General features: G+C 40.2%; 1 long non-coding RNA gene across 1 annotated transcript; it reads right to left on the reverse strand.

The window, feature by feature from the left end:
* Positions 1–9,178: 9,178 nt before the first annotated feature.
* Positions 9,179–34,895, reverse strand: LOC131224372 (uncharacterized). The gene is made up of 3 exons (XR_009160860.1): positions 34,599–34,895; positions 27,761–27,922; positions 9,179–9,590 (listed from the first exon to the last, which is right to left on the reverse strand). It is a non-coding gene; the product is annotated as an uncharacterized LOC131224372 (long non-coding RNA).
* Positions 34,896–72,089: the final 37,194 nt, after the last annotated feature.

Raw genomic sequence — 72,089 nt, forward strand, 5'->3', positions numbered from 1 at the left:
GAGAGTTATGAAGGTTACTATTGGACAAAGAGATGAAGGAAAAATTCAGGACCAACAACTGCGATCCCACGTACGGATGCGTAAATGGTCTCGGAATACGACGATTCAAGTCAGGAATGAAAGAGCACTATCGCTACTTTAGCGTACTATGGTGAAAGGTCCTTAATTAGCCAGACTCAGCTACGCTAGGAAAGCAGCTAGATTGATTCCAAATTACACATCTACGTGAGGAAGATCCCGTAACAGCTACACCAAGTTTCTAGAACTATAAATACTCACTTGAAGACTTATCCACTAGCAGTCTTGAGTTTTTTTATTAGACTTTTGCAAACGATATTCTTTTTTGAAAGTATATATATATATATATATATATATATATATATATATATATATATATATATATATATATATATATATATATATATATATTGCTTTAAATTGATTTTAGTCGAAGTTTGTGAAAAATAGAGTTTTTAGAATAACTCGATAAGTTTGATAAGTGCGTATGTTGGCCGAGTACTCCAGATCGGGAGTTAACTCCATCAGGTGTGGTCATGCGAACTAAGATAGGCATTGCAAAGTTTGGGTTATTTAGTACTAGTTAGGTGGTCACTTAGTACTTAAATACTTGTGAGACGATTGCGGTGATCCAGCTGGTCCCATGCCTCTGATTCTTTTGATCATGATGTTTGGTTTTGATTGTTATTAGGCGAGTTAGATGGACTTTTTTTGTGTCTATCCCACAATGTAATTGAGTGGGAGATGTTGGATATAGGCTAGTGGGGCCCACTGGTGGTCAATCACTAATGGGTGGGTCCCATGAGTTTAGGCCTTTTCCGTTTGAAGTTGAATTTCAAATTCATTTTTGAATGTGGATTTAGATGAGGAGATAGGGATAAGATCGGATAACTTCTGGTCTCATCCAAACTCCTCATCCTTTTCTATAAATGGGATGAGGCTCTCTCATGAAAAATACATTAAGGAATAATGAGAGTAAAAAGACAAAAAGTGGTATATTGAAATTTCTCCGTTTAGCTTGTCCTTGGGACGATCTAAGCCATATATCATAATTTGAGGCCATCATATCGTAGAATCAGAGGGGTGATTAGATCCATCTGCTCAAGTAGTGGTTAGGCAGATCGCTAGATCTGGACCATTCATCTTTAACTTTGTGGAGGTTCCATATCGTGTAAACCGTCAGATCTTAAGGGCTCACTCTTCTGCACATACTTTCAGATGAGCTCTCACTGCACCTTCAAGTCCATGCGCATTACAAATCTTTTACTAAAATTTAAGGTAAATTGTGTAGTTGGGGTGGGATCCACCACTGTGTATTTTAAAAATCTACTCCAACCAGCTAGTAAATGACCCAATTTTAGGCACAGGGATGAAAAACCAGATCCATCTATGATTCAGGTGGATCATAAGATTGAAAACAGTGTACAAGCAACACTCACCTTCCAAAATCTTTTTCTTGGTATGTAGCCCACTTGAATAAGTGATAGGGCTGATATTTGGGCCTTGAGCCTAACATGGGAAGAAGCACCTGGTAGTCGGGGTAAATTTTACACAAACATCATGCTGGGGACCACTTTATCCATCTTTTCCTTAAGAGAGTACTTTAATGTCCCCTTTGATCTGATTTGCAGTAGACGTCTATCTATTCTGATTGAGGCCCATTCTACTCTAAGCACTACTTAGTTAAAGTAAATATACATTGCAATCTGTAGGTCCCATACTAGTGCTTGTATAAAATCCAATCCGTCCATCATGTATGTCTAACGATGTTTTTCTTAATGGCCAAAATTCATTCCAATCTAAATCTCAGGTGGGCCACCTCACTGGGGACAACATCCTGACCCATTCTTTACTCCTTGAATGTACAATTTTGTCATTTTGTAAAAATTAAAGGTATTCTCAAAAAATTATTTTGTCAACTCTTATACGCACACGATCATACACATACAAATTTCCCACCAAAGAATTGTTTTGGCGGGAATTTATTTCAACCAGAAGCTATGTGGAGGAAGATATGCGGTGCCCACCATGATGTTTGTGAGAAATCTACCCCATCCATCTATTTTTCTAGATTATTGTAGGACATGGGACAAAAATTAAGGCAGATCCAAAACAGAAGTGGGAAGCACAATAGGAAACATTGAGATTGAACGTCCACCATTAAAACATTGGTAGGGTAATAAAATATTTGGATCAAGCTAATATATTTGTGTTTTCAGTTCATCTTAATGACCTTATAAATGGTATGGATTCCATATAAATATTTCATTTCTTATGGAAACAGTGGTCTTGAAGATAGTCCTATCGAGGACTCGACCCCGCCAGAAGCCAAGGGCCTGACCTTAATTGAAGCCGAGAAGCCGACCTCTGTGGAAGCTGAGCATACCCCTCTGGGGGACTAGCCTTTTTCCCATTTCTCCTCCTAACACTCATGTAATATTTTGTTTATCAATGAAAAGATAACTTTTTGTAGTAATTGTTGTGCATGAATTTTCTATGTAGATTTAACAGGTCGGTTTGCCGCACGTCGACCATAGTAGTAGGCCGAACATATTAGTCGAGTAGGAGCGTTGGGGCGAGCCCTTGAGCTCTTTCCTTTATTAAGAGAATCATGCCCTTGTGGAACAGATGGATTAGCTGCAATGACGTCTTCATAAAGGGCCGAACAATTTACTTAGGAGGATTGTTTTCCCTTGCACTAAGAGAAATTCTCATAGTAGATCACGCAGTCCGAGTAGCGTTATCAATTAGTGGTTTGACTTCTTATTTAAGAGTTGGACAACTGGTGAGAAGACTGTTTTCCCTTACACTAAAGGAAGTCCTCAGTAACCATGTAGTAAAATTGATTAATAGCCTGGCCTCTTCTCCGAGGGTCTGTTACGCGGACTCGATAGCCCAATGAGGTTGTTTGATGCGCGCGAAGCCATGTTGAGTATTCTTTTAAAATATATATTGATCCTCCATTTCATCTTTGAGGGAGAAATCAAATGAATGATCAAGGGGGCATCTGTTGGAGCACAAAAAGTGGAAAAAAGAGAAAAATTAAAGAAGATAGAAATTTTTATTTGTTTGTTGCACGACGCACAACAGGAAGTTTAGAAATGTCATTATGCAACGCACAATGGAAGTTTGCATGCAATGGAAGACTGCACGCAATGGTTCTGATATGTATTGCTTGTTGCACAAATGAGGGGGTTCGCACGTGTGGAGGGTCTATAAATACCCCACCATCTCCTTAATTCGGACATTGGAAGATTTATGGAGTAAAGAAGAAGAGAGAAGATTCTCCAAAAGTTTACCAATGTACATTGAGTACCTATTGCGCGGCGTGCAACAAGTGGCCTACGCAACAAGTAGTTCGCGCAACCAGAGGCCCGCGCAACCGAATGTTAGTATTCACTTACTGCCCATGCAACAAGTCCATCGTGCAGACAATAAATCTCTGATGATAAATTATCATCTTGAAGATGTCAAAGAAGGCTCAATTCATACCACAAGACTAAAGTTCTTCAAGTCTACGAAATCAATTGGGACAATATCATTTCTGCACAATGACTTATGCGATCAGAAAATCATATTATGATATGAGATTTTGTCAAAACTGATATTCAAGTTTACTTGATTCTTGTATTTTTATTATGTATACTTTATTTTAGAATCAAGGGATAAAGAGGATGTAAACAAATTCAGAATAAATAAAATTTGTGATGATTATTCCTTTTATTCTTTATTTGCAATTATTGAATAAAATAATCCCCAAACCAAATACTTTTCGTTTCTTGTCGAAACAACGGTGGACTCGAGAAGGTTTTAATGGTAGTCATTTCCCTACCCAATGTTTCCTGTCATGTGGCCTACTTGAGTTTTAGATTTGTGTAATTTTGGGTCCCATGTTCTAAAATGATCTAAAACAATGGATAGGCGTTGGGGATTTCTCACAAACATTGAAGTTGCTGTGCTGGGATGCTAGGTGGGGGCCCATCATGATGTTGGTGAGAAATCCACCCTGCTCATCTATTTTGAGAGATCATTTTAGGACATGAAACTAAAAAGGTGGTGAATCCAAAACTAAAGTGGGCCACACGAGAGAGAAATTTGGTAAAAGAAATGCCTACCATGAAACATTCCTAGGCACCAGCTTAATGTTTATATGCCATCCAAACTGTTTATAAGGTCATTACCACCGAAAAACTTTTGCGGCCATACAAATGTTTTGAAGTGGTCGTTGAATCCTCACTTTTTCTAATGGTCGGGCCCATTTGAGTTTTAGTTCATTCTCAATTTTGGTTACATACAATAAAATGAGCTCAGTAAACAGATGGACGGGATGGATTTCTCACTAACATCACAGTGGCCCTACCTAGGCATCTCAAGTCGAAAGCCTTTAGCAGGAAATCCATTTCCGGAATTGCCTATTAACTTTGCCAGTAGCAAGGTGGCCATTGGACAGTGTTTCGTGTGCCCACCTTGATGTATTTGTTTTATCCATACTATCCTTCTATTTTATCAAGTCATTCTAGGGTCTAAGCCAAAAAATGAGATATGTCCAAATCTCAAGTGGACCACACCACAAGAAAATAGTGGTGATTGAATGCCCATTGTTAAAATTTTCCTATGGTCCATTATAATATTTATTTTCTATCCAACTTGTTGATTAGGTTAAAAAAAAGAAAAAAAACATGTATGACGGGAAAACACAAACATCAGCTTCATTTAAAACTTTGGTGGCCCTTAAGAAGTTGAAGTTTTTAACAATGAGTGTTGAATTACCACTATTTCCTATGGTGTGGTCCACATGAGAGTTTTATCTGCCTCATTTTTTTAATTCATTCCCTAAAAGGATACAAAAAAATGAATGGAAGGCGTGGATAAAACATATATAATATGATATTTGTGTTTTCACTTCTTCCATGTTTGTGTACTATGAGCATGTTATATGATAAATACCAGTAGGGAAGTTTCAACAGTATACATCCATTTTTGGACTATTTCCTGTAGGTGTGGTCTAATCGAGTTTTGGTCATGGTTCAATTTTGAGATCAAACTCGTTCATCTTTTCTTCCATAACAATTTAGGACATCAAACCAAAAAAAAAAGAGGCAGATCCAAATCATAAGTGGACCACATCATAAGGTTCGCTTGTTTCTTACAAAATAGTGTTAATAGACATTCATCATTTTTTCATTGGTGTGGTCCATTAGAGATTTTGATAAGCTTATAAATTGATATGTCATACTCGAATGTCCTAATAAAAATAGAAAGGCAGTACAGAGAGTCAATACCCTCTAGAAAAGTTGTATTTTCTCTATGGAATCTAAATAGCCAACTTTTGAGAATGAATCATAAAATGTTTTTTTACATGAAATGAGTTCCTAAAGGAATCTATTTCCGGTCGTTTCCGAGCAGCCAAACGGGAAAAATGGCCCTTACTAATGAATTCCATTTCCATTGGCCTACTACTAATAGATCATTTTAGGCTACAAATTTTTGATAGAGACAATGTAGCATTTGTTGTTACTTACGACTTCAGACAAGGTTTGTATGCCTCGCTATTCTTAATGTTCTAATTGAATTTTATGGTTTTCAAGTTTCAACAGTTGAATTGTTCTCCATAGCCACCATGTTTTGCCTCTTGTTTCAGTTCCTTTACATGGTTGTGTTACTCAAAACCTCAACCATACTCTTCTGTACGGTGTTAATGTCTACTTGTCTTATTTATTACTTGTATGCTATATGCATTTACTTCTCTTTACAATAATTGCTTGTTTATTGGTGCAAGAAATTCAAAATGCAACAAATATACATTCTAGGATCTTTTTATCATCATGTTTTATATTACATTCTCCAACTCCAGTTGTGTGCCATGCAATTTTGATTGGAATAACATGGAATTTAGTCGATTAGCTAAACATGGGGGAAAGAATCCTAAAATCAATTTTAGGAAAAATTAAAATCAAAGATTCACCAGCTGAAAATAACTAAAATTTTTATTAGAATCTTTGGTTTTCACTAGAGAAAAAAAGGTTCATTCGACAACCATACTTGATATCCATTCTTCTTTTTGTGCTTGACTGTTCAAGTAGAGGAGTGGACGATTAAGAAGGAAATAGATACAATATCAATCTATGTATCTCTTGAGATTTGTGACATTTTATTTTACCTTGGCAGTTGCTTTGATAATAGAGTCAAGGAACACGATTTTTGGGTGTTTACCTTGGTAGATGACTTGGCGGTAAGATTCTTACTTTTTTTAATCTATTATTTATTTTCGACAAATAAAATCAAAATGCTTGAATACGAAGTATGCTCCTACATCAATAATATTTGTGTATTTAAAGAGACAAGATTGACTTTATACAAAACTACTACATTTGTCATATAAAGGATTAGATTAGTAATGCATTTGGATATAAAAAAAAAAAAAAAAAAAACATAGCACTTTTTATTTTTTTTATGGAAATTTTAGGAGTTCGCAACGGATTTTGTTAGTTGCTTCTCCTGTAACTAGCGACGGACCATATCTGTTGCTAAAATTTAGAACACCATCGTTTATTCAGCAATTTAGTGATGACGGATCCGATCCATCATTTCCTTTTATGACAGCAAAATGAGACGGACCAAGACCGTCGCTAATCTTCTCGGGTTTTAGAAGTCTTTTATTAGCGACGGATTGAATCTGTCGTTTCATTTTTTTTGCAACAGCAAACAGCGACCGAGCAAGACTGTCGCTGATCTTCTCCCATGACTAAGACGGACCATACCCGTCGCTAAAGTTTAGCACCGCCGATCCGATCCGTCGTTTCTTTTTTGCGAGGGCAAACTGCAACGGAGCAAGACCGTCGCTAATCATATCCTGTAACTACCGATGGACAATACCCGTCATTAAGTTTAGAACGTTGTTACTAGCGACGTATTGAATTCGTCTCAATTTAGCGGCGGACCAAGACCGTTGCTAATTCTTAGGTGAAGATTGTGCCTACCATTGATTTTTAAGGGGCCCACTGGCCATTGCAATATACATGTGGAATCTACAACCATTAGATATGTAATCCCACATTAGGCACCTAGACAAAAAATTAGGCTGATCTATCATTCAGGTGGGCCACACTAAAGAAAATAATTAAAAGATGACCCTTAATTCTTGTAGGGCCCACTATGATGACTATAGTCAGACCTATATGTGATTCAAATGGCTCACATCAAGGGAAATAGTTTCAAGGGTGAGTATATCTAATATGGGATATGGTCGAGTTTTGAGCCCTAAATCATGTGGTGTACTTAAATCATGGATATGGCCATGTTTTGAGCCTTACATCATGTGATGTACTTGAATCATGGATATGGACGACTTTTAAGAAAGTGCCCTGGTTTGTCAATTAACATGTATTGAGTCAGCAAGACAAAGGAGCCCCATAGGAAGATTGATCAAACGTCTGCCTCAACTGGATGTGTGCCCAAACTCGTCACAGGTAAATCTATCCCATGTCCCAAAACACCAGGTAATTAAAACCCTTAAAATTAGATAGAAAATCCTAGGGTTTTTTGTTATAAAACTTTTTTCAAAAACAAAAAAATCTTTTAAGTTTTCTACCTTAGTCGATTTATCGATACATGGCTCGATGAAATCGAACCCTATTATCAATGTCCTCGAAGCTCACTCAATATTATCGAAATGAGGACATAAGATGTCCAGCAACCACAAAGATCTCTAGACTGAATTATCGATGAATCGATAGACGGTTTGATATCATCGAATTTTGAATCTCGATTCCATCGAGTCGACACGATAAAATCGACATCAGGTCTGTTGTGTCCACAGTACTACCAAGGCAAATCATGTAATCCTCGATATATCGAAGAGCTCCTCGATATCCTCGGAATTCAAATCTCGATGATATTAGAAGCCCTTCGATGATATCGGTTTGGTATACAAATATATCCAATAAGTTTTCAGGTTGTTTTTCTTGGATCGAGGGTCACTCGATAAAATCGATATGCAAATATCGATCATATTGAGGCATGGTCGGTATCATCAAAAGTAGACATAAACTATCCAGCAAGCTTATAAGAAAATTCCTTGGAATTATTGATGAACCGACACTGCTCTCGATATCATCAATATTCAAATTCTGATGATATCGAGTGATGCTCGATCATATCATATACCTAAAATATTTCAAAGGCAAGTGCTCCCACATTTTCAAATGTCGAGGAATCGAACCTCGTGTTGATGAAATCGGAGTATGAAATTCGATGACATCGACGCACATTTAATTTCCTCAACCAGTTGGCAAAAGATTTCAAAAGTGTTTGACAGTTGAGTTCGTATCATCGAGCAGCCAATCGATACTATCGAGAGTATATGCTCGATGATATCGAACTCTGTAAAAAATGTGACCGTTTTATATCCGCTAGAACCTTTTGCCTATTTAATGAGAGCTAACCCTTGGTTGTTAGTAAAGAAAAATACAAAAGTGCTTTTGTGTGTTCAATTCCAGATTCTCTATGAAAGTTCATCCTCCAATCCACCCTCATCATTGACATTCAATAGAGTGGATTGGGGAATGAACTTCTGCATTCAAGGATCCTGTAACTACCATCTTAATGGCAAATCATTAAGCTGAGATGCCTTGAATGCATAGATGATTGGAATCGCTCTATCTCCCTTATAGGAAAATATTTAATAGAGTAGGATTCCATCATATACCTTGACCCAACTCGTCGCCTTATCTTGGTACATCATCTGAGTTGCGGTTCAGGGAGCTAAAGATTCTTCTTCAAAGGAGGAAATCTTCATCAACGTGCTAAATGGGGCTCATCTACTTATCTGTAAGTCATTAGAGTTCAGAGGACCCTTGTGATCATTCCTTCTGTAAGATTGAGTCTAAGGTGTTTCTCACCCCTTGCAAGTCCTCATAGGAGGCCTTCGGCGGGAGAGTACGTGGGGGTACTTTGTATTATGAGAGCATAAACTCTTAGGTCCTTGTGTAGGTCCTTAACCTGTGTGGTCTAAAACTTAGGTGCTGTGTGTTGACCCTTGCTCATAGGAGCATCATCCATTTGAATTTTACAAATATCTTCTTCAGCAAAATAAGTAATCATTACTACATTTTCTGCACTTTAAATGGCAAAAGCACAAGGTTATCTTTTGTAGCTGCAAACAAAACCAAAATCCCATAGTGTTTGGTGCTTAGAGTAAATGACAGTAATAGCAGACTACTTCATCCAAGCAATATTACATGCTATTGATCTTCCAAAGATGACGTAATTTAACTTCTAAAAAGTTCATTACCTAATTGGAAACAAATTATTGGAACTTAATGGATGCCAAATGCTCTAGATTCATGCTTTCACATAACATGCAAGTCATAGAAAATGCATCACTAGTGTGGAAGTTTACCAACTAATAAACAGGGGATCATGGATATATGCATGAGAGAGAGAGAGCAACTAATTCCTTTTCTTTACTCAGCTAATTCTTTTTTTTTTTTTTACTCCTCAGCTATTTCCTTTTTTTAACTCCTTTTCCAAGAGGAGTTCATATTCATATCATCATTCTTCTTATGCAACATCTACAAACAAGAACGAAATTATAAATGAGTTAGCAAGTGTAGGCATCAGGCATGGTCTTTCAAGGTTAGCAACTCAACTAGACTGTTAAAGCATACCCATTCAACTCTCCTGTAAATGATCTCAACAGTATTTCCTTAACAGAACTACTCAACACCATTCAAGGCATCTAAACACATACTTGACCACTTGAATACAAGATTCCATAAAATTATAATATTGGATAACCATGCAAGACTTCTTACTCAAAAAGACACCATTCATTGGTAGCAAATGTAGTGTTTTCATAAACATGCTCTGACAATTATTTAATTTGTTAACATGGTTCTTCTGCTTGAAAATAATTGGAGTGTGTGACATTTAATAATTTTCTTTTTTCCAACATGAAAAATCTCAAGAGATATCAAAAGGGAGCCATAAAGAAACAACTACAACGTCATGAAAATAATCCATTCTATACGTCAATGGTCTAAAAATCAAGCAATACTTACTATATCAATGTCCTCTGCCATTATCGAAGCAAACTTCATTATTGAATGCTTAGAATAAAAAAGGTCTCTTGCTCTAATCAATTTCTGAAAAAAAAAAAAAAAAAAAAACTGCACAAAACAATTGTTCCTCTAGCTTGATAGTGTAAATCCTCACTCGAAAACTAGTAGACTACTGCCATCACCAGTTTTTAAAAACGAGATTGGAGAATGCAGTGCTATCTAATAAGAGAAGTTTGACTTTTTTTCCTTATTCTGAGAGAGAGAGAGAGAGAGAGAGAGAGAGAGAGAGAGAGATTTGAATAAGAGAAAAAAGGCATGCCACAGCTATAACAACCAGCTGTCTACGGAAAAGAAGTCGAGCATTAAAAGGCCATATTTAGGGTCTCTTTGGATACCACCAAATAGGTTACTTTTTAACTTAAGTCATTTAGTTTCTTTTTTCACTTGAGTTATTTTGGTAAGCATCATTGTAAGAGTAACTTAGGTGCTAAAAGATACTTACCTAAATAAGTTTTTTTAAAAGCTTTTTAACTTGTTACTTTTCTGCATTTTAACTAGTAGAAAGGAGAACCAATACAGTGAAATGCATATTGGAGTAGGAATAACTACTAGCTCGGTAACTTTAAATAGGTGCAACCAGCCGTTAAACCACTTCTTCACATTAATAAGGCATAGAAAATCTATTGTGATGAACAGAAATATGTTAGAGACATCAATACTACGACTTCTTCATATTAATAAGGTGTAGAAAAACTATTGTGACGAACAAAAATATGGTAGATGTATCAATAGTATGTATAAAATGAAAAAAAAGGTTTTTAACTAGACATTCAGATGACATTTTGACCGTGTTGTCGAAAGACGAATTCTTAGATGAAGTTAATCGCTACATTTTTCACCATTATTCTCAATGAAATATCTGAGTGTTGTCACTAAGAGAAGTTTTCCAGTAGTGCCTTACAGTAACTAAGGCTAAATGGATCAATTCGATTAATATCTTGTAGTCCTTTTTTTTTTATAGTGTGCACGTCCAACACAAGTGGTCTCTATTTCAAGGTACACATTTTAATACTTTCATGCCCACTTAACCATTTCCCACAAATGAAGTGTTTATTAGTGGTGTTTTCATATACACCAATTCTTTCGTGGATTACCACTCCTCGACGCTTGATAGGATAAATATTCAAGACCAAAATGAATGCAATGCATTTTGCTCAAGGACTTCTCATAGAGAAACTTCCAAAGGAGTTTAGAAAAAGTACCCATTTTGAACTAGACATCCTTATGGTTAATTGGATAATAAAAATAACAACATTAGGATGTGAAATAACCAAAACTCTATTCGAGTTCCATAGTTTCAAAAGTATGATACTCTCTAAGCTATCTTAAGAGGTAAGATCTATGTAAACTATGCATTTGAAAACACTCCGGAAGTGTCAAAACCTCCGACAATGTTGTTTCTTCTTCAATTTGTGTCAAATAAGCAAAGACCATACAGATCAATTGCGTAGTGATAAGTTGTAGTGTGAGCAATTGTTGAAGATAACATCTGACCATGAATGGGTGATCATAGTCGTGATGTTAGTTTCACAGGCATTATAAGCATGAAGTGGCCAGAAAAAAATAATTTAAGTGGAAAAGAAAATTATCCTAATTTGAAAAACAAGATATTGCATAAAAAGAGGAGTGTCACCATTTGTACAAAAAGTTTATACAGTAAGGCAACACTATCGAAGTTAGATTGGTCATGGTCTTACTTTCAAATGCTCGAATTTACAAAGAGAATTACTTTCAAAAGAGTTTAGAGAAGTACCCTTATTATTTGAACTAGATGTCCCTCATGTTAATTGGCTAGGGAAAAAAAAAACAACATTGCGATGTGAAAAAACCAACAAACAATTGAATTCCATAGTTTCAAAAGTAAAATATTTTCTAAGCTCTCTTGAAAGTTAAGCTCTATGTAAAGACCAACATTTGAAAACACCCCATAAGAATCAAAGGCTCTAATGGTGCTGGTTTTTATCAATATTTGGGTCAAACAAGCAAAAATGATACACATGCACAATCGATATAGAAGCAATTGCTCAATGATAAGTTGTAGGGTGTTAGTTGTTTCAAAAACATCAAAAGCACGAGCGCACGAAAAAAAAAAAAACATTTTAAATGGAACATAAATTGATCTTCATTCAAAAAATGAACAATTGCTTGAAAAGGGCATGATTGCCACCATGTGCACAAATAGTTTACACAACAAAGTGACACCATCGAAGTTAGATTGGTTGTGGTCTTGATTCGACCTTGAAATTGAAAATATTTCTTGATGAGATTTTAACACCATTAGTGAGGAGTTCAGAAAAGTACTCTTACTATATAGAAGCAATTACTAGGTGATAAAAGTTGTAGGATGATTTTAGCGCACAATTAGTGAGGAGTGATGACGAAATTGATGTTAAGATTTCAAGAGTCTTCAGCTGAGACAAACAACTTTCTGCGACACTCTTAAGCTCTTTCACTACAAATGAAACCTAAGGTCTTATAAATAAGATAACTTTTGAAGGAGTTCAGAAAAGCACCCTTACTATTAGAACTAGACATCCTTCAGGTTAATTGGCAAAAAAAATATTCATTATGATGTAAAATAACCAACAAACCATTGGATTCCATTGTTTGAAAAGTAAGACATTTTCTTAGCTCTCTTGAAGGTTAAGCTCTATGTTAAGTACAACATCTAAAAATACCCTGTTAAGCTCTCTTCATTTTCTTAGCTCCTTAAAGTATTTTGTTTTTTCTCTTTTGTACTCTTTCTTGCCCTTATAATTTTGCTATAGCAATGATGAGAAACACCATACTTGTAAATTTGGGAATCTTTTTAATAATGGCATGGTGTCCCTGCCCCTTTAAGGCGAGACTATTCCCTATGGATGCACGCAATCACCCACCAACCACGTGCATTAGGTAATCCGTGGGGAGGGGAATCGAACTCGGGTCTATTAGGAGCAAACCCACGACCAAAGCCGTAACACCTAAAATCCTGACAGGTAATCCACATGGAGGGGAATCAAACACACGTTTGTAGGTTGCAAAACCATGACCAAAGGCATTTGGCCAAACTCGTGACAGGTAATCCACGAGGAGGGGAATCGAACTCATGTCTGTAGGGAGCAAACCCATGACCAAAGTCGTTCGCCCAAACTCGTGACAGGTTTTGGGATTATTTTTTTTAATGTAACAATAGGGTGTCTCTGACCCTTTAAGGTGAGTTTATTTCCTTGTGGATGCACGCATCACCCGCCAACCACATGCATCGGGTAATCAACGGGGAGGGGAATCAAACTCATATCTGTGGGGACCAAACCCACGACAAAAGTTGTTTGCCCAAACTCATGATGAGCAATCCACGAGGAGGGGAATCGAACTCGTGTCTATGGGGAGCAAACCCATGACCAAAGCCATACACCCAAACTCGTGACGGGTAATCCACGAGGAGGGGAATCGAACTCTTGTCTATAGGGAGCAAACCCATGACCAAAGGCGTTTGCCCAATCTCGTGACAGGTAATCCACGAGTAGAGAAATCGAACTCGTATCTGTGGGGAGCAAACCCAAGATCAAAGTCGTTCGTCCAAACTTATGACGGGTAATCAATGAGGAGGGGAATTGAACTCGTGTCTGTGGGGAGTAAACTCACGACTAAAGCTCCTGAACTTGTGACTGGGTATAATCCACGGAGAGGGGAATCTTACTCATGTCTGTGGGGAGTCAACCCATGACCAAAGTCATTTGTCCAAACTTGTGACGAGTTTAGGGAAGTTTTTTTTTTTTAATAACAACAGGATGTCCCTAACCCTTTAAGGCGAGACCATTCCCTGTGAATGCACGTAACCACCCACCAACCAAATGCATCTGGTAATCCACAAGGAGGGAATCAAACTCAGTTGTTAAGCGTCATGAGCTTACGCTTATAGAGGCAAGATCAAGCTTGAAAGGAATGGATGGGCACAAGCTTAAGATGTAAGGATTAAAAATAATCCTTAATACACCACGTGCATCATGTAATCCACGAGGATGGGAGTAGAACTCGTGTTTGTGGGGAGCAAACCCACGACCAAAGTCGTCTGCCCAAACTCATGATGGGCAATCCACAGGAGGGGAATTGAACTTGTGGCTTTGTGGAGTAAACCCACAACCAAAGCCATTCTACTGAACTCATGACTAGTAATCCACGGAGAGGGGAATCGAAGTTGTGTCTATCACGACCAAAGCCATTCGCCTAAACTAGTGACCGAGTTTTGAGAAGTTTTTTTTATAACGACAAGTGTTCCCACCCTTTAAGGTGTGACCATTCCCTGCGGATACATACAATAACCCACCAACCAAGTGCATCGGGTAATTCACGGGGAGGGAATCAAACTTATGTCTATGAGGAGCAAACCCATGACCAAAGCCGTTCACCCGAACTCGTGATGTGTAATCCACAGGGAGGAGAATCATACTTGCGTCTATGGGGAGCAAACCTATGGCCAAAGCCATTCGCACAAACTCATGCAAGTAATCCACATGGAGGGGAATCGAACTCAAGTCTGTGGGGAGCAAACCCCTGACAAAAGCTATTTTCTCATAATCATGACAGGTTTTAGGAAGTGAAACCTTACATCTTTCAAAGATCCAAGTAAAAGGAGAAAAAAATTTATTGGGATAGGCTCATCCTTGAGTATGGATTTGACTATCCTTTTATTGGAGGTGATTGATATTCGACATTTAGTGAAGTTATGTATTGTGTGTTTAGGGTGTAATTAGCTATATGTGTAAATTGTCAAACCCTACTAAGATCAAGAGTATCCTAAAACAAGAAAGACCCTTAGCATGAAGATTGGTTTGCCTCGAACAAAAATATCATTCATAAGTGGTAATTTCAAATAATGTATTTTTTAGAGACCAGAAAGTTAATTTGTATATGGAGTTTCATTGATTGATAAAAGGTCATTCTAAGAAAAAAATTGGGGCATTATTTAGTTTTCACCTACTTGAAATCTTGCTCAATAACCATCTTTTGTTTAGACTTACGTTTTTACTTTTGTAGTTTTCTTCTTTATTTCTTTTTGTCCTTCTTGTTTTTCATTTTGTATTTTTTGTCTAAGTAAAATTTAAAACCAACAAAAGAATTTAGCCATGGATCATTATGGATCATTTCAACTTGCATTTTTAAAAAAAATACGCAAAAGAAAACAACCCACCTACACAATTGAAAAACAAATGAGAGATTAGTAGGATTAACTACCTTTACATAAGAAGCCCAACCCAAAAGTTAAATTAAATTTCCTTAACGACCACAACATGCGAAGATCTTCTATTATGAAAATATCTCCTATATATATATATATATATATATATATATATATATATATATATATATATATATATATTAAAAAAAACAATTTCCACAAAGCTTTCCCCACTTTCTCACCCCTCCCGAATGCCAGACCATAGAAGGTCCGATACAAAATTCAGTTTCACTTAAGCTTGTATGAGGAGCGCTGAGAAAGTAGTCCCACACCTTTCAAGCAAACATGCAGTGAATGATCACGTGATTAATTGACTCCGCATCTCCTATACAAATTATACATATGTTAGGAAGGATAAGGGGTCATTATTGATTGTCAGTACCCTATTTCTTCCCACAAGTCAAGCGAATGCCACCGCCCTTGGTGGAGCTCTGTATAACCATACAAAAAAGAATAGACGTGGTAAATGATTATTTCTCCCATAGTTTCTTTGATTTTACAACCCTTTATCAGTAAATCCTCACCTTTTTATTTAATATCTTACATAAATTTTGACAACTTCCTATTCCAAGGTAGAGGCTCATAATCACCATCTAAGGTCATCTGCCTTAAAGGTTATCAAAGATATTTCTTTCATGATAATAGTTTCTTGAAGTTAGGAGTTGTAGTTAAAGGGTTTTTCACCATTAACAATAAAAGGGCACTATCATTGTACATATTGTATCACCTATTGGAATTTTTGGTAGACCTTATGGATATATTCATGTATCTCTTCATACATCTCATTCATTGAAATTAGCCTCCATTTGAAAACATCCATCACTGTGAATAATTAAAAGGCAGTCATTGTATGTGTTGTATCACCAAAAACGACATCAATGATATTTAGAGCAAATATCACTAAAAGAAACCCCAATCATATGATGTGTTGGATCACTAAGTATAAGCCTAATCATATGATGTGTTGGATCACTAAGTATAAGCCCAATCATATTAATAGTTCAAATCAATTGAAATGGCCTAACATGTCAAAGGTTTGCATCACCGAAAACTAGCAAATCATGTGACAAGTTTGGATCAACCATAAACTAACCATACCATATTAATGATTTGGATCATTGAATATAGGCTAGCCAAATGAACAATTAGTCAAGAAAAATAACTATGCTCCACACTCAATTACAAAAGATCAAAATATTCTATGTCAAGATTGCTCCACTAACAATTCTTTTACTTTACCACATCCAATGAGGGGTATTGATAACCAACGGAATTGATTAGCGAACACAGGCGTTAGCATATATTAGTTCAAATCATTAAATTGACCTTAATCAAATGAAGGGTTTAGATCACAAAAAATGCCACAATGATACAAAGGGTTCAGATCACTTACAACAGGCCCAATCAAATGAACGATTTGAATCACTTGGAATGGCCCAACCATATCAAATACTCGTATGGGTGAAAATGTATGTTCAATACACCAAGGAAATCTGCTTCCTTGTATAGATCCCTTTGTTTATCAAGTATGAGGTTTTGAGTACTATTTTTCTGAGCGTATCAACCAATCCCAAAAATGATAAGATATGTGGCGTATTGAACATACAAACTTGTATTGGCAAAAAAAACTTTTTGCACAAAAAATCTTCAAAAAATATTGGGAAAATAAGGGAAATTTTTAAGTAAGAATCCATCATCCTTCGCAATATTAGACTAAATAATTAACAAAACAAGAGGGAAAAAGTGTAGTAACAAGCTTTTTCGATAATGCATCTAAAGTTGAAGGACAAAATCTGTTGACCATCTCTTTCTTTATTACAAGTCAACTTCCTCTACTTGGTGCTCCATTCTCGGCATTTTTTAGCTTGAGTAGGGTTGTTCAAATAGTGGAGAAAATTAAGATATCCTTGGTTAATTGGAGTTGGAGGTGCCAAAAACAATTTGATTTTTCAAGAGCTTCTCTTTAACATTGTTGTTGTAGATGTTGTTGCAGCTCTCAAACTGAACAATGAGGTTCCAATCATCATTCAGAATGAGATTGAAGGCATCTAAAAAGTTGTAAATCCATAAAGAAGATACATAATAATCAGAAAAATAATGAAATAATCAAGCAATTAAGAGAGAAGGAAAAGCAAGAAAGAAATCAAGAATGGGGATTCTATAATTCTGTAGCAAGGGAAAAGCATTTTTTCTTTGTGTGAGGATGGGAAAATCAAAAGCTAAATATAGACAGGAAAAGATGAAATGAGGGGACGAGGAGGATCTATACCCGCAGGAAACAAAACACACTTTCTTTTGTTCAAATAAAGAAGTTGAAAACTAGATCAAAGAGGAGTCTTTTCTTTCTTTTTTTATCCATTAGAATCTGGCAAATTGACAGCATCTTTGAAGAATTTTGTGTAAAGACCGCTTGAAAACTGTTGAATTCTTTGGGGAAAGTAATTTAAAAGACAATTTCAAGATGAAAACATGCAGGTGGATTGCAAAAGGAAAACGATTAAGGAAAAATTGGTCAATAGCATAGACAAAAGTTGAAAAAAATCCAATTCAAGTGAAAAATGAAAAATCAGAGGGATCGGTTCACTCAAGACTAATAATTTCCTTAAATGCATGAGATGTTGCTTGTGCTACCACCAAAAGACAGATTTTTAAGGATTAGGACCAGACGGCAAATTACCTGTAGCAGCACAATTCAAATTCTAAAATAAAGAGACAAAGTTGATAGGTGATCTGACTCAGACTGGTTCTCACCAAAACCAATATGAATATAACAATACCAAGTAATACTGGACGATACTTTGAACCATGGGCATGCTTCCATATCCCATGCCAACTTCCAACATTGAACAGAAACATGTAGAAATAAGTGGACTGAATTGTAGCAAGCTTCCTATGAGGTATGAGTTGTAAGACTGGTAAGGAAGGCTCCACAAAGAAAGGAAAGAAATGATTGAATCATTCATAACAAATTTCAAATAAGAAAATCAAATTTCCTCACTGCAGATCTCTAAAGGAAGGAAATAAAAAAGAACGATAAAAGGAAAAAAATAATAAAAAGAGAGGAGACCCATTCCCTATTTTCTGAAAGAATTCCATGAAGTAAAGCTATTAAAATCCTTCAACGAAAAAAGATAAAAGGGTTAATGAATTCCCTCCCAAGTTGGGGCTCAATATCTTCATAACCAATCCCTGCAAGGGGACCATAAAGGGACCATAATACCATATTTTAAAGAATTCTTATCAATGAATCCATCTGAACCCATGGATGATTCTTGACTAAAACCAATCCAAAAACCTAAAGAATTCCTTATCTAAAACTCAATACATTCACCGATATCCTATACATAATAAGGAAAAAAATCACCTTTTCAAAAAGGTTGCCCTAGATGAACATATCAAAACCCCTGTTAGAACCAATTCCAATCCATAATGTCCTCATGAACAATCTCTACAAATCATAAAGAAAAAATGAAAATGATTGTTAGAAAGAATAACACTAAACTAAAACTATCCAAGCCCTAGATCACCAAATCCAACATGCTAATGAATTCTCAATAAAAAACTTGATATCCTCAAAAAAGGACCAAACTACCCTTCTCTGAAAAAGAAGTCATGATACCATTGATCGCATTATAAAAAGTATCCAAAGACCATAATTGTAGCAGAATTCAAATGGAGAATCAATTTTCTAGAGGCCGATCAATAGATCAAATTAAAAGAAGAGAGACAATACATCCATCTGCCCCAAAAATTATTGAATCACACATCGAAGAATAGGAGATTAAAGAACATTTGACTTGAGAGAGATGACCTAGTGGTTGTTTCCGGGGTTTGGATGCCATGAAAATGTAGACTAATGAACCAGATCACATCATCATCATTGCCATTACAGAGAGGAGAGAGATCGAGTGTTTCATGGGGGCCAAGAGGAGATCGAGTGAGAGAGGAAGGGAGGAGGGGGGTTGGGTTTTTCTTGGGAGAGAGAAGGCGAGGCAGAGGGAGGGGAAAGAAGACACTCCGAGGAGAAGCTAAATGCGGCAAAGATTTGAATTTTATAATAATAGCAGGCAACCTACAATATTAACGATTTGGATAACAAAATGTATGCCCAATCATTAAGAACGGCTTAGATAATTAAAATGAGTCCAACCATATAAACAATTTGGACTATTAAAATAGACCTAATCATATGATCAATTTGTAGCATTCCAAATGGGCTAGGAAGTATTAACAATTTAGATAATTGAAAATGGTCCATTGTGGATGATTCATGTACCAGTCTCTTACATGTGAAAAATTACAATTCAACATCTACCCAAGGATGTATCACATCAACCAATTAGATTACTAAAAACAGGTTTAGGTCGGTTCTACTTAATTTTAACATTTTTTTTAGTTGGGTTCACTTAATTTCAACATTTTTTAAAAACTTTCCCTTATTTTCCCAATATTTTTTGAAGATTTTTTGTGCGAAAAGTTTTTTAACCAAGATAGGTTTGTATGTTCAACACGCCACATATCTCTTACTTGTGAAAAATTACAATTCAACATCTACCCAGGGATGTATCACATCAACTAATTAGATTACTAAAAATGGGTTTAGGTCAGTTCTACTTAATTTTAACATTTTTTTTAGTTAGGTTCACTTAATTTCAACATTTTTTAAAACTTTCCCTTATTTTCCCAATATTTTTTGAAGATGTTTTTGTGCGAAAAGTTTTTTTACCAAGATAGGTTTGTATGTTCAATACGCCACATATCTTATCATTTTTGGGATTGGTTGATATGCTAAGAAAAATCGTTACTCAAAACCTCACACTTGATAAACAAAGGGATCTATATAAGGAAGCAAATTTCATCAATCTCTTAGAATTCTTTTAGAACTTCTGTGAATTTAGCTTCTTACATTCACCAAGTAAAAAATCCATCATCCTTCGCAATATTAGACTAAATAATTAACAAAACGAGAGGGAAAAAGTGTAGTAACGAGCTTTTCCGATAATGCTTCTAAATTTGAAGGACAGAATCTGTTGACCATCTCTTCCTTTATTACAAGACAACTTCCTCTACTTAGTGCTCCTTTCTCGGCATTTTTTAGCTTGAGGGAGGTTGTTCAAATTAGTGTTTTAAATAGCGTATAGTGTGGCATTTGGCCCTTTATAGCGTGTAGTGTAAGCTACACAATCCTTAATATTTTTAATTAAAATAATAGAACATATGATAAGATTTACAAAATGTGTAATTTCTATGAGTTCTTGACTATGAATCTAGATCATCAACCACTTATTTCCATGCAAAATCCCTCTCTTTGCCTTTAGACATCTCTAAGTATGACTTTTTTTTTTTTAATTGAAACATCACAAATTCATGATATAGACCACAATTTCGATGGTCTGGATTGATCTAAGTGCTCTATCTACTATATGGACCACAATGTGGATGGTCCGGATTAGTTTAATGTAGTGCCATGTGTCATAGGTATAAATCATCACCAATTGTAATAAGTGTTTAACTAACATGGAAAAAACACTTGAAAAAAATGAGATTTCAGGTAGCTTACGCTATGCACGCTACGCTACTACATGTAGCGTACGCTACATGGAGCGTAGCTTACGCTACGTGCCTTGTAGCTTACAAGTCAACTTCCTCTACTTGGTGCTCCTCAATCTTTCTCGGCATTTTTTAGCTTGAGTGGGGGTTGTTCAAATAGTGAAGAAAATTAAGATATCCTATCCTTGGTTAATTGGAATGGAGTCAACAGGCCTTATCAAATGAATGATTCCTAAAATATATTGCATTGCACCCCAGAAGTTTTTAATGGTAAATCATAGTTGTTTCATGTGGTGTGTTCCACATGTGATTTGAATCTTCAGCGTTTTCGGCTCATATTATAAAATGCCCTACCAAAATAGATGAACGAGATGGATGTAAGACATAAATCAAGGTAGGCCATGTGGTCAGGTATCCACTAAAACCATGGCCAATAGTGAGAGACTTTGGAAGGACTCCAATTGCATAGCATATCACAGAGCATCAGTGATGATACCATGGGCCCCACTATGTGTATGTGTTTTATTCACACCGTCCATCCATTTTTTGGATCATTTTAGAACACGTTCCCAAAAATGAGACAGATCCAAAGGGGGAAACTGTGGTGATTTAATGCCAGCCATTAAAAACTTCCTAAGGCCATGTGGTCAGGTATCCACTAAAACCAGGCCAATAGTGAGAGACTTTGGAAGGACTCCGATTGCATAGCATAGCACATAGCATCAGTGATGATACCGTGGGCCCCACTATGTGTATGTGTTTTATCCACACCGTCTATCCATTTTTCGGATCATTTTAGAACACGTTCCCAAAAATGAGACAGATCCAAATCTCTGGTGAACCACACCAAAGGAAACTGTGGTAATTTAATGCCATCCATTAAAAACTTCCTAAGGCCCCCTGTAATGTTTATTTACCATCCAACCTGTTAATTAGGTCATATAGACCTAACCAAAGGGCTTAGATAAATCATATACATCAAAGTGGGACCCATGGAGTTCACACCGTGGTAAAGGGTGCTTAGCTCTCACTGCACAATCCGAGTCCGGTCAATAAAAATCTTTTAGGAAAATTTAAGGTAAGTGTGTAGTTAAGGGTGGGATCCACCATTATGTACCTTCAAAATCCTCTTCAACTAGCAAGTAAGTAACCCAATTTTAGCCATAAGGATTAAAAACTAGATCCATTCATGATTCAAGTGTACCACACGATTGGAAATTATGTATAGGTGACACTCACCCTTCAAACTCTTTTCCTTGGTGTAGCCCACTTGAATCAGTTATAGGGTTGATATTTGGGCCTTCTAATATAGGAAGAAGCTCCTAGCAATCGGGGGTAGATTTCACTTAAACATCATGGTGGTGACCACTTAAACCATTGTTCAAGTGGCCCACTTGAATCAGTTATAGGGCTGATATTTGGGCCTTGAGCTTAATATGGGAAGAAGCTCCTGGCAATCGGGGTAGATTTCACATAAACATCATGGTGGTGACCACTTAAACCATCGTTTGCTTAAGAAAGCACTTTGGGCTCTCCTTTGGTCTGGTTCACTGTAGACCGCTACTCTATTCTTTAAAGAAATGAGGTTTCCTAAGCCACTCGTATGCAAGAGAGCCCCATGTGTTTAAGTAGGACATGTGTGATCTAATCCATGCAACTTATGGGATCAACCACCCAAATGCTCTTATTTGTCCCAAATTCAACTCTAAACCCAATCTTAATCGGATCTAAGCTTGGGCCTTTAAGAACTAGACCTAGGTTTCAAGGGAACTCGGCTTAGGAAGACCATAACTTGGTTGGCCCCATATGGGTACTATAGGAGCCAACCAAAATATGATGAGTTAACAACCCTAATAATATGCATTTTGCTGCATTAAAAGTTTTATGTTGTTTCCTCTCGGCCAAGGTGTTACCTTTACGATACGGGGTATAATGGCTGTTACGGCCCCATAATGACCGTCACGGTCTCTCTTTTTTATTTTTTAATTTATTGAAAAACTTCCTGAAAAACCTATATCTACACCGTAATGTTGGTTAAAAAGTATGAAAAACCTGTATATGTCCTGTAATAGACCATTACGAGGCTATTATGGCCTTTATAGGGGATGTAACATGCTATTAACAGCAATTACAGGTCATTGTTTTCCATAACGGCTGTTACGGCCATTACAACCCTGTAACGTGTAACGGTTGCCACTGTTACCTTTACTTAACGGCCTTTACGACACAACATGCTCCCGACATGCATTTCACTAATTATTTTCTAACAATTAAGACTATTTATCCAATTGAATGCTATTTCATCCCTGATGAGTTGACAGCCCTATTAATATGCATTTTGTTACATTAAAAGTTATATGTTGTTCCCTTCCACAATATGCATTTCACTAAATATTGTCTAACAATCAAGACTGTTGATTGAATTGGACACTGTGGATGACATATATTCCGAATTTTCAGATGTTGGACAACCTTAACGGAAGGTTGTTCGGTGCATGATCCTTGTATATGTGGGACGCAACAAGTTAAGTCAATTGATTGAGATAGACCAGGTCGAATCAACGACCCAATTTTAATTGGGCCCAAAATTTAAAAGGCCACGCACACCAATAACAGCTTCATGCGCATAAGATCCACCCCATCCACAACATTTTTAACCTTGACCTTTAAAAAAAAAAGGCCGGCCCAACACGTGGCTAAGCCACAATATGAGAACAATGTAAAGTCATCCTTAAAACCACTATATATTCACGTTGTGTGGCTCTCCTAAGTTTTGGAAAAGAATGATCCGAAGGGGTGTTCCTATGCCGTAGTGAATGAGGTGCATTAGATGAATGGATTAGATGGCGGATAACCACCATGATGAGCCCCACAAAGCAAAGGATGGGCATCCCCTTCACAATTGTTCCCTAAGGCATGGCCAACTTGTGTTTTAGACAACTTGATTTTTGCATCCCAGTTGAGGGAGACCCAAGAACCCTACTAACATTAGGTAGCACACATAATGGATAGGATGGTTCTCCTGCACATTCCCCATAGTCAATCAAACCTCAAAATCAAGTTGATAGAAGATTGATAGGCCTTGTATTACAAGCTCATACTGGACTTGTATTGGGCTGGGACCAAATTCCCATTCCCCACCAACTATGTAAGTGTGATTGATCATTGATCTACTGGTCCTATCATATATGGGTATGCACAAAAACCATCTTTGAATGAGTGATCAGAGTTAATGGGACGAACATTATGAGCACCGTCCAATCACTGCAATTTTGGGCCTATAACCCATCGACATGGTGAGGTTACAAATCAATAAGCACGATCGTTGCCATATGTGCAATGAGGGATTTGCACAACACTATAATGAGGGTTGTGTATGTTAGCAATCCCACATTATACTCAGCTCAAATTAGAGTCGCATACATGTTGGGCCCACCAAATGGGTCGCGATAGGATCAGTAAGGCTATCGATGGGTTCCCGATGAATGCCACCTGATGTTAATGAGTTCAGTGTAAGAATTTTATAAGGTAGGCCTTATTGATCAACAGTCTAGATCACCCGAAGGGTTGGATAGTGTGATCGGGAGAACCAGTGGAAACCACTCAGTTGTGATTCATCAAAAATCATGTAATGGGTGGTGCGCTACAATTGTGACACATGCACAGTGTCCTAGTTGGACTAGGATTGACAAATTCGTGTAAACCCTAAAGGGAGAGGAGTTTTGATGGGTTTCCAACTCCTCAATCCTCTAAAATACTTGAACAAGGTTGGGTCCCAAGCCTACACATGTTGAAGCTTCTATTCTCATCTTGGTGCGTCTCTAAAGAGTGTAAGGTGCAGAAGATTACGACATCAAGCTTACAGAGATGGCATCCCAATTAGGTACATCATTTATTCAGGTTATTTTATCTCCTACTTTATGCATAGCACAGTCCTTTGCAATTCTGCATATTACAATTTACAATCAGGTCCGATAAGAGATCAGGTCTCAGGATCTGGTCTTATCTTTTGGACTGGATTAAAAATCTAGCCTAGTTAGGTACGGGTAAGGTCCATTTAATTAACTTAGTTAAATTTGGGTCTAGTTTGGTGAAGCTCATGTCTATAAAATTATATACATTTGACATGTTGCAACTATTCTAGTAAAGAAACCTATTCCATACACATGTAAGAGACCCTGTCTACACAACATGCATTTGTCAAAGGGACATGTGTGTGTGATCTATCTAATCCATCCATGGTGTAGGGCCAAACAAATGCTCCTAATTGTCCCCAACCCAACTCAAACTTAGATCCAAAAAACCCATAGGTACTCAATCAGTATCTTCGGTCTCGTTTGGTGTAGCTCATGTCTATAAAACTATATACATTTGATATGTTGCAATTATTCTAGTAAAGAAACATATTCCATACACATATAAGAGAACCTGTCTACACAACATGCATGTGTCAAAGTGACACATGTGTGTGATCTAATCCATCCATAGTGTAGGGCCAACCAAATGCCCCTAATCATCCCCAACCCAACTCAAAGTTAGATCCAAAAACCCCATAGGTACTCAATCGGTATCTCAACCCGGTTTGGGTATGAACCCGATCCATTGACAACTTGGGTCAAGTTTAGGCCAGGTATATAAATTAAAATTGATTGACCAATTATGGTGGCTATCAATTTTGATGGTAAAATAAAGGGGCAGTGGAGGAGGGTGTAGTGGAGCATAAATTTTGGTTTATTTTCCATCTCACGCTATCCGAATTGTCACAAGTAGTGTATTGGGTGGTTAACCATTTCTTGTTATTTAAAAGGAAATTTATAAAATAAAATAAAAAAATACACATGTAATTTACTTTTTCTTGTCTAAACTACTGCATATTGTGGGCTTCCAACAGGAGAAAACATAAAAATATTTGAATAATGAATTAAACCTGAGAGATCACATACATTTGCTGATTTTGACTGTGTACCTAGTGGATCACAAAGTGGATAGGCCATATCCCATTAGAAAAGGGGTTGGCTTGTGGCAAAGTCATATCACTGGGCTTCTAAAAGGAACTGTGAGAAGAACAAGTCTACATTCAAGTTTAATCATTCAAGATATGAGAAGACAACAAGAATTATCAAGTTGTTTTTTATCAATATCCCATCCACATAATGAGGCAACAGATCTACCACCCTAATAAAAACCATCATTTGGCAAAATTCAATGGGACGATCACAGACAATGAAATTTGTCCAATCAATGCAATTTTTGGCCTATAGCCCATCAACTTGGCTGAGGTATCAGATCAGCAGCCCGATCACTATGGCTGCCATGTGTGCCTTGATAAATGGCAATACCAAAATAGAAATGCAAAAATAGTATGCATTCAACTGAAAAAAGGCTGAAGATTGATGTAGCAAGGATCCTTCATTCTACCATGTTTTTGGGTGACTAGAGTATCAAATAACTCCTCTAGCTTGAAACCATGATAGCAAACTCCTGGTTGTCTAATGAGTCTATGATTTTGATGGTCTTCATATGCATAATGTACGCTACATCTACCATTGATCATGAGCCACCCGACATGCATTGGATGTCCAACCATGTATGCGTCAATTGGCTCTCAGCATGCTATAGAGAGAGAGAGAGAGAGAGAGAGAGAGAGAGAGAGAGGAGCTCAGGCATGACAGGTTGGGTAAGGAAAGGAAAATGTAAGAAATGAACAGACGAGTAAGGTAGGATTTTATTATTTTTAAATTATATATATAATATAAAATATATTAGAGGGCAATAGTATGATCAATTCACTAGCTAGGGAAGACTTTGTACATCTTCTCAATATATTGGGTAGGATTTTATTATTTTTAAATATTATATGTGTGTGTGTGTGATATAAAATATATTAGAGGGCAATAGTATGATCAATCCACTAGCTAAGGAAAGACTTTGTACATCTTCTCTATATATTGGGGACTCTAATCCATTGCCTTCCTAAACTAATGTATATTTTCACCCTTTGGGTTTCTTTAATAATTTTTTGCTTAAACAGTAACGATAATTTGATTAGATTGAACGAAAAATGCAAAAGGGAAAGGGGATGGCAAGGTGTCTTACAATCTATTTAAATCATCATTCCAATATTCAAACAATGCAAGTTTTACATGTGTTCATCTCCATTAGAGGTTCAACATCTTTCCTAATCAATTTATTAATTAGTTTATCTTATCTAATGCAAATTTGCATGGCGTCCTCTCCATAGTACTAAGCCCATGGTCATATATCTTACAGAGAAAATTTCACCAATTAAATGGCTAGGACGTATTATTCGATGAAACAGAGTTACTCAACAACACCCATACAAAGTGAAACCCAATAGACAAACAACAAGGGACCAGAATCTTCTACAATAATTGTTATATGCAATAAGTGAAAAAGGCAAACCCTGTGGCCCCCCATGTTGTGAGTGTAACATCCACTCCATCGATCAAGTAATAATTCTCATTCTCTCACCGTACATATCCAAAACTAGCCCTACTATCCAACAATCAAGTGGATGGAATAGATGTCACATGCAAAATAAGGTGGCCCCACACACAACAAGTGTTTTACATGAATCCCATCCAACAATCAAAATAATTGATTGATAGACCCACATGTGCAAAATACTGGCCCCAGATGAAAACAACACCAACAATTCATGTTGAACATTGAAGAATGCTAATCTATAATCATACGTGTCCCATAAAAAGAACCAAACAAAAAAAATCATTTTAGATTCCAACATACAAATACCATTTTTCCGTGATCCATCAATCGAAAGAAAAGCGTTCTAAAGTAATTTTGGGTGAAAAGATCATCATGTCCATACCTGTGCTTCACTTCGTAACCATTGGCGTCGAAGGTGCCAAAAACAAATTGATTTTTGAAGAGCTTCTCTTTAGCATTGTTGTGGTAGATGTTGTTGTAGCTCTCAAACGAAACAACGAAGTTCCAAGCATCATCTAGAATGAGATTGAAGGCATCTAACAAGCTGTAAATCCAGAAAGAAGTTACATAATAATCAGAACAACAATGGAAAAATCAGTAATTGGGAGAAAAGAAAAAGAAAGAAAGAAATCAAGAATGGGGATTCTAAAATTCTATATCAAGGAAAAGCATTTTCCTTGGATGGGAGGATGGGAAAATCAAAAGCTAAAGAAGGAAAATATGAAATGAGGGGAAAAGGATCTATACCAGCAAGGGAATAAATAAGTTAAAAACTGGATCAAAGAGGAGTCTTTTTTAATCCATTGGAATTTGGCAAATTGACGGCATCGTTAAATAATTTCGAGCAAAGACCGCTTGAAAACCATTGAATTATTTGGAGGAATTAACTCAAAAGAAAATTTCAAGATGAAAATTGGTCAATAGCATAGACAAAAGCTTTAAAAAAAATCCAATTCCGCTATCAAGAAAACAGAACTGAATTTTTTGAAAAATAGATTCGGGTGAAAATAAGAAAAAATCAGAGGAATCGGAGCACTCAAGACTGATGATTTCCTTAAATGCACGAGATGTTACTAGTGCTCCATCAGCAGACGGAGGCGGCTTATAAGGATTAGGACCATATGGGATATTACCTCAAGTAGCACAATTCAAATTCCAAAATAAAGAATAGGTGGTCTGACTCAAACCGATTCCCACCAAAACCAATATGAATCTGACAATACCAAGTCATATTGTACGATACTCTGAACCATGGGCATACTTCCATCGCCCATGCCAACTTCCAACATTGAAAAGAAACAAGATGTAGAAATAGGTGGTGGACTGAAATGTAGCAGCCTTCCCATGAGGCATGAGTTTTAAGATGGGCAAGGAAGGCTCCAAAAAGAAAGGAAAGAAATGATTGAATCGTTCATAACAAATTTCAAATAATAAACTCAAATTTTCTCGCCACATATCTCTAAAATGGGAAAAAAAGATGGAGATCCATTCCCTATTTTTTGAAAGAATTCCATTAAGTTATTAAAGCTATCAAAGCCTTCAACAATCCAAAGCTAAAAGGGTTAATGATTTCCCAAGTTGGAACAAAATACCCTCACAACCAGTCTCTACAAGGGGACCATAACGGGACCAAAATACCATATTCTAAAGAATTTTGATCAATGAATCCATCTGAACCCATGGAGGATTTTCGACTAAAACCAATCTAAAAATCTAAAGAATCCCTGATCTAAAACTCAATATATTCACGGATAGCCTTTACATAATAAGGGGGAAAAAATCAGAAAGACTGCCCTAGATGAACATATCAAAATCCTTCTTAGAACCAATTTGAATCCACAATGTCCTCATGAACAATCTCTACAAATGATAAAGAAAAAACCAAAATGCTTTTTAGAAAGAATAACATTAAACTAAAACTATCCAAACCCTGGATTACCAAATCTAACACACTAACGAATTCTGGATATAACACTCAATATTCTCAAAAAAGGACCAAACTACCCTTTTTCTAGAAAAGATTTCAAAACCCCAAGAATAGATGGAGAATACAGATGGAGAGATGACCTGGTGGAGAATACAGATGGAGAATCGATTTCCCAGAGGCCAATCAATAGATCAAATCAAAAGAACAGAGACAAAATACATCTATATGCCCTCAAAATCCCTAAATCGCACATCAAAGAATAGGAGATTAAAGGACATTTGACCAGAGAGAGAGAAAGATGACCTGGTGGTTGTTGTCAGGGTTTGGATGCCATAAAAATGCAGACTAATGGACCAGATCACATCATCATCTTCTCACCATCATCTCCATTATAGATAGGAGAGAGATTGAGGGTTTCATGGGGTGAGAGGAGACCAGTGAGAGAGGAAGGGAAGAGGGGGGTTGGGTTTTTCTGGGGAGAGAGAAGGCGAGGCATAGGCAAGAGAATGCAGAGGCATGGTTTTCGAGTAAACTGTCCTCTCTCTCTCTCTAATGGTGGGAGAGAAGCCGTGGGCTAAGAGAGAGAGAGAGAGAGAGAGAGAGAGAGAGAGAGAGAGAGAGAGAGAAACGTTGGGAGAGGAGCCCAACGAAAGAGACATTTGATTTTTTACTTTGAGTTTTACTTATTAGGTATTATAAGTTTTTGAATAGAGAGCCATCAAGTGCATTTCGCTTGGGAAATGGATCGGATACTCTTAATGGCTATTGGTTGGTGCTCTATTGGCCCCACCATGATGTACGTGTTTCATCCACGCCGTCCAACCATTCTTCCAGATCATATTATGGTATAAGCCTAAAAATGAGGTCGATCCAAATCTCAAGTGGACAGCGCAGTGTTGATTGAACACCCACCATTAAAAACTTCTTGGGGCCACAAGTTTTGGATCAAGCTGATATATTTTTTTCCCTTCATCCAAGTCTCTATGACATAATTAACAAGTTAGATGTCAAATAACCATTACAGTGGGCTCTAGGAAATATTTAATGGTGGACATTAAATCACTATTGTTTTCCCATGGTGTGGTCCACATGAGATTTAGATCTACCTCATGTTTGGGATAAAACGCTAAAATTATTTTCAAAATGGATGAACGGGGTAGATAAAACACATACATCATGGTAGGGTCCACATAGCATCGACTGAGTTTGGCTACAGGCAATGAAATCGGATTGCGTACTGAGTTACTCAGTTTTTACTTTTTAGGCCTACCATGAATATATGTGGTTTATCCACGCCGTCCATCCATTTTCCCATATCATTTAAGGGGTCAAAACCAAAATTGAAGCATATCCAAATATGAAGAAGACCATACCACAGGAAAATGTAGGAATAATGATTTCCACCGTTGAAACCTTTCTAGGCCCCACAGTGATGTTTATTTGTCATCCAAACTGTTCATAATATCACGTAAATATGGATGAAGGTAAAACACAAATATAAGCTTGATTCAAAACTTCTGTGGCCCTCAAGAATTTTTCAGCAATATATGTTTAATTCTCACTGTTTCCCGTGGTGTTGATCCATTCGAGCTTTGGATTTGCTTCATTTTTAGGCTTAGGCCCTATAATTATATGATAAAATGGATGGAAGGAGTGGATAAAATATATAAATCATGGTGTACCCCATAGAGTTTACTCTTACTCACTATGCAATCCGCTTCCATAGGCAATAGGATTACAAGGACGTGACTTGCCTTCAGGGGGTGTTTGGCGCATGGTATTGGGAAGGATCGGGTGGGATGGGATTCAAAAAATGTAATTATTACATATGTCAAGGATTGTCCCCTGTTACCATGGGATAAGCCTAATTCCATGCTATGTTTGTAATACGGTGGGATTCACTCTTTGGTTTGCTGTACATTAAATAAATATATCCATCATCATTTGAAACTAGTGAGAATAACAAGTGTGATATCCAAACTGTTCATCTGTTTTGTAACCTCATTTTATGGCATGGGCCTAAAAATGAGGCAGATCCAAAACTTATGTGGCTCCAAATAAGTTTTCAACGGTAAGTGTTCAATCCCCGCTACTTTCTGTGGTGGGGTCCACTTGATCTTTAAATCTACCTAATTTTTTGGCCCATGCTCTAAAATGATCTCGAAAAATGGGTGGACAGTGTGGATATAGCCCACACATCATGGTGGGACCTACACAACTTGCTAACATAGAGTGGAATTGGCACGGGACCAAATGCAATTCCATCTAACCTAATTCCAAGCTTTTCCATTCTTCCCAAACATTGAGTGGAATTGGCACAAGACCAAATGCAATTCCATCCCACCTAATCCCATCTAATACCATGAGCCAAATGCCCCCAGGGATTTCCAATGGCTCGAGTTACGTGGGGCATAGACATGCCTATGAAAATCTATTCTGTCCATCAGTTTCTAAACATCACAATAAGATAATAAGAGAGTTTCCATGGAAAGACTTAGAATTTCCTGCTGAAGGAAGTTCCTACTCAAGGATGCTAGGGGGGGGGGGGGCACCGAAATGTTTGTTAGAAATTCACCTCGTCCATACATTTTTCTGGCTCATTTTAAGACGTGCGACCAAAAATGAGGTGTATCCAAAACTCAAGTGGGCCACACGAGAGGAAACAATGGGCATTCAGTGAGCACTATTGAAGCATTCTTATTGCCATAAAAGGTTTGAATCATCTAGTGAGCACTGTTGAAGCATTGTTATTGCCATAAAAGGTTTGTATCGGTATCTTTTTGATGTTTTCAGTTCATCCCTTGGAATGACCTTATAAATGATTTGGATAGCATATAAGCATCAAGGTGGAGGCCAGGAAGGTTTCAAGAGTAGGAATTTATTTTCCCAATTTTCCCTCTCGTGTGACCTACCTGAGTTTTTTATCTACTTCATTTTTTGTTGCATGCTTTAAATTGACCTCTCAAAACGGATAGATGGAATGGATTTCTCACATACATTGTAGTGGCCCCACCCAGCATCTTTGGGCAAGAACTTCATGCAAGATGCTTTTGCAGGAAATCACCTTCCCTCCAGCTTCGGACAACCACCGGCAATTCTTCTACCTTTCCCATGTGTGGATTAATTGCGACCTCGACCATGGGCCACCTTAGTATATGTGTTGTACATCCATGCTATTCATCCATTTTCTTGGCTCATATCACGAGTAAACAGTTGGGATTGAATGAGCACCACCATTGAAAACTTTCTAAGAGCTCACGTTAATATTTATTTTCCATTCAACCGGTTGATAAGGTCATAAGATCCTGGATGAATGTCACTTGATTTAAAACTTTTGTGGCTCACAACATAAATATGGGATTGTTTTAAATGGTAGATTGACAAAAGTTTTACAGTCAGCAGTCAACTGCTCACCTAACATTAGCCCTCTTTCAAATGGGCTCTTTGGATAGGCCATGAGGAAGGCTAACATTGAGAACACTCACATGACAACAAGTTCCCTATCAGTAAGGAATGCCAATCCGCCTATAACATGCATGCCCTAAAGGACGAGCAGATAATGTGGGGTCATGGATGGGCAATTGCCAGCCGACTAAGCACAAAGCACCCACCTGCATCAAAGGTCGTGCTCGAGTAGTTGGCTACAAATAAATGGATACATAGATATTGCAAAGAAAGAAGCAAAATAAATATAATTCAATTCCAAGGTGGAAATAAAATGCTAATGACAGAATATGAAGAATGGAATTGAAACATGGAAGAGGAATTATAAGGTGCTAGTGAATCAAAACACAAATAGTGCCCAAAAACCGGATCAAAGAGGAGTCTTTTTTAATCCATTGGAATTTGGCAAATTGACGGCATCTTTAAATAATTCCAAGCAAAGACCACTTGAAAACCATTGAATTATTTGGAGGAATTAACTCAAAAGAAATTTTCAAGATGAAAATTGGTCAATAGCACAGACAAAAGCTGAAAAAAATCCAATTCCCCTATTAAGAAAATAGAACTGAATTGTTTGAATAATAGATTCAGGTGAAAATAAGAAAAAATCAGAGGGTTCGGAGCACTCAGGACTGATAATTTCCTTAAATGCATGAGATGTTACTAGTGCTCCACCAGCAGATGGAGGCGACTTATAAGGATTAGGACCATATGGGATATTACCTCTAGTAGCACAATTCAAATTCCAAAATAAAGAAACATAGTTGTATGGGTGGTCCGACTCAAACCGATTCCCACCAAAACCAATATGAATCTGACAGTACCAAGTCATATTGTATGATACTCTGAACCATGGGCATACTTCCATCACCCATGCCAACTTCCAACATTGAAAAGAAACAAGATGTAGAAATAGGTGGACTGAAATGTAGCAGCCTTCCTTTGATGCATGAGTTTTAAGACGGCCAAGGAAGGCTCCACAAAGAAAGGAAAGAAATGATTGAATCATTCATAATGAATTTCAAATAATAAACTCAAAATTCCTCGCCAAATATCTCTAAAGGGGGAAAAAAGAAAAAAGATGGAGACCTATTCCCTATTTTTTGAAAGAATTCCACTAAGTTATTAAAACTATCAAAGCCTTCAACAATCCAAAGCTAAAAGGGTTAATGATTTCCCAAGTTGGAACACAACACCCTCACAACCAGTCTCTACAAGGGGACCATAAAGGGACCAAAATACCATATTCTAAAGAATTTTGATCAATGAATCCATCTGAACCCATGGAGGATTCTTGACTAAAACCAATCTAAAAACCTAAAGAATCCCTGATCTAAAACTCAATATATTCACGGATAGCCTATACATAATAAGGGGAAAAAACTCAGAAAGACTGCCCTAGATGAACATATCAAAATCCTTATTAGACCCAATTCGAATCCATAATGTCCTCATGAACAATCTCCACAGATGATAAAGAAAAAACTAAAATGCTTTTCAGAAAGAATAACATTAAACTAAAACTATCCAAACCCTGGATCACCAAATCCAACACACTAACGAATTCTGGATATAACACTCAATATCCTCAAAAAAGGACCAAACTACCCTTTTCTGGAAAAGATTTCACAATACCATTGATTGTATTATAAAACCTATTCACAGACCATAATCGTAGCAGAATACAGATGGAGAATCGATTTCCCAGAGGCCAATCAATAGATCAAATCAAAATAATAGAGACAAAATACATATATCTGCCCTCGAAATCCCTGAATCGCACATCAAAGAAAATGAGATTAAAGGACATTCGACCAAAGAGAGGGATAGAGAGAGAGAGAGAGATAACCTGGTGGTTGTTGCCGGGTTTTGGATGCCATCAAAATGGAGACTAACGGACTAGATCACATCATCATCTTCTCACCATCATCGCCATTATAGATAGGAGAGAGATTGAGAGTTTCATGGGGCGAGAGGAGACCGGTGAGAGAGGAAGGGAAGAGGGGGGTCGGGTTTTTCTCGGGAGAGAGAAGGCGAGGCAGAGGCGAGAGAATGCAGAGGCATGGTTTCGCAGTAAACTGTCCTCCCTCTCTCTCTCTCTATCGGTCGGAGAGAAGCCGTGGGCTGAGAGAGAGAGAGAGAGAGAGAGAGAGAGAGAGAGAGAGAGATGAACTTTGGGAGAGGAGCCGAACGAAAAAGAATTGATATTTACTTAGGTATTATAAGTTTTGGAGTAGAGAGCCGCTGGGTGCATTTCACTTGGGAAACGGATCAGATACTCACAATGGCTACTGGTCGGTGGTCTGTGGACCCCACCATGATGTACGTGTTTCATCCACGCCGTCCAACCATTCTTCCAGATCATATTATGGCAAAAGCCCAAAAATGAGGTTGATTCAAATCTCAAGTGGACAGCACGGTGTTAATTGAACGCCCACCATTAAAAACTTCTTGGGGCCACAAGTTTTGGATCAAGCTGATATTTTTTTTTACCTTCATCCAAGTCTTTATGATATAATCAATAGGTTAGATGTCAAATAACCATTACAGTGGGCCCTAGGAAATATTTAATGGTGGACATTAAATCACTATTTTTTCCCATGGTGTGGTCCACATGAGATTTAGATCTACCTCATGTTTAGGATAAAATGTTAAAATTATCTTTAAAAATGGATGAACGGTGTGGATTACATCATGGTAGGGTCCACATAGCACCGATTGAGTTTGGCTATAGGTAATGAAAACCCCGGCCTTCCGTTTTCGCATATCATTTACTGGTTGAAACCAAAATTTTTTCCCATATCAGTTACTGGGTTGAAACCAAAATTGAAGCGTATCCGAAACTGAAGTAGACCATACCACGTACCATAGGAAAATGTGGGAATAATGATTTCCAACGTTAAAACCTATCTAGGCCCAACAGTGATGTTTATTTATCATCCAACTTGTTCATAACATCACGTAAATATGGATGAAGGTAAAACACAAATATAAGCTTGATCCAAGACTTCTTAGGCCCTCAAGAATTTTCAACTGTGTATGTTCAATTCTCACTGTTTCTCATGGTGTTGATCCATTTGAGCTGTGGATTTGCTTCATTTTTGGGCTCTGGCCTTAAATTATATGATAAAATGGATGGAATGAGTGGATAAAATATATAAACCATGGTGGACCCTACAGAGTTTACTCTCACTCACTATATAGGGCTGAAAGTAGGGCGGGTTAAGTCAGGTTGGTGCTCAACCCTAACCCAACCCAAGGTTTCTATACCTTAACTCTAACCCAACCCAGCCTCGAATTGGGAATTTTCAACCCAAGCCTAACCCAAGCAGGCTTGGTCGGGTTGATCGGGTTGGTCGGGTGTATGCGTGCTAATATTTTCGTTATTACATTAGTTTATTATATTTCAATATAGGACTTATTTTTTATATCTATGATTTTATTAATTATATATGTGATTATTCATCATAAAGAACTTCATTTTTTTCTTTAAAAAAACAAGCTAAAATATAGGACAACTACTCCTTTAAAAGTCATGTAGCATAGCACGCAATTTATTTGAGAGAGAGAAATCTGGCATATCTTGTTAGCTTGAGTCCTTGAAAATCACCTGGACAAATGAGACCCAACATCACTAGTGTGCCTTCGACACAAATGATCCAAATGATCCACACTCAATTATAATTTATAAGTAACTTATATATTGATCGAGTTCGGGTTGGGTCGGGCAACCCGAGAACTCAACCCGAGCCCAACCCAAGTTTTATCGGGTTGGTGTTTGTATAGCCCAAGCTTGAGATCGGACCCGATATATCCTGCTTGAGCCTAACCCAATGTCAGGTCAGTCACAGGTCGGTCGGGTTGAACCCGCCCAACTTTCAACCCTATCACTATGCAATCCGCTTCCATAGGCAATAGGATTACAAGGACACGACTTGCCTTCAGGGATTTCCAGTGGCCTGAGTTACGTGGGGCATATACATGCCTATGATAAATCATTCCATCCATCAGTTTCTAAACATCATAATAAGATAATAATTTAATATTTATACTCCTTTATTTTTATGTTTATAGACTTATGGGAGGAGAGTTTTCATGGAAAGACTCAGGATTCCCTGCTAAAGGAAGTTCTTACTCAAGGATGTTGGGTGGGCCCACCAAAATGTTTGTTAGAAATTCACCCCGTCCATACATTTTTCTAGCTCATTTTAGGACGTGCCACAAAAAATGAGGTGTATCCAAAACTCAAGTGGGCCACACAAGAGGAAATAGTGGGCATTTAGTGAGCACCATTGAAGCATTCTTATTGCCATAAAAAGTTTGTATCAGGCTATCCTTTCGATGTTTTCACTTCATCCCATGGAATGACCTTATAAACGGTTTGGATAGCATATAAACATCAAGGTGGAGCCCAAGAAGGTTTCAAGAGTGGGAATTTCTTTTCCCAATTTTCCCTATGGTGTGACCTACTTGAGTTTTTTATCTACTTCACTTTCCATTGCATGCTCTAAATTGACCTCTCAAAATGGATGGACGGAATGGATTTCTCACATACATTGTAGTGGCCCCACCCAGCATCCTTGGGCAAGAAATTCATGCAACAGGCTTTTGCAGGAAATCACCGACCCTATATGTGTTGTACATCCATGCTATTCATTCATTTTCACGACTCATATCACTAGTAAACAGTTGGGATTGAATGAGCACCACCGTTGAAAACTTTCTAATAGCTCACCTTAATATTTATTTTCCATTCAACCAGTTGATAAGGTCATAAGATCCTAGATGAATGTCACTTGATTTAAAACTTTTGTGGCTCACAACATAAATATGGGATTGTTTTAAATGGTAGATTGAAAAAAGTTTTACGGTCAGCTGCTCACCTAACATTAGCCCTCTTTCGAATGGGCTCTTTGGATAGGCCATGAGGAAGGCTAACATTGAGAACACTCACATGACAACAAGTTCCCTACCAGTTAGGAATGTCAATCCGCCTATAACACGCATGCCCCAAAGGGCAAGCAGATAATGTGGGGTCATGGATGGGCAATTGTCAGCCGACTAAGCACAAAGCGCCCACCTGCATTAAAGGTCATGCTCGAGTAGTTAGCTGCAAATAAATGGATACATAGATATTGCAAAGAAAGAAGCAAAATAAATATAATTCAATTCCAAGGTGAAAATAAAATGCTAATGACAGAATATGAAGGATGGAATTGAAACATGGAAGAGGAATTATAAGGTGCTAGTGAATTGCCCAAATGACTTGTTGAGGTCAAAATCTAGACCACCCTCGACTCAATGTGGTGAACCTTTGACGGACCCTAGTCCTACACAAAAGGGTGAGCAAAGGAGACCCTAGCTAAGCCAGGGGACCCTCTGATGCCTAAGTCAGGCTAAGGATGCCTAAGTCAGGCTAGGGAATCTTGGTCTGAGTGTAGAGAGAGGGTGTGAGATATTGCGTACCTGTTTCCTTCCCATAAAATGTTATTTATACCATATCGCCTAAGGTGGGCACGTCCGCGTAACTCGATGCATCTTAGGGCATGATGGACATATCCACCTAACTAGGTGCATCTTGGGGCATTTGCCTCATCTCACGGGTGATTCGGGTACCCAGTAGTTGTATGGTTGTGTAGACGTTGGTGGTTGAGTAACCGTCGCTAATCGTGTGATAGTGAGACACCTCACGGCCTTCCTCATCAGTGAGTTCCAGTTCGAGTCCCAAACCGAACTCCTCAGCATCAGATCGTTCTGAGCCGACAGCTTCAGCCACAAATCATTCTAGGGTTTCGTTCTGACCTCCGGGCGGACCGACTCAGCCTCAGATCATACCGTCTGGGGCCTTGGATCATAATGGTCGTCGAATCGGATGACTATCCTTCGTACATACTCGAGACTTCAAGCTTAGTTCCATGCCTCGAGTCAGCTTTGGATTACCTTAGACCTCGGAGCTGAGGCATCTCTGATCTTCCTATAACAAAAGCCCCCTACTCTCCAAGTTCAAACACGGACTCAGAGAGTAAGTACACGCGGAAGATTGGTAGCTTCCTCTATTGCGTCCCCCACGCGTGCAGTTGTAATTATGATTTCCATATTCGAAAGGATACGTCCTCGGGGCTTTCTGTCCGCGGGTTAGCCTTGAGCGGATGCGTGGTGACGGTTAGGATCTAGAATCGTCAGGGACATTATGAGGGATCGCCACATAAGGTACGAAGGGTGGCTAGGCAACGCTTCCACTGCTCGGAGCTCATCGCCTAATGCTAGAGGCATGTGACTTGGCAGTGCTCAGACCAATGACCTCCAGCAACGTGTCCTCTGAAGTCAGCTCGCGACAGTTTAGTTGTGGTCATCATATCTTGCCATTAATGTGAGAATCATTTGTGGGTTATAAAAACCCGAGCACTCGAAGGCGCTCACATTTTCACTTTCTGAATTCTTGTTGGTGTGAGCTACCTAAGGATGTGATTTCTGGCGAAGGTGATTTTCGATGAAGATGACCTACAGAAGAGGCGATTCCGACTGATTAGCAGTTTTCGGCATAAGCGATTTTCGATGACCATCCAATGAGTCCTTCCTCACATTTCCAATTTACCCTTATTTCCTTTGCTTCTGTGGGACATTGAATGACTCAGATATGGTCAGAGGCGATTATGCCTTTGAGGATGACTCCGGGCTAGAGAGCTCGAACGATAGATGAGAGGCCTCAGAAGGCCCCCTTGATACCGTACCTCTCTACCCACCGCCCACGAGAGGCAAAGAAGTTGGGGCTAGGACACACCGCAAGGGAGGGAAAAAGGCCTCTCAAGCCCCCCGAGATCTGATGGAGGGGGCTGCGAAAATGCCCACAAGTGGGCGAACTGCAAAGACCATCCCTGGAGGCTCCATACTGGTCGAGTCCCAGATGGACTGGATCTTATCAGAGTTTAAGATCCTGGACTCCATACAGATACGAGCGCCAGAACCCCTTGACACTGTTGGAGCCCTTGTAGAAGGGGAAGTAGTGATCTTCCTCTGCACCTTACAATGTGGGATCCGACTTCCGATGCATCCCTTCATCTAAGCCCTAACGATATATTTGGGACTGGCCCCAGGCCAGTTTACTCCCAACGCTTGGAGGGTTTTAATATCTTCATACATCATCTGGTGCCAAGCTAAGAAGTCGGAGATAACACCAGAGGAGCTGATAAGCTTATATTTGATCAAGCACGATAGTTAGGAGTCATGGTACTATTTCATGACTTGAGGCAGTAACGGCTCGGGGCTGGTCCTGCAACTTCCATCCTCTAATAAGGATTGGAAGAACAAGTGGTTTTGGGCTTCGAGCGAGTGGGTAGCACCGGCAGCGGAGCTCAGGAATCTGAGGACTTGTGTTCCTACCCGATTCACTCTTCCAGGTCGAATCTCGAACAATCCTTTTGCAATATCTCTTTGCTCGTTATACTCTGACCGATGTTTATCTTCATTTCTGCAGACTTTCCAAGAGGTTAGCCTCTTATCACCTTGGACCAGAAGAATCAGTTCGCCAAAGCCAGGGCGCGTTCGGAAGATCTACGCTCCTGGTCAGTCCTAATCACTGCTGATAATCTTCATCGGTCCGGGCTCTACAAGTCCAAATGGCTCCCCACTTCATTCAGTAAGTGCCACTTAAGTCTCTTATCGTGATGGAATTAAAGGTCTCTCAGCTCAGACATTAACTCATTGTCCTGTGTGTAGTCATGGCTGAAGCCTTCAGATCTCAGAAGAAGAAGGCTGCCCCGTCCGTCGATGAGATGTTGAGGTCTGAACCGCAAACTAAAACAACAATTCGGAGGAGGCAGACAACTCATCACGACGGGGCCCCTCGGCTCCAATTTCTGTTGCTGCAGCTCCAGCTCCAGCTGTTGCAATTTCAGCACACACCATGGTCGGGGTCGCGGTTGATAATGTTCCGGCTCCAATTCCCCCTTCAATCGTTGCCCCTTGTGTTTCTGATGCGCCTCCACCAGCCCCCAAACCTTGCGTAGCCCATCTTCCTCCGAATGGGAGGAGGCCATTCAGATAGCCGACGCGATGCTCTCTCCTCCCGAAGTCGGAGATAATCCCAGAGCTGAGGCCTAAGCTTCAGCAGGGAGAGGGACCGGGGTAGGTGGAGCGATGGGGTTAGCTCGAGTCGAAACTAGTGGGGACAGATTTCTGCCAGGCTACTATATGTCAGGCTTAGTTCACTGAGCAGCGAAGCATGCTCCGAAGGAGGGGATAATAGCCCTTCTCATGAAGTCGGAGGAGTCCTTCGTTAATGATATGGCCTATGTCTTCTACTCAGTATTTAACTAACCTTTCCTGTCTTGATTCTCTTCTCATCATGTCCTTGACAATTCTAGATCCGGGCTTATATTCTTTTTTTTTTTTTTCTGATTTAGTCTGTCCCGAATCTCCTGATGGCTCGGGAGAGGTTGAGGGAGCTCACGAAAAAGGATAAGGAGATAGCGGCTCTCAAGGGTGAGGTCGGGACTCTCCGAGATGAGGATGCGTTCCTTCGAATAGAGCAGACAGAACTACGCTGACAGCTCAATGATGGAAAAGCGTGAGAGCTGCAGCTCCAGGGGATTATCAACGACCTTCAGGCACGACGCGCTACTACTGCGACTGAGCTGTCCTGAGCCAGGGCCCACGTTGACTTGCTCGTAAAGGACAATGCCCGATTGGGAGATGTATTAGAGTGAACCAAGGTTGAGGCAGCGGAAGAGTTGAGCCGAGTAATAACACAGGTAAAGGAAGCTCAACGAGCTAAAGATGAGGCCACCCTGTTATTGGCGGTAGCCGCTGCAGTGGACGCGTTCAAGTCCTCGGAGGAGAGGACCGTTAAAGCTACTAAGTTCTATAACTGTAGCTTTGATGCTTGCATTGATGCAGTCCAGGAGCTCTATCCAGATCTCAACCTTGAGCCCCTACTTCCGAGGACACTAGGGAGAAACCTACTGAAGACGTCCCTCCGGGCCCGACTCCCGCCTCTCAGCCTCCTTCGACCGAATAGTTCTCCCTCTTTTTTAATTCTTTTAAACAATTGTTCAATGGATGATTTTATGGATGATCTTTTTGACCCTCTGGAGAGGGCATGATAATCATAGTTGATTTTTTTGAATGATGATTGTTAGATGTTAAGCTGTTGATTGTCGAGCTGATTCCTTAGTAGGTCGGCTCATCTCAAGGATGTCTTCCCATACCTAGGAGACCCCTTGGTTGTTTTGTAGATTTCTATGATATTGAAATTATAAAGACCGACCCCCTGAGGGGTCAATCCTCCCCACGAATGGCGAGCGACTTTTTGTAGATTCGTTAGTCGTACGACGAGCCGACTCCTTTGTCAAGGAATCGGGTCATCTATAGGCTTTTCCCCTAAATATGAGGGGACCCCTTGATGAGTTTTCATAGGTTAACGTACTAACCCCTTCTCTAAGGGATTAGTCCGTTGAGTCGGCCTCTGCTTGTGAGAGGCAACTTTTTCCATTTGTCGACAAGTCGTTCAAGTAGATATATAGAAACAGAGATTTTATGAAAGCTTTAGGAAGCTAGCTGCTCCGACGTATACACTTATTGAGGGCCTTCAGCGGCCAGTACATTAGGGGTAGTAGATTTTCAAGTGCTCGGCGTTCCAGGGGTGGGGGAGCTAACACCCTTCGAGCTCTTCTAAGTGGTAAGAGCCAGGCTTGGTCGATCGGACCACGGGGTAAGGCCCCTCCCAATTGAGTCTGAGTACGGGGTAAGGCCCCTCCCAATTGAGTCTGAGTACCCCAGCCCCCGGCTCTACAGTATTCTGGAAAACTTAGTGGAGGACCAAGTCTCTTAGATGGAATCGCCGAGTATTGACCTTGGAGTTGTAGAATCGTGCCACCCATTGATGTCGAGCGGCGACTCGGAGTCTAGAGACATCTCTAGCTTTCTTAAGGAGGTCCAGATTAGCTGCAATCTGCTCGGCGTTCTGACCTTCCTGATAGTTCCTGACTCGAGCTGTAGGAAGGCCAATCTCTATCGGCACCATCACTTCTGAACCGTAGGAGAGTGAACATGGGGTTTCTCCAGTAGACGACTGAGCCATAGTCCTGTAAGCCCAGAGGACGAATGGGAGCTCCTCGGCCCAGTTACCCTTCGCTTTCTCTAATTTTATTTTGAGATGGTGCTTGATGACTTTTTTTACTGCCTCCACTTGTTTATTAGACTGCGGGTGTCGAGGTGAGGAATACGCATTCAAAATCCTGAGCCCCCGACACATGCCTTAGAACTTGTCGTTATCAAATTGCCTGCCGTTATCAGATACAATAGTGCGCGGGATTCCAAACCAACAGATGATATTCTTCTAGACAAAGTTAACCACCTTCTGCTCCGTGATTTTTGCGATGGGCTCAGCGTCGGCCCACTTGGTGAAGTAGTCTACTGCAACAATAGCAAACATGACCTGCCCTTTCCCAGTGGGCAGGGGCCTAATGATGTCGATCCCTCATTGGGCGAAAGGCCACGGCCCGCTTATAGGGGTCATTTCTTCCGCAGGTTGCCTTCATACGGCCGCATTTCGTTGACACTTATCGCACCTTTAGACGTAGTTCTTCGAGTCCTCCCTGATTGTCGGCCAAAAATATCCTTAGCGAAGTATTTTCAGAGCTAGGGCTCGACCACCAGAGTGATTTTCGCAGATGCCTTCGTGAATCTCCCGAATCACGTAGTCTGCCTCATCGGAATGGAGACACCTGAGGTAGGGCTGTGAATGCCCTTTCTTATATAAGATCCCATCCACGACTATGTACCATGCCACTCTGACCTTTAAACGCCTTGTCTTCAACTTATTCGAGGGGACCTCACTAGATGTGAGGTAATTGTAAATCGGGTCCATCCAACTCGGTGTGACATTCACTGGGTTAACTGCTTCTTGCTCCATTCGGTCAATACTTGGATGCTCTATGAATTCTATAGGGATGACCCGAGGAATCTTTCCCTCCATGACCGAGGCTAGCCTTGTGAGGACGTCAGCCTAAGAATTCTCTGTTCTCAGTATCTGATTAAAAGTGTAGCTCCCAAACTTCTCTATCAACTTTCTGGCCTCGCCCAGATAAGTTACCATCCTGGTCTCCTTGGCCTCATATTCGGTGGAGATGTGATTCACCACCAACTTAGAGTCGCATCGCACCTCGAGGGACTGGACCCTTAGACTGGCCGCCAGTCTGAGCCCAGCTAATAGGGCGTTGTATTTCTCCTCATTGTTAGATGCCTTGAACCTTAATCTGATTGCGTACTGGATAGGTGTAGAGTCAGGCATAACTAGGACTACCCCTGCTCCAGCACGCTTGGCGTTGGATGACCCGTCCATGAAGAGGGTCCACCTCGGTCCTAACTCTATATCTTGTTTAGTTGGAGGAGCGAGCGAAGGAGCTGCTTCTGCTTCGGTGTTCATCCCCTCTAGATTTGGGGCATTGAACTCTACAATAAAATCAGTCACTGCTTGACCCTTAATCGATGTCCTTGGTCGGAACTGAATATCGAACTCTCCGAGTTCAATCACCCACTTAGTTAGCCGACCTGACACTTTAAGCCTCTGAAGCACTTGCCTAAGGGGAGAGTTAGTTAAGACAATGATAGAGTGAGACTGGAAGTACGGGTGTAACCTTTGAGCTAAAATAACCAGGCAGAGTGCCAGCTTCTCTAGATGCGGGTACCGCATCTCAGCAGGTACCATTGCTTTACTCACATAATACACAGGGAGTTGCTTGCCCCCCACATCCCTGATCAGCGAGGAGCTGACAGCTGAATCCGAAACTGCCAGGTATAGGAACAAGTACTCACCTTCTTCAGGTTTGGACAATAGGGGCGGCGAGCCCAAATACTGCTTCAATTGCTGGAAGGCGAGTTCACATTCTGATGTCCATTCAGCCTTCTTATGACCCTTCAATTGCTGAAAGAAGGGGAGGCATTTGTCAGTGGCTCTGGATATGAACCGTCCGAGTACTGCTACTTGTTCGCTGAGGCATTGTATCTCTTTTATAGTCCTAGGTGAGCTCATATCGAGGAGCGCCTTTATCTTGTCAGGATTTCCTTCAATGCCCTGTTGACTAATGTGAAACTCGAGGAGTTTGCCAGAGCCGACTCTGAATGCACACTTCATAGGATTCAGCTTCATACGATATTCTTGGAGGATAGAGAAGGTCTCTCCGAGATCTGCTAGATGATCGGACGCCTTGATGCTCTTGACGAGCATGTCATCAACATAGACCTCCATGGTGCACCCTATTTGCTTGGCGAATATCTGATTCACCAATCTTTGATATGTAGCCCCAGCGTTTTTCAGGCCAATTGGTATGACCCGGTAATAGTAAAGTCCCTTGTCAGTGACGAAGATAGTCTTCTGCCTGTCTGGGGGATGCATTGCGATTTAGTTATATCTGGAATAGGCATCTAGGAAGGAGAGTAATTTATGTCCAGTTGTACTATCCACCAACTGGTCGATCCGAGGCAATGAGAAACTATCCTTGAGGCAGGCCTTATTCAGATCCGAGTTATTCACACAGACCCGCCACTTTTTGTTTGCTTTCTTAACGAGGACCATGTTCGCAATCCAATCTGGATAATGCACCACATCGATGAAGCCAACGCTGAGGAGTTAGAGACCTCATCGGCTATGGCTGCATATCACTCAGCATCAAACGGTCTCCTCTTCTGTTTCACTGGCTTGTGATCTGGATCCACATTCAAGCGGTGAACCATGACGTCGGGAGAGATTCTCGGCATGTCCTTATGTGACCATGCAAAGACATCTCTGTGTTTCCGTAAGAAGGCTAACATCTCAGATCATTGCTCGGGATTCAATGACATTTCGACCTAAATGGTTTTACTCAGATCTACTTCATCGAGCAGTACAACCTCTAAATCTTCCACTGATGAATCCTCTATAAGTCCCCTGGGATTGAGGACATTGATGGTGAGGGCCTGTTTCATCGACCATTTCTTCACCGCTATTGCATAACATTTTCGAGCCTTACGCTGATCGCCTCGGAGGTAGCCTATTCCGCCCTCGGCCTGAAACTTCATCATCAGGTGGTAAGTGGAGACAACTGCCCTCATTGCATTTAAGGAGGGTCTGCCCAGGATGACGTTGTGCATCGATGGCACATTAACGACAAGGAAGTCCACCAGGAGGGTGACTTGATATCGTCCTTCTCCCATGATCACAAGGAAGGAGATGGCTCCCTCGGAGATCACCCTTTCTCCGGCAAAGCCATGTAGAGGGGTCTTCACAGGTCTAAGGCGTGACCTTGGAATCCTTATTCTTTTAAAGGCTTCCAAGTAGATAACATCAGCTTAGCTTCCGGTGTCGACCAGGATGCGGTATACCCTATGGTTGGCTATGGTCATAGTCACCACCAAGGCATCGTCATGTGAGCTGACTCGGAGCTCATTGCTCAACCTCTCAGTCATGTGGACATAGTGTTCCAGATCAGACTTCTGGGAATGGGCTTTACGGGCCCTGTTCAAGTCCACTCCACCAGATGAGCCACTAAAGATGTTACGGATCTCAACTGGCTCTTCTACAGCATTGCTCGGCTGCTCTTGCTCTTCTCTCAGAGCTGTTCTCTCCTCCTTGGTATATCGGCATAGATGACCCTTACGGATGGGGGTCTCGATCTCATCTTTGAGATCCAAGCAGTCAGTTGTGTTGTGGCCGTGATTACGATGGAAACGACAATACTTGTACTTGTCTAGATGATCTGGGTCAGCCTTCATGCAAATGGGCCAATTCAGGAGCTTCTGGCCTCTAATGTCCAGCAGTATTTGTTCTGTAGATGTGTTGAGGGGAGTGTAGGAATGAAACTTACCGTCAGGTTTTTTACATGGGCGACAATCACAAGGAACGCGGTCGTCTGATTTTTTGCTGGATGACTAAGGCTCTTCGTTCCTCAGCCTCTTCCCCTTGGTAGTTGTCTTTGCTACTTGAACATTTTTGTAAGAGTTGGAGAATTCTTTGGTGTTAGTGTATTTCTGAGCTCGGTGACGAGCTCATCTAACGTCTTCGATGGATTCTTTCCAATGGAGGAGGTAAACTTCCCCTCTTCCAAACAACTAAACATGGCAGAGAGCGCCATTTTGACATCACAGTCCTCCACCTGCAATGTTTCCTCATTGAAACGGGCGATGAAGTCTTTCAACAATTCTTTAGGCCCTTGCTTGATGATGAACAGATGAGTATTCGGCTTAACTGTTCTTACCACTTATGAATTGGGTAAGGAATAATCGACTGAGCATTGCGAAGGAGCCAACAGAATTGAGTTTGAGTTGCCGGTACCAACTCCAAGCAGATCCAATGAGGGTGATTAAAAATCCACTACACTAAAATTGCGGTAATGACTGCTTTAGTTAAAGTAGGAATATGCCAATATGTCCTAGAGGGGGGTGAATAGGACTTTTTAATATTTTATGGTATTTTAAAAACCTATCACCCTATCCTGAATAAATATGCATGTATTAGGATTGCTTCAATGTAAATCTAATGGCTTCCAAGCCAAATAGAGGATCCAATCACAAAACTATTCAAAACATATATAAGATAAGAAACATAGTTCATGATGGATGTGACTGTGTGTGAGGTGTGATTCTACTTAGTTCCAGATAATCATGTGTGTATGTAATATGATAACATTTAGAGAAATCACACAAGTAATAGAAGTAAATTGTAATCACAAACAGTCGTTTTTATAGTGGTTCGACTACGTGTCTACTCCACTTCTGGCGGACACACTCAACCCTTGAGTGTACCGGATCTCACTAACGGAGGTTTCACAACAGGTTCACCTCAAACCAGAGGTTTCAAATCAGGTTCACCTCAAACTAGTACAACCTACTCTAGGCTGACTCTAACAGGTCTACACGAAACCCCACACAGGAGCAAAGGTTAACACACAAAACCCAACTTTTAGGCCACACAGGCCAAGGATTCACACAAAGAACCTAATGGAGGTTTCACAATAGGTTCACCTCTAACCGGAGGTTTCAAATCAGGTTCACCTCAAACTAGTTTATGCTCTCCACAGAGCAAGGGTTAACACAAAGCAATCCCACGTACACTCCCGCCAGAGGTATCCTATGAGGACTTATAAGGGGTGAGAAACACTTTACACCCAATCCTATAAAAGGAATGATCACAAGGGTCCTTTGGACTCTAATGACTTACAAATAAGTAGATGAGCCTCATTCAACACATTGATGAAGATCTCCTCCTTTGACGATGAAAAATCTTCAACTCCCTTGATCTGCAACTTAGATGATGTACCAATGTAAGGCAATAGGTTGGGTCAAGGTTATGATTGAATCCTATTATATTAAATGTTTTCCTCTAAAGGAGACAGCGATTCCAATCATCTATGCATTCAAGGCAACCCAGCTTAATGATTTTCCATTAAGATGGTAGCTGTAGGATCCTTGAATGTGGAAATTTATTCCCCAATCCACTCTATTTAATGTCAATGATGAGGGTGGATTAAAGGATGAACTTCCATGAGAGAAAAGGCTTAGGCTATATGATCTGAGTTAAACACACAAAGCACTCTCTATTTTCTTTATTAACAACCAAGGGCAAGCTGTCATTAAATAGGCAAAAGGTTCTAATGGATATAAAATGGTCACATTTTTGACAGAGTTCGATATCATCGAGAAGGGTCGATATCATCGAGTGTATACTCTCGATAGCATCGATTGGCCGCTCAATGATACGTAACTGTCAAGCGCTTTTGAAATCCTTTGCCAACTGGTTGAGGAAATGTCATCAGATTTCGAACTCCGATTTCATTGACATGAGGTTCGATTCCTCGACATTTGAAAATGTGAGATCACTTGCCTTTGAAATATTTCAGGTATATGATATGATCGAGCATTACTTGATATCATCGGAATTTGAATGTCGATGATATTGATGGCAGTGTCGATTTATCGATAATTTCAGAAAATTTTCCTATAAGCTTGTTGGACAGTTTTTGTCCTATTTCGATGACATCGACCCATCCTCGATATCATCGATATTTGAATATCGATTTTATTGAGTAACCCATAATCTAAGAAAAACAACTTAAAAACTAGTTGGATAGATATGTATCCCAAACCGATATCATCGAAGGGCTTCTGATATCATCGAAATTTGAATTCCGAGGATATCGAGGAGCTTTTCGATATATCGAGAATCACATGATTTGCCTTAGTAGCTTTTTGGACACAATTGACCAAATGTCGATTTTATCGGGTCGATTCGATGGACCTGAGATTCAAAATTTGATGATATCGAATAGTCCATCGATTCATCGATAATTTAGTCCAGAATTCTTTATAGTTGCTGGACATCTGAAGTCCTCAACTCGATAATATCGAGTGAGCTTCGAGGACATTGATAATAGGGTTTGATTTCTTCGAACCATGTATCGATAAATCGATAAAGGTAGAAAACTTAAATATTTTCTTGATTTTGCAAAACAGTTTTCTCACCTTAAACCCTAAGATGTTCTATACATTTTTAAGCGTTTATATACCTGGTGTTTTGGGATATGGGATGTAAGGCTAAGGTTTACCTTTGAAATGGTCGGGCACACATCCTATTGAGGCAGACGCTTGAACGATCATCCTATGGGGCTCACTTGTCTTGCTGACTCAATGCTCATGCTAATTGACAAACTAGAGCACTTTCAATCTCCCCCTTTGTCAATTACATGACAAAACACCCTGAAGACCTAGAACAACATCTAAACCAACACCCTAAATTATGTGTACATGAACTTTACACAATTTTACAAGGCTATTGGGCTCATACACACGACTGTATCATTCAGTAGTAGCTGCTCCCCCTAACACTTGTACCACCATTAACAAATAGATACACACAATTTTTCGCCATGGTGGTGGGATTTGTTCTCCCCCTTTTTGTCAGTCATTGGCAAAGGGCAATATAACAATAGATGTTGACTAAAGTTGAAGCATATGGGAGAAACAGTAGAGATCCAGATAGTTCAATGTATACCAGATACATGCATAATTAGTAAGAGACATGTATAACAGATAACGACATCTCTATATGCAAGGAAACCATTGAAGCATACCAGGTTAAAGGAGAGCTGTGATTCTAACAGACAATAGCATTACAGACATAAATCATAAAACCAATTCTCAAGTGTTAAGGAATATGCAGAAGAAGATAGTCACAATTTGTACCAACATTTCTCAGAATTTCATGCATAATTGAGAGCAAGGAGATATGACAGTAAAGAGATATGAATTATAAACCAGCTACCAATAGAAATATCCAAAATAGAAACTGTCCAAGCTTGGCAGTATTTCATCATCCATCCAAACCAACAAAACCTAATATCTAGCCCAACCATGAGCACAAAAAAAAACAAACAAGTATTTTCCTCACGCAGAGGATTTCTATTAGCCATCCCAAAAAGAACTGTTAGACTTTTCATGTTAGGTAGCTATCACATACACTCATAAAATCGCAAGGCATTCAAAAAGATATCTATGCCCATACGCTGAGATGAGTATCGGGTGTATGTGATGGCACGAAGACTATCGATACTACGGTGGAGGGGCTGATGAAGACGGTGTTGTATCGTCTAGTCGGCAAGTTATCAAATCAACCAGTTGCTGCACCGATTGCTGCACCCCAGGCACCAATCTTTCCAAAACAATGACCCTTGCATTTATTGTCTCCTTCATCTGAGTGACTTCTCGCAACATCGTTCCGATCCGATCTTGATGTAGTTTGAATCTTTTAGGCTACATAGGGTCGAATGGGGACGGAGCTTGCTGCGATTCGAGTGGATCTCCTTTGGCCAGTCCTGCTCCTTCGGCTTATGCAGTTCCTTCACCCATTTCACCTTCTTTATGAATCTCTTCCTCGGGTTGATCTTCTGGATATCGATGAAACTTCAAATCCATCTTTCTAATGCTGTTTTTGTTTAAGTGTTGGAGAGGTAGTTACCGATCTTTTGTTAGTGGAAGACTGATCTTATGATATAGCACGTGAATAATCCGAGGGAAGGGTAGATGGACGTCTCTAGAGGTGTGAATTGCATACACCAACTGATGAACTATCAGAGTGAGAAGGCATATCTTGGTCCCATTTGCCACACAATACAATATTATGGTCATAAATCCTATAAGGTCCGCTTGATTTGTACCCCAAGGGTACATGTTTGAGGTGAAGATGCCATGCAGAACTAGATACTTAGGTTCCATGAAGCATTACCTTGGCCCCAAGGAATATCCCTACCATGGCCCCATGGAATATCCCTACCATAGCAAAGAAATCTCGTGACCTTATTTGAGTGTCAACATTTTCAAGGTCCAAGTCAGAAAGACCAACTGAAGACAAGGTGAGATCAAAGATCCTTGCAATAGATTCAGGGGTAATTTCTACGTTGATATCCCCAACAGACACAGTGATAGACGGAGTGTAACGCCCCGAATTTCAAGGGTTAAGCAAAGCTCAACTCTCAAGATCTAACGCATCACTTACGCAATATAGATAATGATGTTTAAATGTTGTTCATGTTAGTGCATTAAACATGGATTCTACTAAAACAACATATCATACTCCAGAGACAATTTAATTTAGCAAGCGGAAGACTGAAACACATATATATAAGTACATGAGGGTGTCGCAACCTCTAGAGTATGAGTATGATACTGGGCTGAATATAAACATGTATTGTTTTAAAATTTACAAAATATCAAAATGTACATGTCCAACTAATCCATGTATCCCTGTAATCACGTCGAATCAGCATGAGGTCTACATAGACCTGCTTAATAGCTGAACATAGGAGAATTCCTCCTCCTCATCTACGAAGTCTAGATCAGCTGCATAGACTCCGGCATCACCTGTATCTAAACCAGAGTCTGGTTAGTGTTTTAAAACACCGTCCCAGAGTGGGAGTGAGTGATCAACTCAGTGGTACTATAAGGCAAAGGTTAACATGTTATCAATTCAATCAAGCAGTAATGAAAAAGCAGTACAACAATCATTCCCTAACTACTCTTATTAATGCAAGGATGAAATGCAGTAATAATGTATGCCCTCGCACGACACTCCCTCAAGCGACTACATCAACCATTCGCACATGGAAAACTCCCTAAAGTGCACTTCCTCGCCAAAGCACATACAATGCGTGCATGATCGTGTTAGCCGAGTACTTAATTAGGCTTATTCGTACAACAAATTCAGGAAGCTAAGGTACTCCCTTTATATCATTTACCCAACTGAAAGATCCATATAGGGTCATCAATTCTAGTTAATCATATACGATAGGCAAGTTGTAGGACATCACTCCTAATGAAAAGTAGTGGATAGGTAAGTTCGAGAGTTTATACTCGAAGTCATTATGGAGAGGCTCGTCACCTTAGCGCAGGCCGATAGCTCGAATACAGTGTCCCATACCACCGTATTCGGCTCATGAGTTTAGGTTGCTCACTGGTCACTACAGGGAGGCTCGTCACCCCAGCGTAAGCCGATCGCTCGACCACAATGTCCTATACCACCATGCCCAGCTCATGAGTCTTAGCGGATCGTGGTACCATGGCTAAAATGGGCTTCTACACTAGAGGGGGTATCTTAAATTCAAGCAGTGACATCCATACATGGTGAACACATAATAGGCCAATCGGTTTATTAGACAAGTTCGATTGGTACAAGCGCACGCTAAATTAATCGACATGGAGCACATAAGCACTCCACATGGCCTAACCACTATTGACAATCATCATACGACCCAGATTCACTGAACATATCAAATGTGGCAAGACTAATTCGGCCATTCAAATGGGAACTATTACCGATTGCCTAGACCACGTTGTAGTCTCGAACTTATGTAAATGTAGCATGTAAATACATGTGTTAATCATATAAGCATTCGACAAACAATTCCAATCAATTCCTCATTTGAGCATTTCATCGAACGCATTGAACATGTTACCAACTATTTGCATTTCATCCATAAATTGCGTAATCGAAATTAAGATTACATGAAGGAAACTATACATATAGATAAGGTAATTGAGAATCCTATCTCAATGCCCTTATTAAACACAATTCATCAACAATTTCTCAGTCAGACATTTTATTAAACACTTTAACTACACATTACTAAATACATAGACTAGATTAGTTACGACAAGAACTATAACAAAACCTTACACAAATTAGGTTATAAATCATATGATAAACATTAACCTTAGTTTAGAAATCATGGCAAGCATAAATCACAATTTCACATTCAATCAAACATTTCAACAAACACATGGAATGCACCTTAAATTCTACATAGTTCACACATGTATAATATATCAAAAACCGTTGTAACTAAGATCATATGGCAGCAATCAAGCTAGACATAAATCATTTCTAGCATTAAAAGCCTTGAAAACCATAACCTAAACGTTTATAGTCCACACATTTCGTCAGATTGCTCGAACTGGGTTCGAATCTTACGTTCCCGAATACAGAACAATAGGTACCTAAATCATGAAATAGGTTAGCTATTTCGTCGATTACTCTATTTGGATTCCTAAATCAAGATTAGGGTTAGAATTTCTTACCCAAATCATATTTGAAATGATTCACATAGCGATGGTGGGGAGGTGAATCAGCACGTGGAGTAGTGAGAGTGAATCCTGGCAACGATCTCCCGAACTCTCTCTCTTCTCCTCACTCTTTTCTCTTCTTTTCTCTCTTCTCTCTCCTAGGGTTATAGAAATTTGTATGGAATGGGAATGTGGTGGTTTAAGGGCATTATATAGGCCTAGAACTGGTGTAAATGGCCCCAGGGCCATACTATACTTAGGTTACAGCTAAAGGGTGCTTGTTTCGGGAAAATGGGACACATCTGGAGGTCTATTACACACCTACGGGATGGAGCAGGTTCTCTGACCATGAATCTAAGCCAAGTTATGATTTCGGTATGATCGGATTAGCGGATCGACCGTGGATGACCTGTGTCAGATCAACGGTCGTTATCGCTCGATCAGGGCCACAAATATATAGATATGTGCAAGGAAATTTCCTTGATCCATGGGTGAAGTTCTGTCAGAAACTGATGGTTTGAAATCTTCAATTTCACCCGCAAGCCAATGACCCAATTTATTTAAGTTCTGGTTCATTTTCTAAAGATATTTGCGTTTCTCATTCACTTTGCTCGAGGCTCAAGTTGTACATTTTTGGATACTATTTGGGCTCGATTCCCACGATGGTCGTCAAGCCCAATAAGACGGTCATAACGCTATAGTTTCACGGTTATTGGACTTTCGACATGCGGCGTAGGTCTGATACGGAGTTTCAATGTGCTCCCGAGAGCAACCGGCTTTTAGGATTCCTCCTAGGTTTTTAACAGTGTTGAGTTACTGATTTTGACGGGTTTAGGTCTTGCCACTTGTATAGATAGTGGTTCAAGCTAATCCATCGATTAATTCAGTTTAGTACATAACTAATTTTTGTCTAATATCTACAGAATATGGTCCTTAGGGATTTCTGCCTGAGGTGGTACTCGGACCTTTATATGAATTTTTCCTAGACGTTACAATCTACCCCCCTTAAAGAAAAATTTTATCCTCGAAATTAGTACCTTCTCATACTCCTCGAGGATCTGAGGGTAGTTCTTACGAACTTCAGCTTCTGTTTCCCAAGTAGCCTCTTCCTTAATGTGGTGGGTCCACAATACTTTCACAAGCGGGATAACTTTGTTGCGCGGAACTTGTTCCTTCCTATCTAGAATAAGTGTTGGTTGAAGTACATAGGCAGCATCTTCACTTAACTGTACTTGCTCCCATTTGATAATATGAGAAGGGTCAGGAACGTATTTCTTCAACATCGATACATGAAATACGTTGTGTACACCTGCGAGTGGTGTGGACAAGCCGAGACGGTATGCTACCACACCCACTCGATCTAAAATCTGAAATGGCCTAATGAATCTCAGCGTAAGCTTCCCTTTCTTGCCAAAATAAAGGACTCCCTTCATTGGGGAAACTTTCAGGAATGCGTGGTTCCAAACTTCAAATTCCAACTGTCGCCGTCGGGTATCAGCGTAACTCTTCTATCTACTTTGGGCTATAAGGAGTCGATGCCTGATAATGTCGATCTTCTCTGAGGTTGCCTATACTAGGTCTGGGCCAACCAAACTCTTCTCACCAACTTTTGCCCAAGAATGTGGTGCTTGACATGGGCACCCATACAATGCTTCGTAAGGAGCCATGTCAATGCTCGCTTGGAAGCTGTTGTTATAAGAAAACTCGGCGTAGGGAAAGCAGTCATCCCAACTGTCCTTGAAATCAAGCACACACGCCCGCAACATATCTTCTAATATCTGATTTACCCGTTTCGTCTGCCCATCTGTCTGTGGGTGGAATGTGGTACTGAACTTCAGTTTCACTCCTATTGCTTCCTGGATTCGAGTCTAAAAAATAAACGTGAATTACGTGCCCCGATCCAACACAATCTTCATAGGAATTCCATGTAGCCGTACAATCTCCTTAATGTACAGCTTGGCCAAATCATCTACTGAGTTTGAAACTCTAATCGGGAGGAAATGAGCCGATTTCGTCAATCGGTCCACAATCAACCAAATGGAGTCATGCCCCTTTCTCGTCTTCAATAACCCAGAAATGAAATCCATAGATATGAAGTCCCATTTCCATTCAGTTATGGGCATGGGCTGAAGTAAACTAAGAGGTCGGCGGTGTTCGGCCTTGACCTGCTGGCACGTGAGATAACGGGCCACGAAGTCTGCTATCTGGGCCTTCATGTTCTCCCACCAGTACAAACGTTTCATATCACGACACATTTTCATACTACCAGGATGCATTGCCAACTTCGAATTGTGAGCGGCCTCTAAAACTTCCCTCTTCAAGTCATGGAGGTTTAGGACGCATAGGCGGCCACGATATTGCAACCTCCATCCAAGCCAATTCTCCATTCAGATTCTTCACTGTCACTTCCTTGTTCTCTCATCTTTACGAACAGTTCATCCTCTTTCTGGGCTGCAATAATACGGTCATCAATAAGTGGCTGTATGTGCATGTGTGCGTTGCTCTCGAATGGCTCCTCAATTGTAAACTTCTGTTTGAAGTCTCGCATAAACTCTACCATATTCCACTCTTTTATCAGCAGTAGAGCTACAAATTCTATTGTCTTCTTGCGGCTCAACGCATTGGCCACAAGGTTGGACTTGCTAGGATGGTAGGAGACCTCAAACTTGAAGTCTTTCAAGGTCTCCATCCAACGACGCTGCCTTATATTCAAGTCTCTCTGCGTGAAGATGTACTTGAGGCTCTTGTGGTCGCAAAAGAGCTTGAACTCCTCTCCATAGAGGTAATGTCTCCAGAGCTTTAATGCAAAAATGACTGCTGCCAATTTCAGGTGGTGCGTGGGGTAGTTTTCTTCGTGTTTCCTCAACTATCGCGATGTATAGGTAAGCACTCTGTCCTTTTACATAAGAACACAACCCAAACCAATACGAGATGCGTCGGTGTATATATTATATCTAACCCCTTACTCTGGCAATACTAGCATAGGTGCGGACGTCAGCTTGTCCTTCAATTCTTGAAAGGCTGCTTCTGCTTTCTCGTTCCAGGAAAACTAAAGATCTTTTTGAGTGAGTTGAGATAGCGGTCGGGCTATCTTGGAAAAGTCGTTAATAAATCGACGATAGTAGCCTGTAAGGTCGAGGAAAATCCTCACTTCAATAACCGAACCGGGCTGTTCCCAGTCTGTACTGTAGTCACCTTAGCAAGGTCCACGACAATTCCTTCCTTGGACACCACGTGTCCCGGAAACTTGACTTCTTCATTTTAGAAGTTGCACTTCTGGTATCGAGCAAATAACTGATTCTTCCTGAGAGTATCAAAGACTGCTCACAGGTGCTTTTCATGATCCTTTTGGCTCTTGGAGTATATTAAAATGTCATATATAAATACAATGACGAACTGGTACAGATACGGCTGAAACACCCGATTCATGAGGTTCATGAATACGACCGGTGTATTTGTAAGTCCAAATGACATCACAAGAAACTCATAGTACCCAAAACTGGTTCTGAATGCCGTTTTCTGTACGTCTTCATCCCTGACGTGCAACTGATGATACCTTGACTACAGGTTGATCTTAGAGAAATATTATGCCCCTTTTAACTGGTTAAACAGGTCATCTATCTTGGGTAGAGGGTACTTGTTCTTGACCACGATGTGATTCAGCCTGCGATAATCAATACACAACCGCAGCGTCCTTCTTCTTTACAAACAATACCAGTGCTCCCCAAGGGGATACATTAGGCCGTATAAAACTTAATTCCAGCAAATCATCTATCTGCCTCCTCAATTCCTCCATTTCATACATAGGCATGTGGTATGTTGGCAAGGAAATGGGCGTCGCACCAGGCACAAGGTCGATAGTAAAGTCGATCTTGCGCCGTGGAGGTAGTCCAAGTATCGTTATGAACATGTCCGTGAAATTTTAGACTACAGGCATGTCCCCAAGTGTCGGACCATCAATATTTTCCAATAAGGAAGCGTAACAACTTATGTGGTAGGGTCAACTGACCTGAACTGGAAAAGGAAAGGTCGCGCCCTCAGGTCTACGGGTTGTCACCAATCTGGTATCACAATCGATCTCTACCTTCATTTCGGTGAGCCAATCCATGCTGAGGATGACGCCGTAATGATGTAGCGGGGTGACAATCAGGTTAATGCACACCGTTCTGCTTCCTAAGTTTATCAGGCAATCTTGACAAAACTTAGTAGCATTGGAGAAAGTCCCTATTGTGGTAAGGACTCTCACCCCAACCATAGGAGTAGTGCTCAATCCTAATCACTTGACTATAGAGCATGATATTATCAAAATAGTGGACCCGGTGTCAACTAATAGAAATACAGGTGTACCTTGAATGTGGGCAGTGACTTCAAAGGCTAAAGACATTGCAATTGCTGCCTTAGATGCTTCAGCTGCAAGTGCGTGTACATGAGCTTGTTGAGGATGATCCGGTTGTGCTACCATAGGTCATTGAGGCAGCTTATTTTGAGGTATGGTTGGTTATAAAAAGGCTATGCTGGCGGTGCTGATTATAGAGGTGGAGCCGAAATAGCTTGGGGCAACTGGTGGTTGATCTTCTGAGGCAGCATAAAGCCGTTGTTCTTCATCTTGGTAAAATAGTAGGTGTCTATATAGCCCACCCTCTTACAGTAGGTGCACCAAAGATCTGATCGTCTCGGCTAGATCGGTGGAGTCATAAGCCTGGGAGGTGAATCTGCACATAGCCTCTTGCCGAGGAATGGTCGGTTCGGTAATTCAGTCCAAGGTCTTGAGCCCATTGGTAAACGTGTGCGAGACAGTCTATCTCCATCCTTCTCAGCTCATAGGGATATGTTCACTAGCTCAGTGAAGTTGGGAATGCTAGCGCAACACATCTTCGTATGGATATCGGGCCGCAGACTCTTTGAGAATCGCCGCATTCTCATCGGCTCGTCTGCTCGGATCAGTGGAGCATATCTGGCCAGCTCCATAAAGTGGTTCTCGTATTCAGCAACGATCATCCCTCCCTATCGGAGGTGGAGAAATTCACTCTCCTTTTCATTACGGTAAGTGAGGGGGAAATACTTTCTATGGAAGCAAGCCTCAAATGCGTCCCACATCCACACGTCCTGTGGGGACAATTCGTAGGATGCTGTCCTACCAAAGACTAGCCTCCTTCTCGAACATGTAAGTAACCAGCTCCACTTGCTCTGCCTCAGTACAGTGCAACAACTTCAACATCTTGGAAATATGGTCTAACTAATACTCAGCCTCCTCGGGTCGGTGAGTTCCTGTGAAAGTAGGAGGACGAAAACACTGAAAGCATTCAAACAAGCCACTAATGTTCATGGCTCTAGCAGGCTGCACAGGTGGCGTAGGCAGAACCATGTTCATGTTTTGGGCAATGGCCCCCGCAATAGTGGTCCAAACTTGTTGTTGTTGCTGTATTAGGAGCATCATTTGCTCCAACCTATCAGGGGGAGGAGCTGCCTATGGCATGTGTGGCATTCATGTAGATGCACGGTTCTGTTTCGGAACCAGTGATATCTAAGGTGTTGGCCCATTGGTGGGGCTAGTAGTCGACTGTGAATCCGGCATAGTCTCAATATCCAAGCCCAAGCTGGGGTCCGTATGGCTATCGCTTAAGGGAGGTGCCTCGTGAATTGATTCGCCAAGTGCGAGACGTGTAATGTTCCGAGTATTTTTAGGAGACATTCCCTATATACAACATAGGGTACAACATGTGTGAGATTTTAGAACAACATTACTCAATTTTTCAAACATTCCACACATTTCATAACAAAGGAAGTTTCATGCATTTCATTTAGCCAAAATTGTCATAATACATGAGATGTAGTATTACATGAATCATGACAGAGAATGCATGTAAGATAACCTAATAGAAGCTTTAAACACTAAGCACACCAACATCCAACTGAGCCTACCAAGGCTATCACAAAGAAAAACAAGAAACAAGGAAAACCATAAGACAACTACAATACAGGACTAGTCTGCTGACTCTGGTAAAGGTGGAGGCGCACCCTTATCCTGCACATAGTACAAGAGGGTCTTTAGAGTGCGAGACATCCTCTTGAATTTCTACTTTAGGTAAGCCTAATTCTTCTTGACCTCCTATCTCAGGGCATCCTGGTTTTCTTCAATTTTGGCCATGCGGGCTTCTAAGGCAGCCCGATCATAATGGTCCTCACTAGTAGCAGTAAGAGGTCCCCCATCAGAGTCGTGGGCCTCCTCTTCTTTGTCTTGCTCTTCCTTCTCACTGTCTCCCTCATCTTTAGTGCCTTCTCCCTCTCCACTTCCTTCCTCCTCAATTTCTTCCTCATTTTCACTTTCATCTTCCTCTTCACTTTCATCTTCTATTTCATCCCCATACTCATCGAGCCGGGCTTGACGTTGCCTAGGACCGATCCCCATGTTGTTGAGTATAGTGTCATTAATGAAGTGGATCGGAGCAAGCTCATCCATATTAAGACTAAAGCCAAAATTACGGGCAATCTTGCAAATAAGTCGGCCGAATGGGAGTGAAGCACCTCCCCTAGTAGAGTGTATGGTCCTGATTATCTGTGTCAGGGTGAAAGTAGGCAGACACAACTTATCTCCCTGTCCAGTTCTGTACGGGAAGTCCACCATGAGATGAGTGCATTCCGTATGGTTGCTCCACCTAGGATACACGTTGTACGTACATATGTGGTGGAGTAGGCGGAAGTCTACCATCATCTTAGTCGATGGGAGGCTATTGCCTCGCCTCCAATGAGCCAGTTGGCCACAAAGAAACCGCATGCGGTGATCTCTCTCTCGCACACTAGTGAGACGAGATGCACTAGCATGTACCACCCCATGCTCAATTCTCATAATACGGGCTATCACATTTACATCGACTATGGCTTCCTGCCTCCCCAAGGGAATAGAAAATTGAAGTGGCTCTAGTAGTGGATTCCGTGTGTGGGCATAGAAGGCTCGGATAGTGCCTTCACTTGTATGAGACTTGCTTTCAAATATGGGACCCCACCCGGACTCCAACATGAGGTCCATCACTGGGTACAACCCAAATAGTCTTTCATTAACATGTGCTTCAAATATGACTTTGTGGTTATGAAACTTACCAAGTCCAGTGCCCACCAGTAGAGATCTTTCGAGTGAGATATGGGGATCAAGGTCCCGTTTTGTTCTTCGCTCTCGCTCAGCGCTCGTAATAGCCATGACGCTTGCTTGCTTCCTCGATCGGGTTAGACGGCTCGGCCTGGCCTCATCCGAGGCCGCTCTTCTCTTTTCCATTAGGGAAAGGAGTGTTAAAATGGAAAAGATAGTGGTGACAAGCTCAAAAAGAGGCATGGAGTTGGAAAAGCTTAAGAATGAGGTGGATTCGTGGGTTTGGAAGGTTATGGGACACAAAAGATGAGTTTTGTCCTCATATGGGTGTGAAATGGGAAGATGAAGAGTTGTATGAGGGGGGTTTTAAAGAAATCAAGGTAGAGAGGTGGAAGATATGGAAGAAAATAAAAGTTTGAGTGTATGAAAAAGGGGAGTTAAAAGGGAAATGGGTTTTGGAGGGGTTTGGAGTTGTTTAGAGGGTTAGGCTAGGGGTGAAATGAACAAAGGGGAGCAAAGGGGGCTTAAACGGAGTGGTCCCACATGTGGACAGGGCCCACATGAGTGGCTGAAGGGTGGTGGGACGCCGGAACCGTGGGCCCGCCACGGCCCGCTATGAAGGCGAGCGGCGTGCCACAGTCTGGGCAGTGCCGCCACACCCCCCTGGGTTGCTGGCGATGGCCACCCCCTCCCGAGGTGCTGGAAACATGCGGGGCAGCCCCTGGGTCGCACTGAAAATCGGGCTTTAGGCCCTTACGCCCGCATGCCGTGTTTTATCGATCTAGCTAGTGCGTATTCGCACCTTCTGATTTATTTCAAATTTGGGATTCGTCGAATTTTTGTTATAACTTGTCCATTTACAGCCTAAAAAAGGGGCTGAGATCATTTCACATGATCTCGAACGCGTACGAGCTACATTACAACGGTCAATTTTATCCATCGACAAAACCTTGGGATCTTAAGATCATTTCTATATTTTATTACCCCCTCCTAAGTCAAAGTGCGTCAGTATGCATCGTGTTACCATAACCCAGGTCCAGTTTCATCCAAATCATGCTCTGATACCAACTTGGAACGCCCCGAATTTTGAGGGTCGAGCAAAGCTCAACTCCTGAGATCCAACACATCAAACATAGATAATGATGTTTAAATGTTGTCCATGTTAGTGCATTAAACATGAGGAGGATTATACTAAAACAACATATCATACTCTAGAGACAATTTAATTTAGCAAGCGAAAGACTGAAACACACACACACACACACATATATATATATATAAGTACGTGAGGGTGTCGCAACCTCCAGAGTATGAGTATGATACCGGGCTGAATATAAACATGTATTGTTTCAAAATTTACAAAATATCAAAATGTACATGTCTAACTAATCCATGTATCCTTGTAATCCCATCGAATCAGCACGAGGTCTACATAGACTCGCCTGATAGCTAAATATAGGAGAATTCCTCCTTCTCATTTACGAAATCCAGATCAGCTGCATAGACTCTGGCATCACCTGCATTTAAACCAGAGTCTGGTTGGTATTTTAAAACTCCATCCCAGAGTGGGAGTGAGTGATCAACTCAGTGGTACTATAAGGCAAAGGTTAACGTATTATCAATTCAATCAAGCAGTAATGAAAAAGCAGTACAATAATTATTCCCTAACTACTCTTATTAATGCAGAGATGATATGCAGTAATGATGCATGCCCTCGTACGACACTCCCTCAAGTGAGTACATCAACCATTTGCACATGACAAACTCCCTAAAGTGCACTTCCTCGCCAAAGCACAAGCAATGCGGTGCATTATCGTGTTAGCTGAGTACTTGATTAGGCTTATTCATACAGCAAATTCGAGAAGCTAAGGTACCTCCCTTTATATCATTTACCCAACCGAAAGATCCATATAGGGTCGTCAATCCTAGTTAATCACATACGATAGGTAAGTTGTAGGACATCACTCCTAATGAAAAGCAATGGATAGGTAAGTTTGATAGTTTATACTCGAGGTCACTACAGGGAGGCTCGTCACCTCAGCGCAGGCCGACAGCTCGAATAGAATGTCCCATACCACCGTATTCGGCTTATGAGTTTGAGTTGCTCACTAGTCACTACAGGGAGGCTCGTCACCCCAGCATAGGCCAATCACTTTGACCACGGTGTCCCATACCACTATGCCCGACTCATGAGTCTTAGTGGATCATGGTACCATGGTTAAAATGGGCTTCTACACTGACGGGGGTATCTTAGATTCAAGTAGTGGCGTCCATACATAGTGAACATATAATAAGCCAATCGGTTTATTAGACAAGTTAGGTTGGTACGAGAGCATGCTGAATTAATCGACAGTGTGTGCATAAGTACTCCACGTGGCCTAACCACTGTCGACAATCATCGTATGACCCGGATTCGCCAAACGTATCAAATGTGGCAAGACTAATCTGACCATTCAAATGGGAACTATTACCGATTGCCTGGACCATGTTGCAGTCCCCAACTTATGCAAATGTAGCATGTAAATACATGTGTTAATCATATAAGCATTCGACAAACAATTCTAATCAATTCCTCATTTGAGCATTTCATCGAACGCATTGAACATGTTACCAACTATTCGCATTTCATTCATAAATTGCGTAATTGAAATTAAGATTACATGAAGGAAACTATACATATAGATAAAGTAATTGAGAATCCTATCTCAATGCCCTTATTAAACACAATTCATCAACAATTTCTCATTCAGACATTTTATCAAACACTTGAACTGCACATTACTAAATACATAGACTAGATTAGTTACGGCAAGAACTATAGAAAAACCTTACATAAATTAGGTTATAAAGCATATGGCAAACATTAACCTTAGTTTAGAAATCATGGCAAGCATAAATCACAATTTCACATTCAATCAAACATTTCAACAAACACATGGAATGCACCTTATATTCTACATAGTTCACACATGTATAATATATCGAAATCGTTGTAACTAAGATCATATGGTGGTAATCAAGTCAAACATAAATCATTGCTGACATTGAAAGCCTTGAAAACCATAACCTAAACATTTATAGTCCACACCTTTCATCTGATTGCTCGTTTCGAACTCGGTTTGAATCCTACGTTCCCGAATACAGAACAACGGGTACCTAAATCATGAAATAGGTTAGCTATTTCATCAATTACTCTATTTGGATTCCTAAATTAAGATTAGGGTTAGGATTTCTTACCTAAATCATAGTTGAAAGTATTCGCATAGCAATGGTGGGGAGGTGAATCAGCATGTGGAGTAGTGGGAGTGAATCCCGGCAACAATCTCCCGAACTCTCTCTCTTCTCCTCGCTCTTTTCTCTTATTTTCTCTCTTCTCTCTTTTGGGGTTAGAGAAATTCGTATGGAATGGGAATGGGGTGGTTTAAGGGCATTATATAGGCCCAGAGCTGGAGTAAATGGCCCCAGGGCCATGATATACTTAGGTGACAGCCAAAAGGTGCCTGTTTCGGGCAAACGGGACACATCTGGAGGTCCATTACACACCTACGACATGGAACGAGTTCTCTGACTATGGATCTAAGCCAAGTTATGATTTTGGTATGATCAGGTTAGCGGATCGACCGTGGAGGACCCGTGTCAGATCAACGGTCGTTGTCACTCGATCAGGGCCACAAATATACAGATATGTGCAGAAAAATTTTCCTGATCCATGGGTGAAGTTTGGTGAGAAACTAATGGTCTGAAATCTTTAATTTTGCCCGCAAGCCAATGACCCAATTTACTTAAGTTTTGGTTCATTTTCTAAAGATACTCGCGTTTCTCAAACACTTTGCTTGGGGCTCAAGTTGTGCATTTCTGGATACTATCTGCGCTTGATTCCCATGATGGTTGTCAAACCCAATAAGACAGTCATAACCCTATACTTTGGCAGTTATCAGACTTTCGACGTGCGGTTCAGGTCCGATACGGAGTTTCAATATGCTCCCGAGAGCAACTGGCTTTTAGGATTCCTCCTAGGTTTTTAAGTAGTGTTGAGTTAGTGATTTTGACGGGTTTGGGCCTTACCATTTGTATAGATAGTGGTTCAAACTAATCCACCGATTAATTCAGTGTAGTACTTAACTAATTTTCGTATATAATTTCTATAAAATACGGTCCTTAGGGATTTCTACCTAAGGTGGTACTCGGGCCTTTATACAAATTTTTTCGAGAGGTTACATGGAGGTTCTGCGAATGGGGAATGGCTGGAAGCAAAGAAGCTATAGGTTCTTTCAGCATGACATGGGCCGTCAAAGTCGGGAAGAGGCAACCAATCAATTGCAGCTAAGAGGGGTTCTAGATTGTACGGTTTTAGGCACTCCCTGTCAATCTTCCGTTCATGGACCAACTTCCTTCTGGTATATTTAGTCAGAATGGGATCTACCCTAGAGGGAGGAGGGACAAGTGCGTCATGTTGAGACCCACTACGCGTCATTTGTCTGGTTCGCTGGCGTGTTGGGGTCCCTTGATCCGATGCCCTTGCCCTTTCCTTTGGAGCAAGGACTGGAGGATCTTAAGGATTCTCTAGGACTAGACATTTTTCCCTTGTTCTTTCCCACACAACGGTAACCTCTAAGATTGAGATTTGTTGAATTGATGATCTTTTAGATAGAACTTCCCTCTTTAATCCAGAAATACCAAAAAGACACAAGATGCAATCTTGAAGATTAGGGAAATAGACAAGGTATTATCGAATTTGAAGATCTTGGAGACTCACAGATGAAGAATCGTGTAGAATGGCCAAGGATTCGACCAGAGGAGAGAAAACGAGCTTTGAGTAATGAAATGAAAATTTTCCCGCTCGTCCGCTTTTTATTGGGCGGTAAACTTTGATATCATCGACATTGGTTTCGATGATATCGATGTACCCCATTCGATGTTATCGAAGATGTCCTTGATGGCATTCTAGAACATGTGATGCTTCTGATTCCAAAAGGGGCGTCAATGATATCGATATTTGTTCGATTTAATCGAGTATTCATACGATTTATCGATAGACTTATCAAAGAGAAGATGTATGACATTTGTTCCAACACTTCAATGATCTTTTATATATGTATAGCTTAGTATATTTTCATATCAGTCTATATACACATCAAAATTTGTACAAAATTTGTACCATCCAAAATTATAAACATCAGAATGTTTATACATGAAAAAATTGAGGTGAGAGACTTCAGATATATCATGAAAATCATTAAAATTGCATCATTTCAACAACCATCCAGATCTAGATGCATGACCTAGACATGTTTTTCATGCTCAATTGTTATTAAGCATATGGATCAACCTTTCGATTGCCATTGATGACATAACAGTGGTCACTAGTGCGAAGACCCTCCATAATTGATTTTCTTGATAGATCCAGAATTTTGCACTTTTGTTTGTCAAAGGTAACCACATGCTTGTTGTCACATATTTGAGAGATGCTTAAAAGATTATGAGTCAATCCTTTTATATAAAAAGCATTATCCCTTTTTAGCATTTCCATTCCTTTTGTGGTTCCGCATCCTACTACTTTAGCAATGCTTCCATCTCCGTAAGTAACTATCCTATCATTAAGATCTGAGTAATTTGAAAGAAGGGATTTGTCACCTGTGACATGTCTTGAGCACCCGCTGTCAAGGTACCACTTAGCATTATTGCCTGTTATATGATTTAAGTGAGTAACAAGGCAATTATTCTTTTCTTTTACTATCCATTTCATGACAGGATTTCTTACTATTCTGGGTGGTGATGGATGTGTATTACTTCTAGCCATATTCCCAGGTGGACTCCTAACATTTTCCATTGTTCTTCTGGTTTGTCTGTATTTACCTATATGATTTTGACTAGAATTGAGTTGAGTCCTCCCAGGAGACATGCATTCTAATTTATAATGGCCAGAATCTCCACATAAATGACAAACAGAAGTAGTCTTTGTTTTACTCCCTGATGCAGTTGATTTCTCAAATATTGTTACTACATTTTGGATCTTGTTTTGAATTTGTCATATCTTATTCCACTCTTGTCTTTCCCCGGTCTTCCCATCCCTAAAAGTTTTTCTAATTTTTCACCACTCTGAGAAAACTTATAGTTTATCTCAGCAGATTTTCTGTATTTTTCTAAATCAAATAGGAGTGTGTGATTTTCATTTTGAAGGAGCATGTTTTTATCTTTCAATAACTCAACCTGTTTGTTTAGTTTTTGAAACTCGGATTTAAGGAAGATATTGATTCTTTCTAGTCTATCATTATCTGAGTGATATTACTGTAAATCATCGATTAGGTGTGTATTGATTTCCAATGTTTTATCCAAATCTTTTTGCAGCAATTTATTTTTATTTTTAGTTATTCCAAGTCTTTTAAGGATATTGTTACTATGAATGTAGAGTTGATTGTAAGCATCCTGTAGTTTATCCTTTTCTTCTTGTTCCTTCCAGTTTCCTCATCATCAGATGGAAACAATTCAATGGCTTGAGGTTCTTTGATGTTTTCATTTCTATGCGAATGTTGGAAGCTGTAGAGACCATAAGAATTTTCAGGGATTTTCGGTCACAATCACTCTCCGAGTCATTACATTCAGAATTTGACTCTTCAGAATCATCCCATGTGGCTGCCATTGCCTTTCCCTTGTTTTTCCTATTTGGGCATTTAGTAGACAGATGTCTAAACTTTTGACAGGTATAATATTGTGGTTCCTTGGTCTTTTTACTAGATTTTCTTGTAGAATGTTTGTTGTCCAACTGTCTTCCTTTAAATGGTCTGCCACGATTTCTATGAAAGAACTTTTTGAACTGTTGAGCCAACAAAGCCACTTCCTCATCTTCATTCTCCCTTTTACTTTCATCTTCCTCATTTGTAGTGTTCTTTGAAGTTTTGAGGACAATATTTTTGGGTTTGGAAGTTTGCTTGAAGTGTAGTTCAAATGTTTGTAGGGAACCTACGAGTTCTTCTACTTTCATTTCATCCATGTTTCTACATTCTTCAATAGTTGTAAGTTTCGAGTTGAATCGTTCCAGTAAGGATCTCAGAATTTTCCTACAGATTTTTAGAAATGGAACTTTTTCTCCTAATCCACCCATGGAGTTGCAAATGATGTTCAGTTTTGTAAAAAACTCCATGAAGGTCTCATGCTCTTTCATTCTGAGACTTCCAACTATAATGTTAGGAGCTGCAGTTTGTATCTTTTCACTGTGCAGGTTCCCTCATGGGTTGTTTCCAACAAGTCCCATACTTCTTTAGCAGTTCCACACATACTGATTTGATTGAAGACTTCTTGGGACACAGCATAGTAGATAGCATTCATAGCTTTAGCTTCAAATATTCATTTATTTTTATTGAATGCTGACTACATTTTTTTAGATTTTGGTTTGGTGATAGTTGTGCCATTTTCAAGTACTATTTGTTCGGTTGGTGGTACATATCCTTTTTCAACAATATCCCAAACATCATGATCCAAAGATCTCAGAAAGTAATGCGTCCTAGCTTTCCAGTATGTATAATTTGATCCATCAAATACTGGAAGTCTAGTTACAAATGAGCCCTCTCCTTTAGCCATATTACCAACTTCAGTCAAGATCACTCTCTAGGCGGTGAAGCCCTTAAGAGAGACCCTCTCTGATACTAATTGAAATTGCGGTAATGACTGCTTTAGTTGAGTGGGAATATGCTAATATGTCCTAGAGGGGGGTGAATAGGACTTTTTAATATTTTACGGTATTTTAAAAACCTATCACCCTATCCTGAATAAATATGCATGTATTAGGATTGCTTCAATGTAACTCTAATGGCTTCCAAACCAAATAAAGGATCCAATAACAAAACTATTCAAAACATATATAAGATAAGAAACATAATTCATGATGGAAGTGACTGTGTGTGAGGTGTGATTCTACTTAGTTCCAAATAACCATGTGTGCATGTAATATGATAACATTCAGAGAAATCACACAAGTAATAAAAGTAAATTGCAATCATAAACATAGTCATTTTTATAGTGGTTCGACTACGTGTCTACTCCACTTCCGGCGGACACACTCAACCCTTGATATACTGGATCTCACTAACGAAGGTTTCACAACAAGTTCACCTCAAACCGGAGGTTTCAAATTAGGTTCACCTCAACCAGGACAATCGATTCTAGGCTGACTCTAACGTGTCTACATGACATAAGTTTATGCCCCACGCAGGAGCAAGGGTCAACACACAACACCCAACTTTTAGGCCACATAGGCCAAGGATCCACACAAGGAACCTAACGGAGGTTTCACAATAGGCTCACCTCTAACTGGAGGTTTCAAATTAGGTTCACCTCAAACCAGTTTATGCTCTCCACAGAGTAAGGGTCAATACAAAGCACCCCCATGTATAATCCCACCGGAGGCCTCCTATGAAGACTTGCTAAGGGTGAGAAACACCTTAGATCCAATCCTATAGAAGGAATGATCACAAGGGTCCTCTGGACTTTAATGACTTACAGATAAGTAGATGAGCCCCATTCAGCACATTAATGAAGATCTCCTCCTTTGACGACGAAGAATCTTCAGCTCCCTTGAACCGCAACTCAGATGATGTACCAATGTAAGGCAATAGGTTAGGTCAAAGTTATGATTGAATCCTACTCTATTAAATGTTTTCTTATACAAGAGACAGAGTGATTCCAATCATCTATGCATTCAAGGCATCCCAGCTTAATGATTTGCCATTAAGATGGTAGCTGTAGGATCCTTGAATGCGAAAGTTCATTCCCCAATCCACTCTATTGAATGCCAATGATGAGGGTGGATTGAAGGATGAACTTTCATGAGGGAAAAGGCTTAGGGTATATGATCTAGAGTTAAACACACAAAAGCACTCTCTATTTTCTTTATCAACAACCAAGGGCAAGCTCTCATTAAATAGGAAAAAGGTTCCAACGGATATAAAACTGTCACATTTTTTACAGAGTTCGATATTATCGAGCGTATACTCTCGATAACATTGATTGGTCGCTCGATGATATGAAGTCAATGTCAAACGCTTTTGAAATCTTTTGCCAACTAGTCGAGAAAATTGAACGTGCTTCGATGTCATTGGATTTTGAACTCCGATTTCATCGACACAAGGTTCAATTCCTCGATATTTGAAAATGCGAGAGCACTTGCCTTTGAAATATTTCAGGTATATGATATGATCGAGCATTACTCGATATCATCAAAATTTGAATGTTGATGATATAGATGGTAGTGTCGATTCATCGATAATTATAGAGAATTTTCCTACAAGCTTGCGAGACAGTTTTTGTCCTATTTCGAGACATCGACCCATCCTCAATCTGATCGATATTTGAATATCGACTTTATCGAGTAACCCTCGTTCCAAGAAAAACAACCTGAAAACTAGCTGGATAGATATGTGTCCCAAACCGATATCATCGAGATTTGAACTCCGAGGATATCAAGGAGCTCTTAGATATATTGAGAATCACATGATTTACCTTAGTAGCCTTAAACCCTAATGTCGATTTTATCAAGTCGATTCGATGGACTCGAGATTCAAAATTCGATGATATCGAACAATCATCATTTCATCGATAATTTAGTCCAGAATTCTTTGTAGCTGCTGGACATCTGAAGTCCTCAATTCGATAATATCGAGTCAGCTTCAAGGACATCGATAATAGGGTTCGATTTCATCGAACCATGTATGGTTAAATCAACAAAGGTAGAAAACTTAAAGATTTTCTTAATTTTGCAAAACAGTTTTCTCACCTTAAACCCTAAGATGTTCTGTCCATTTTTAAGGGTTTTATATACCTGGTGTTTTGGGATATGGGATGTGAGGCTAAGGTTTACCTTTGACATGGTCGGGCACACATCCTGTTAAGGCAGACGCTTGAACGATCATCCTATGGGGCTCACTTGTCTTGCTGACTCAACGCTCATGCTAATTGACAAACCAAGGCACTTTCATACACATCATTGTGTCTATTGCTGTCTGGATTTGCATCCATGAACGATAGGCCTCGACGTGCTCAGACGATCACCAGATCCAGAGTACTGGATGACAGGAGGTATTTGGAACCTCTGCGGCATCACCTCGCTCATGGTTGCAGAGGTGAAGGGAGGTTCGGTCTCTTCCATCATTGCTTGAACGGCGGAGGGAACAGACGAAGTCTCCTGATTCTGCTGTAGTATCAGAACCCGATTATTAAGTTCTGCAAACCATGCCTCCCACGGATCTTTATTTTCAGTCATTATCTCTTGTGGAGCCTCTACCTCAGGAGTCCTTCTTCTCCTCCTCTCTAACTCATGACAGAGATCCGTCGGTGCCAGAGCCGAGGGACCAAATCATTCGTCGGAGCCCGGGTTGTTGTGTTCCAAGCCGGAGCTTGGTTTTGGGTCGGGGGAGGATTTTGAACTGAAGTTGGAACTTGAGCGGATTGATGTTGTGACCCTCTGGGTCTTGTACTCTGCAGCGCGGACTGGATTTCCACCACTGGTCTGACCGTTTCCTGAATGGGATGCAGCTGTTGCTCCTGTCGCTATTTCATCTGATTAATTTCGTCACGTAGGGCTTGTATCTCGCTTTGCATAGCTCGATACTTACTAGCCCGATTGTGAGAGTGCTGGGAAGGCCCTGGAGCTGACTCGGCATGAAGTAATGAGGAAGACCGAGTTTGATCATTCTGCTCCGGTTCCACAACTGCAGATTTCTTCTTTCCTCTTACATTGTACTTGAGAATAGGAAACTGACTTTTCGTATTAGTTTCCTACAGACGGTGCCAAAAAATATTGAGGTCAAAATCTGGACCACCCTCCACTCAATGCGGTGAACCTTCAACGGATGCTGGTTCAGCACAGAAGGGTGAGCAAAGGAGACCTTGGCTAAGCTGGGGGACCCTCCGATGCTTAAGTTAGGCTAGGGAATCTGGGTCTAAGTAGAGTGTAGAAAGAGGGTGTGAGATATTGTGTACCTGTTTCCTTCCCATAAAATGCTATTTATACCTTATCACCTAAGGTGGGCATGTCTGCATAACTCGGCGCATCTTAGGACATGATGGGTATATCCGCCTAACTAGGCGCATCTTGGGGCATTTGCCTTATCTCACGGGTGATTCGGCTAACCAGTAGTTGTATGGTTGTGTAGACGTAGGTGGTTGAGTAACCGTTGCTAATCGTGTGATAGTGGGACACCTCATGGCCTTCCTCATCAGTGAGTTCCCATTCGAGTCCCAAACCGAACACCTCGGCGCCAGATCATTCCGAGCCGACAGCTTCAACCACGGATCATTCCAGGGTTCTGTTCTGATCTCCGGGCGGACCGACTCAGCCTCAAATCATACCGTTTGGGGCCTTAGATCATAACAGTTGTCGAATCAGATGACCAACCTTCGCACCCACTCGAGACTTCAAGCTTAGTTCCATGCCTCGAGTCGGCTCTAGATTTCCTTAGACCTCAGAGCTGAGGCGTCTCTGATCTTCCTATAACATGACCTTATTACATATAGTTGAAAGGACATGATTTGGTGATCTAGACAATTAATCTGATGGAAACAAACATGGATGAGAGATTTTCTAAATATCTCTAAGATGGGAAGATCGCAACCCTTAAACCAGTACCTCCAAACAGACCGATGGATACATAGGATCCACCCCGTCAATTCAATGCA

This window comes from Magnolia sinica, chromosome 13 (assembly GCF_029962835.1).
Source record: "Magnolia sinica isolate HGM2019 chromosome 13, MsV1, whole genome shotgun sequence".
NCBI lineage: Eukaryota > Viridiplantae > Streptophyta > Magnoliopsida > Magnoliales > Magnoliaceae > Magnolia > Magnolia sinica.